Genomic DNA, 72,089 nt, shown 5'->3' on the forward strand with positions numbered 1-72,089 from the left:
AAGTTTCTTATTTCTCTCAATCTAGTAGAGAGGTGGTTGTTTATGATGAATTTGAACTGGGAACGTGTCTAGTATATTCAAGCAACGAGGTAGGGTCTCAGTAAGGTCCCAATATTTGGTTGGTCTATTGTGTAACTTAAACAATTTCCACTGCTGATAGAATACAACCTCAGATTGTATGTGGAATGAATGTGCAAGTAACATGACAAAATTGGGTAGTTGGAAGCCTTTGCATTGAATGTTTTTGCATGGATATACTTGCCCTTTTAGAGTTTGAACCCAATTTTAAGTCTTGATGGGCACACATAATTACTTAATACATATGCCAATGGGAAGTAGTAGATATCCAATAGGGGCATCAAATTACTAAGTCATACCATGAAGGTTTGGGAGAGAGTGGTAGAAATGAGAGTGCGAAAGACGGTGTCTATTTCAGACAACCAGTTCGGGTTCATGCGGGGCGATCTACCACAGAAGCTATCCACCCTATTAGGAGGATGGTGAAACAGTACAGGGATAGGAAGAAGGATCTCCACATGGTGTTTATTGATCTGGAAAAAGCGTACGATAGGGTTCCTAGGGGGTCTTATGGAGCTGCTTAGAGGATAAAGGGGTCCCGATTGACTATATTATGGTGATTAAAGACATGTATGAGGGATCTAAGACTCGGGTTAGGACAGTAGGAGGCGACTCTGAACACTTTCCAGTTATTACGGGGTTGCACCAAGGGTCTTCGCTCCGCCCATTCCTATTCTCCCTGATGATGGATGCACTGACTCATCATATTCAAGGGGAGGTGTCATGGTGCATGCTATTTGCTGATGACATTATTCTAATTGACGAGACACGAGGCGGCGTCAACGAGGGGCTAGAGATTTGGAGACATGCTCTTGAGTCTAAAGGTTTCAAGTTGAGCAGGACGAAGACGGAATACCTCGAGTGCAAATTTGGAGTTGAGCCGACGGAAGCGGGAGTTGAAGTGAGGCTTGACTCTCAAGTCATTTCCAAGAGGTGTAGTTTCAAGTACCTTGGATCGGTTATTCAGGGGATCGGGGAGATTGAAGAGGATGTCATACACCGTATAGGGGTGGGGTGGATGAAGTGGCGGTTAGCGTCAGGAGTCTTGTGTGACAAGAAAGCGCCACCGTCACTAAAAGGTAAGTTTTATAGAGCAGTGGTTAGGCCTGCCATGTTATATGGAACTGAATGTTGTCCGGTAAAGAACTCACACATCCAGAAGATGAAAGTAGCAGAGATGAGGATGTTGAGGTGGATGTGCGGGCATACAAGGATGGATAAGATTAGGAATGAAGATATTCGAGAGAAGGTGGACGTGGCCCCCATGGAGGACAAAATGCGGGAAGTAAGACTCAGATGGTTCGGGCACATTCAGAGGAGGAGCACTGATGCACCGGTGAGGAGGTGTGAGCGATTGGCTGTAGTGGGCATGCGGAGAGGTAGAGGACGACCTAAGAAGTATTGGGGAGAGGTGATCAGACATGACATGGCGCGACTTAGGATTACTGAGGACATGGCCCTTGACAGGGAATTATGGAGGTCGAGCATTAAGGTTGTGGGTTAGGGGAGAGTTATGAATATTTCTACAGCACAATAGAGTGAGACTAGCTAGTTAGGAGTTAAACTGAGAATGTCATTGGTCGTCTATTGATGCAGGGCTTTACCTGCTAGTTTTACTATACCAGTCATCTATTTCGTATTTCGTATTCTGTATTTCATCTCTTATTATGCTGTTATTTTATTATGCATTTTTATGGTACTAATATATCGGCTCTTGTTGCTTTTTTTGAGCCGAGGGTCTCCTGGAAACAGCCTCTCTACCCTTCGGGGTAGGGGTAAGGTCTGCGTACATATTACCCGCCCCAGACCCCACTTGTGGGATTATACTGGGTCGTTGTTGTTGTTGTTGTTGTTGTTGTTGTTGTTGAAGTAGTAGATATCCAGTGGAATAATTGAGTTGCGCAGTCTAGACACCACCCTCAAGGCCTCAACCACAAAAAGGAAAGGACATGGACGATGAAATATATCCTTAAACTGGGAAGAATCTGAATGTGTAAATAAACAAACGCCATCTTAGGGATGTTTTCCAAAACTCCTTCTCAACCTTTCCCACCTTCACCAACCCACCCCACTCCCTATCTTCAAAAAAAGCTTTTTTTTTCTTTTTCAAATTTCAGTTTTTCCGTTACCATCCACCCACTACCCCCTCCACCCCACCCACACCCCTCCACGCAAAAAAATTATTTTTTTACCTAATTTTTTTTTTGCAATTTCAAATTCTGTTTTTTCGTTTTTTGTACCACCCACCCCAAACCCCCTTCCCTGCACAAAAAAAAAATTTACTTTTTTTTGTAATTTAAATTTCTGTTTTTTTTCGTTTTACTGTCAACCTCCCCCCCCCCCTCCGGAAAAAATAATTTTTAAATATATTTTTCCGTTTTAATTTTTTTATTTATCGGTTTAAAGGTCCAAAATTTTGCAAGTTCCAAAATTATGAGTTTGGAGGTTTATGTGTTTGGAAGTTTACGGGTTTAGAAATTATAAAGTTTATGGGTTCAAAATTCCGCGGTTTCGAAAGTTTATGAAATTTGTGGGTTCGGAAGGTTGTTGATTTGAAAGTTTATGCCTTTATGTTTATTATATCTAAATTATTTATGAATACTCTTGAGAAGTCATTTTCCTTAATTTGCGTACCAAACACCGGAAAATGAATAAGATTACTACTTGTTTTCCAAGAAAATATTTTCTTAAATTATTTTTAAGAATTTACCTAAATTCTTAAAAACTGCCCCTCCACCTCACCCCAAACCCCTCCACGCAAAAAAATTATTTTTTTACCTAAATTTTTTTTTTGCAATTTCAAATTTTCGTTTTTTTGTTTTTCTGTACCACCCACCACCCATCCCAACTCCCCCCCACTCCCTGCACAAATTTTTTTTTACTTATTTTTTGTAATTTAAATTTCTGTTTTTTTTTCGTTTTACTGTCAAACCCCCCGCCCCCTCCCCCTCCGGAAAAAAAATAATTTTTAAATATATTTTTCAGTTTTAATTTTTTTATTTATCGGTTTAAAGGTTCAAAATTTTACAAGTTCCAAAATTATGAGTTCGGAGGTTTATGTGTTTGGAAGTTTACGGGTTTGGAAATTATAAAGTTTACGGGTTCGAAATTCCGCGGTTTCGAAAGTTTAGCGGTTCGAAAGTTTATGAAATTTGTGGGTTCGGAAGGTTGTTGGTTTGAAAGTTTATGGCTTCATGTTTATTATATCTAAATTTATTTATGAATACTCTTGAGAAGTCATTTTCCTTAATTTGCATACCAAACACCGGAAAATGAATAATATTACTACTTGTTTTCCAAGAAAATATTTTCCGTTATACCAAACACACCCAAGTGATCATAAATTAATATGCCGTCATAGTACAATAGTAAATTTATCCTAAAGAAAGTTAAATATTTCATAAACCATTAATCTAGCTTAACAACTTTACTTCAAATACTAACGTTACACTGTAAACATGGCCTAAATTTGTCCATGGCTAATCTTGGAGCCAAAGCATTCTAGCCTGGAGCCAAAGAATAAAAGTATTTTCTTTTATTCTTTTTTTCTTTATTTGGGGACCAAGAACTTTTGCCTTATAATTTGGGTCATCTTACTTCATTCGAATCATCCCACATTTTAAATAGAAACTCTTTTGAGTTTTCTTGTAAAAGAGAGTTTTGTTATATTTGTGAACCACTTCTTTGTGAGTGAATAGCGAGGTTATTCTCTTGGGATATATCTTGGGATACTTAGAGTTTCATCTCTAATTTTTTACTTTCTTTTGTGTACCGGTTATTATAGTAAAATTGTTCCTCTCCGCTTGTGTGGACGTATGTCATCTTGACCGAACCGTGTTGAATTGACACCTTTTTTATATGCTTTAATTACCGTTATTATCAACTTGCATTGTCTTTGTTATTATCATTATAATGTTGTTTGGCTAAATTCTGCGCTACTCGGGGTCCCGATCCTAACAAATTGGTACAAGAGCCAGATCTAACCGACTTAGATTCAGTAGCCAATATGACTTTAACAAAGACTTATGTTGAGAAATTTGATCGAAGTGCAAACTTCGGATGTGGGAATTAAAGATAGAAGCTATCCTAGTTTAGGATAGTTTAGACTTGGCGTTGCAAGGAAACGAGAAGAAGCATGATAAAATGACGGACGGGGAGTTTGTCGTCATAAATAAAAAGGCAAAATCAGATATTATCTTAAATCTCTCAAATGAGATTTTACTTTTACGTGAAGTTTCTATAGAAACCACAACCAAAGGCATGTGGGAAAAATTAAAAATCTTGTATATGAAGAGGACGGTGGAAAATAGACTTCACCTGAAGCAGAAGCTTTATACAATTCGTATGGGTGAAGGTATCTCTATTCCCTCTCATCTTGACATCTTTGATTCCATTCTTATAGATTTGAGTAATATAGACGCTGAAATTAAAGATGAGGATTAAGTCGTGTTACTGCTTTGTTCTCTACCCCCATATTTTAAGCATATAAGAGATACTATGCTTTATGCAAAGGATAATATCTCTTATAAGGATATTAAATCTATCTTAAAATCAAAAGAACAGATAGATAGTGATATTACCGGGGAAGCTAGTGGAACTCAAGCGGAAGTTGGCTTGTTTGTTAGGGGCAAATCCGACTCAACATCCAGATACATTAATTTAGAGTGTCGCTATTGTCATAAGAAAGGTCACATTATCTTTGAATGCTATGAGCTGAAAAATAAAGAAAAGCATAAGGAAAGGAAAAATGAGCACAAAGATACTTACACCGCCGTAGTTAGTGTAGCAACTGATGAGATTGAGGGAATTATACTTTTAGCAACTAAAACTAGTTTCAGATAAGACAATGAGTGGATTTTAGATTTCGATTGTTCGTATCATATGTGTCCCAGCAGGGACTTATTTTCTACATATGATTCAATTGAAGGTGGGTTGTGCAATTGGGTAACAATTCTACTTGTAACGTTATTGGCAAAGGTACAATTCAGATCAGAATGCACGATGGTGTGGTGAGAATTCTCACCGATGTTAGATATGTTCCTGAGTTGAAGAAAAATCTCATCGCTTTGGGCACTTTAGAATCTCTTGGGTGCAAATTCACTGGTGAAGGTGGAGTTCAAATTTTTTTTCAAGGTGCTCTTCTGATCATGAAAGCACACAGATCTGGTTCATTGTATACTTTATTGGGATCTACTGTTATAGGCACTACTACAGTTTCGGTATCAGACAACTTGTCTGATTTTGACGGCATTAAATTTTGACATAAACTCATTGAGGCTTTTCGGAGGTGGAGTAAAATAACTATATCATTCAATTTAGGCCAAGGTGGAGATTTGTAAGACATGGCCTAAATTTGTCTATGGCTAATCTTGGAGCCAAAGTATTCAAACTTGGAGCCAAGCATTCTAGTGGAACCAAAGAATAAAAGTACTTTCTCTTATTCTTTGAGGACCAAGAATTTTGCTTTATAAATTTGGGTCATCTTACTTCATTTTAATCATCCCACATTTTGAATAGAAACTCCTTTTGAGTTTTCTTGTAATAAAGAGTTTTGTTACATTCCATATTCCATAGAATTAGTGTTGGGAAATACTTTTAGTGAATCTCTTCTTTGTGGGTGATTGTTGCGAGGTTATTCTTTTGGGATATATTTTGGAATAATTAGAGTTTCATATCTAATTTTGTACTCTCTTTTGTGTACCGGTTGTTATAATAAAATTGCTCCTCTCCGCTTGTGTGGACGTAGGTCATCTTGACCGAACCACATTAAATTGGTGCTTTCTTTATATGATTTAATTACCGTTATTATCAACTTGCATTGTCTTTGTTATAATCATTATAACATTACTTGGCTAAATTCTGCACTACCCGTGTTCCCGATCCTAACGAATCTTTACACCAGCACTATTAAGCACATTTGAGTCTCATTGCAATAAAGTTGTGAAACTCTTTATTCTGTAGATATTCCGACGAGTGATGGGGGAAGTGCACAAATAGCCCATATTTAACGAATAGTTAAAATTTATACTCATATTTTTTAAGTTTGGCCGTATCTGAATCAACTTCTGACTCGAAAGTTTCAAACTCAGACTCAGAGCTCTATTAAAACGTAACTTTAAACCTCACGTCTTTTGTACGCAGCCGAACTTCAAAGTAGATGGTCTGAAGTTAATTTCACTTCGCTTCTTTTTCCTTTTACAACTCCACTTTTTCCTTTTTCCTTTTTCCTACTGTATAAAAGTAGATAAAATTACTCCTTTTGAATTACTGTTTAAAACGGTTGTTTAGTCTTAAACCTAATAGCGTCCAGACAAATCCTTTCTCAATTTGAAAACGGAATGACCAGTACAATTTATGGAAATTCCAACATAAAAATTATAAAGGAAGCTTAATATCGTTCCCTTTTTCTTTTTCTTGTCGCATGCAAATTTCTTTCATTATAAATAGAAAGACAACCAAATTCACAAATACTTGGGACAATTAATCATGCAAGAAAAACATCAACAGCAATCAAAGGCACATACCATAGTACGTAACAAGAGAAGTTCAGTGAAGAATTCAACAACAATGACAGATTCAGATTGTACAGAGTTTGAGAGAACCAAACCCAGAAAGAGGCGTCAAAAGCTCATTAAGCGTCCAATTTCAAGATCAAAAACTGTTTGTGATTATTTAGAAGAACTATATAAAAAGAAGTAAGTTCTTACACTTTTCTTTTTCTTCAATTTCCCGAGTTAAACTTTTAAAATTTTAAATTAGAATGATTTATAACTGCTATTATATATATGCCTTGTTTTTTTTTTTTTTTTGCTAATTGTAGGGGATCCATAAGAGAAGACGCACTAGGCAAATTGATCATTGAATTCAAGAAAGCGGTGCGATATGAATTTGCTCAGAATATGTACGTAACATATTTAATTTTGCTGAATTTATTTTGTAATTTGATTGGAAGATAACAATATTTAGGTGAGAAATATACTGATTAAATCATTGGTGTATGTTTTATTCAGTTGTGTTACTTTAACACACCGATGCGAAAATTCGTTGAAGCGAGGTTCTGCTTTGGAAATTGATCTTGCACTACAACTTATAGGTTTGTACATATTTCCATTAAATTACACTAGGGATATTGAATTATATTATTTCTCTATAGTTGGAGGCAAGATTTTAACTTTATGGTTCTGGATTTTAGAAAGACAACTTCAAGTGCTAATAACTTGGTTCTAAATTTACTATAAGTGTATATATTTAATGAATTTATTAACATAAATACCATATTTAACCAAACTTATTAGATTCAACCGGTCTGGGCTTCTAACTCTGCTCCTGTCTATAGCTTGATAATACTATAGTTATACTCATTAATTGATTGGGATGCAGGACTGTTAGCAATAACACTTGGGGCTGGAGATCATGCACATGAGATATATGAATATTCACTAGAGTTTCTTCCTCAAGTTCTCAAATCCAAGTCATCTCATTCTGCAAAGGTAAACTTTTGTGTTTGATATTTTTTAAATATATGATATGAAATAGTTTTATGTTTATCTGGATTTTTGACAAATTTCATGAAATTAAAATAAAATTACCAGGCATTAGAATGTTTTGCTATTGTCACCCTTATTGGTGCCAAAAATACTGATGAAACAGAAAGATCCATGGAGATTATATGGAAAATTATGAATGAAGATACAAAACCCAATGTAAGTCCTTCAGCCGAACATTAGCTTGTTGCGGAAGCCAAATGTATAGAGTGTGAATAAGTCACAACTACTATACCAAAAATTATGACAACCACCAAATAATAAATAAGACAATAAAGCAATAATAAAGGGAACACCAGAATTTACGAGGTTCGGCTAATTTTGCCTACTCCTCGGACACAACCAAATATTTTATTCCACTCCAAAATACAAGTGAAATAATACTAAAGAGAGAAGATACAAATGCCTTAAACAGATGAGAAGGCAAATGAGAGGTGTGTTTCAATCCTAAACATTAGGGCTTCTTTTATAGGGGAAAAATCCCCCCCAAACTTAACTCCCAACCAATGTGGGACTTTGGCATTTTGCCAAACTTCAACAAATCTCCACCTTGGCAAAATTTCACATTTTCAATTCTCTCTCAATAACAAATTTTGGTTGTGTCTTCATCTTCAATCTTCAGTGTTCAACAATGTTGATCAAATCCAAACAATGTTGAAACTTGACCGCAGTCACCACCTTTGTCAGCATATCAGCAGGATTCTCTGTAGTATGAATTTTCTTCACCGTGACTCCACCTTCTTCTATGATTTCTCGTACGAAATGATACCGAACATCAATGTGCTTCGTCCTTGCATGATAAACTTGGTTCTTCGCTAATTGAATAGCACTTTGACTATCACAAAAAATTGTGATACCTTTTTGTTCAACACCAAGCTCCTTTAGCAATCCTTGAAGCCAAATTGCCTCTTTCACAACATCTGTAATAGCCATGTACTCTGCCTCTGTTGTAGACAAAGCAACTGTTGACTGCAAAGTAGACTTCCAACTAACTGGTGCCTTTGCAAAAGTAAACACATAACCAGTAGTTGATCTTCGTTTGTCCATATCACCCGCAAAATCTGAGTCACAATATCCAACTACAAACTGATTGTCTTCCTGCTCAAAAACTAACCCGACATCTACAGTATTATGAATATACCGTAGAATCCACTTCACAGCTTGCCAATGCTCCTTCCCTGGATTGTGCATATATCTGCTAATAACTCCAACAGCTTGTGAAATGTCAGGCCTTGTGCAAACCATTGCATACATCAAGCTACCAACAACATTTGCGTATGGTACCTTTGACATATACTCTCGTTCAGCTTCATCCATTGGCGACATAGTAGTACTTAGCTTAAAATGGGAAGCAAGTGGAGTACTAACTGGCTTAGTCTTGTCATCTATGCCAAAACGTTGAAGTACTCTCTTCAAATATTCCTTTTGAGATAAACAGAGTTTCTTTGAACGTCTATCTCTAATTATCTCCATGCCAAGAATTTTCTTTTCCTCACCCAAATCCTTCATCTCGAACTCCTTCTTCAGTTGAATCTTCAACTTATCAATTTCTTCCGAATTCTTGGAAGCTATCAACATATCATCAACATATAGGAGAAGATATACAAAGGAACCATCTTTAAGCTTGTGCAAATACACACAATGATCGTATTTGCTTCTCTTGTACCCTTGCCGCAACATAAACTCGTCAAATCGCTTGTACCATTGTCTAGAAGATTGTTTCAATCCGTACAACGATTTTTCAAGTTTGCACACCATATTTTCTTTTCCAGCAACTTTGAATCCTTCTGGCTGAGTCATGTAGATTTCCTCCTCCAAGTTTCCATGTAAAAACGCAGTTTTTACATCCATCTGAACTAGTTCCAAATCCAATTGTGCTACCAAAGCCAACATAATTCTAATGGAGGAATGTTTTACAACTGGAGAAAACACTTCATTATAATCAATTCCCTCCTTTTGAGCATATCCTTTGGCCACCAATCTTGCTTTGTAGCGAACATCTACTTGGTTAGGAAATCCTTCCTTCTTTGCAAATACCCATTTGCACCCAATTGCTTTCTTTCCCTTCGGGAGATTGGCCAATCTCCATGTATGATTCTGATGAAGGGACTGTATTTCATCATTCATGGCAATCCTCCACTTATCTTCTTCTGAACTTTGGACAGCGTCTTTATAAGTAGTAGGAACATCATCAGCTACAATTGAGGTTGCACAAGCAACCGTCTCTATGAGACGAACAGGTTTCGTTATTGTTCTTTTTGGCCTGCTGGTTGCTATTGATTCAAGTTGTTGTTGAGATTCCTGAGTTGGAATCTCCTCTACTGGCTCTCCTTCCAGAGGGTAATCTTCATTTGTTTCCTCCTCTGCTTCTTGTGTAGGAAAAATAAATTTTCCCTCAAACTCCACCTGCTTAGAAGCACCTTCATTTTGTTTGGTATCTTCTGTTACCTTATTTACCATAGCAAATTCATCAAAGGTAACATCTCTGCTGAATATTACTTTCTTTGTCATAGGGCACCATAAGCGATATCCTTTGACTCCAGAAGTAATTCCCATAAAAATAGCCTTCTTTGCCCTTGGATCCAATTTTGACTCCGTCACATGATAATATGCAGTTGAGCCAAACACGTGCAAAGAGTTATAATCTACAGCAGGTTTTCCGTACCATTTTTCAAATGGTGTTTTGCCATCAATAGCAGCAGATGGTAGACGATTAATGAGGTGACATGCATATGTAATTGCCTCAGCCCAAAATTCTTTGCCCAAGCCAGCATTGGACAACATACACCGTACCTTCTCCAGCAAGGTCCGGTTCATACGTTCTGCCACTCCATTCTGTTGTGGTGTATGTCTAACAGTGAAGTGTCGGACGATGCCATCATTTTCACAGACCTTATTGAAATGATCATTTTTGTATTCACCTCCATTGTCTGTGCAAATACACTTGATCCTCCTGCCTGTTTGATTCTCCACCATCGTCTTCCATTTGAGAAAAATTCCCAGCACTTCATCTTTGTTTTTCATTGTATACACCCACACTCTTCGAGAAAAATCATCAACAAAGGTTACAAAATAGTGCTTCCCACCCAATGAAGGTGTTTTGGAAGGACCCCAAACATCAGAGTGTACATAATCCAAAATGCCTTTAGTATTATGGATCGCTGTACCAAATTTAACCCTTGTCTGTTTCCCTTTGACACAATGCTCACAAAACTCCAAGTTGCAAGCCTTTACTCCTTTTAACAATCCTTGATCTGATAGAGTATTCAAGGATTTTCCTCCAGCATGTCCCAAGCGCATGTGCCATAGCTTGGTTGCTTCTGCCTCTTTGTCGTCACTGGATGTTACTGTCGATGTCCCAATAACTGTACTGCCACGATAGCGGTACATATTATTATTCTTCCGATTAGCCTTCATTACCACTAGTGCACCGGAGCATACTCTCATCACTCCATTTTCTGCAATGATTTTGAACCCTTTTGATTCTAGGGCTCCCACAGAGATGAGATTCTTCTTCAAATCCGGTACATATCGAACATCTATCAATGTTCTGATCATTCCATCATGGTTCCTTAATCGTATTGAACCAATGCCATATGAGGTAAGAGGGCTGTTATCCGCTGTGTGGATGACTCCATATTCTCCTTCTTGAAATTCCATGAACCAGTCCCTGTTGGGACACATATGATAGCTACAAGCCGAGTCCATCAACCATATGTCTGATGATGTTGATGACTCTGTTGTAACTAATGAGAAGTCTGAATCATCACAATCAGCTACATTTGAATCCATAATGGCCTTTCCATTGTTATGTTTGGCCTTATTCTTCAACTTCGGACAGTCTTTCTTCCAGTGCCCTTTTTCTCGACAAAAGGCACATTCATCTTTGCTGGGTCTGGATCTTGACTTGGATCTTCCCTTCTTTGTCCTCGTTTGATTTTGAGGACGACCCCTCACAAATAGTGCTTCTCCTTCTCCGCCCTTCTGTTTTTCTCGCTTTCTTTGTTCATAGCTGTACAAAGCCGAACAAACTTCTCTGAGAGAAACTTCGTCATTTCCATGGAGTAGAGTAGTTTCAAGGTGCTCGTACTCACCAGGAAGTGACGCTAACAACATCAAGGCCAAGTCACCATCATCATAAGTTGTATCCATATTTTGCAAATCTGTAACCAACTTATTGAAACTGGTGATATGTTCATTCATCGTGGTACCAGGAACATAGGTGAAGTGAAACAGTCTCTTCTTCATGTACAATTTATTTTGACTGTTTTTCTTCAAAAATTTATCCTCCAGTGCTTTCCATAATTTACTTGCAGAAGTTTCCTTTGTGTATGGATATTTCTGCTCTCTAGCAAGGTAGGATCGAATGGTACCGCAAGCAACACGGTTGATAATTCTCCAATCTTCTTCTCCAATAACATCTGGTTTCTTTTCTTCAATGGCCAGATCTAGCCCTTGTTGAAAAAGGACATCTAGAACCTCGCCTTGCCACATCCCAAAATGTCCGGACCCGTCAAATATTTCGACCTCAAATTTCGCATTTGACACAATTCTTGTCATAAGCGAAGATGCCAATGATGACGTATTGTTGACACTTGATGTAGATTCTTCTTGTTTATTGTCTCCCATCTTTGACACAAATATTATTTAATAGCTGACGACACAAATCAAGATTATTTCCTTTCTGGTGTGGAAGATCAGACTAAGCTGCAACCACAGAGCATACTCAGACAGAACCTTGACTCAGTTACCAAGATAAATCTTTTCTGATGTGGAAGATCAGACTATGCTGCAACCACAGAGCATACTTAGACAGTACCTTGGCTCTGATACCAATTGTTGCGGAAGCCAAATGTATAGAGTGTGAATAAGTCACAACTACTATACCAAAAATTATGACAACCACCAAATAATAAATAAGACAATAAAGCAATAATAAAGGGAACACCAGAATTTACGAGGTTCGGCTAATTTTGCCTACTCCTCGGACACAACCAAATATTTTATTCCACTCCAAAAATACAAGTGAAATAATACTAAAGAGAGAAGATACAAATGCCTTAAACAGATGAGAAGGCAAATGAGAGGTGTGTTTCAATCCTAAACATTAGGCCTTCTTTTATAGGGGAAAAATCCCCCCAAACTTAACTCCCAACCAATGTGGGACTTTGGCATTTTGCCAAACTTCAACAAATCTCCACCTTGGCAAAATTCCACATTTTCAATTCCAGGCATTAGAATAAACTTCATGATACAAAACAGAAACTTTATGTTTATCTGGATTTTTGACAAATTTCATGAAATTAAAATAAAATTACCAGGCATTAGAATGTTTTGCTATTGTCACCCTTATTGGTGCCAAAAATACTGATGAAACAGAAAGATCCATGGAGATTATATGGAAAATTATGAATGAAGATACAAAACCCAATGTAAGTCCTTCAGCCGAACATTAGCTTTGGTCTAAACCTTGTATTTATCTAAAGAAATTCATTGAATAATTTTAACAGAACTTAACCAGACTAGAATTCTGAACCTATAATTTTAATTTTTGCTATATTGTAGGTTGTTGCTGCAGCAATATCCGCCTGGTCTCTCCTCCTTTCAGAAATAAATGGATGGTGTGTTAATCACAAGAAGTGGAAAGGGTATATTGTGTACAAATTATTGTTTGTAAACCTTTTATTTTTAGTTGTACGACTTTTGATTTATTTGAATTAATATTTCCAAAGATATTTTCAATTTAAATCTCTTGAAATTGGTGCAGGTTGTTCTCGTATTTGCTGAAACAACTAGAGGAAGATTATGATCAAAATGTCAACTGTGCCTGCGTAGAAGCACTTGGTGTAATTTTTGAAAATGGCAGCCTTGAGAAATTTTCAGATGATGCAGAAAATTATGCAAACTTAAAAGACATGAAAGATGATATATTGATAAGAGCTTCAAGTGTTACCAAAGAAAATGCTTTAAAACTTCTTGAGGTATTTTAATTTCCTACTTAATTATGTCAATAATTAATTAACAGTTACAAAGTTTTCTTGTTTTGTTAACTAATAATTTTCAATTTCATTACAGGATAATAGTGATAAGAAAATCACCCTCACAATATGTGAAACTGAATTGACCTTAAGCACTTTTTCACTCGTGAAGCAGGTAACCTTTTTCCATTTTTTTTTTATCTGAATTGGGCCGAATAAATATAAATTCGCTTCAAAAAATCTCATATTGCAAGTAAAACGTTTCTTCGATTGTTATGCTTTTATCAAGTTTTATTAATAAGTCTTTCAAATGAACTTCTGTGACAGATTAATTATATAAAAAGATATCTAGGCGATGGCTTTATAAATCACATGAAGGTTAGTAAGTTTCATCCTTTTAAGTTTTTCATGTATTTTGAATATTAATTACGTTAATATTGAATCTCATAATTATTTGATTGGAAATACAGGATAACGAGCACCTCCATAATATTTTTCAATTTTGGCCAGAAACAACTTCTAGAGACGACGAAGATTTGTATGAACCCGAATTTGAAAGGGTGAGCTTTCTAAAGTTCTCGATTAATTTTTTTTTATATAGAGAGAGTTTATCCATAGTGTTAATTTTCATTTTCCTTGAATTAATTTTCTATTTTCGGTATTCTTTTTGTATGTTCATTTTTTATTTCTCTTTCCTTCTTCACAAATTAATTATTTTCCCTCAACTTCTTAAGTACTGATAATGTCTTGATCTATATACGTATATTTAAGGTGGCTCTTCGAGTTTTTGCACCTCACATTAGAAGGGAAGCTTGCACAAAGGTACGTTGTCACAGAATTAAATTCTCTTATATTCATGAATTATTATATGTTAATTACTAATGCCTATAATAGAAATTTACCCATTAATGCATAGAACTTATATACCTATTTCATATAGTGATCTTGATTTGAATCCTTGTCGATCGTCTGATTTTTTTGCAAACGTATGGTATTTGGCTGTAAATGACGCATATTCTAAAACTTATTTATTTTTATTTTTCATGGTTAAGTTATATAATTTACTTTGTTTCATTCCAGTGTTGTTCTATGCGGTTGTATTTCCTCTATATAAAAAACTGTACGACTAACTAATAAAGCTTTGACCATTATTAGTTGTATGTCATTTTCCGTACACTTTTGCTACCTTTAATTTACCATACTAATACAATTTTGTATTATAATTTGACCATTATTATTGCTTTATTCTTATTAATTATTATTATATACTGCTACTATTATTAATCAGCACACACTCTTCATGCGAACTAATTAGATGAGCGTTATAGTTTCATAATATGATTTAGGTATTGTTTTTGAGCTTTTTATGCTTGTTGAACCGTCACTAAATCACCCAAACTTATGTAGTTTACTAATACTGTGAGTTTTCCACACAATAGATATTGGTTTGATTCTCTTCCCTTGTAATAGAAATATCAATACATTTAATAAAACTCTCATGACTAAGCTCAATATCCTTTTTTGTTATTATTATAGAGGATTTCCATGTCGCCTAGTTCTTTCTTGAGCAAGGCAAATACTCAATTGAGGAACACATACAGGATGCTTGCAGAGGTATTTATGCTTCTTTTGGGATTTTTATTTTGTAAATTATGATTGTGATATACCCTTTTGATTGCTCATATTGCTCTCTCTGTGTTTTTTCATGAGCAGAAGACTAAGGCTGGGGAGTATGGAGTTGATCAAGAGTTTGAATATGATGAATACTAGTTGTGTTAGGAGATACTATAAACCTTGCATTTGTTATAGTATTTTTTATGGAACAATTATTTACTCCTTTATTCAACTCAATAAGGTTTTGTTTTAAATAGATCTTGTATTTGTTTATGTGCCCTTTGCTTATATAATAGACTATTTAGTGTATAGAGTTTAACATATACATGGAAGATCAAATCACCTGTTCTTATAAGTCATAAAGTTTATGTTCACAAACTAATGAAAGAATTGGACAAACCATCGGAAAGGCTGTAACACAAGATTAAATATAATTTATCTTGATTATAGGAATGATTTAATTCCGACTTCTTGTGTTAATACATTTTGTATATATTGAACGGATCAAGTAGAGATAAGTATTTTATGCTGACATAATGAAATAATTCTCTGGTCCATTCAATGTACTTATACTCTTAATCTTGATATAGGTATTATTAGTTGTGTTTTTTTTATTGTTTTGATTTATTAAAAGGCGAAATTCTTTCATAGGTCAATAAGCTTGGTAAACTGGAGAATACTGATATACATTACCGAAATAGTAATTAGTTTATAGAATCCATGTCTCGGTTTTTAGATTGATGATACTCTTTTATGAAAACTTATAAGTTTTTATGTGTAAGCCAGCCGGTGGATTTTGTATCCGAACATGAAATAAGTTAAGCAAAAGTCCCGAGGAAGTAATCAATAAATTTAATTGTCGATAATTTATTTTGATGGATTAGTATATGAATCTTAACACTAGGAGTTAAATAAGGTTTTATGAAAGAATTTTAAAATTGAACTAAGGAGTGCAGTTACAAATTTTAGTGGAATAATTCGTAATTTATTATGGTAAATATTAATTTCGAAATTCGAAATTAATTCCATATAGGGAGCTAGCTAGTTTTGTTAATTAAATTTTGTGGTGCCTATTGTGCCTAAATAATAGGAAATAAATGAAATCTTTTCTAGCTAAACAAGTTTTGGCAAAGGGTTTTTACCCTAAAAACATGTCTATATATACATGGGTTTTTCCTCCATAGAACTGGCCGAATATTTGGTGCCTTTTCCTTGAAATTTCGTCCACACGAACTGTTGAACGATGTTTTGGAGGTCATGATCATGCTACTTTGGAACTGGAGACCAATGAGATAGAATTACTTTGTTTACGTTTCAAGAGGTAACTCGTGTAAACTCTGTATATATTAATTGTTTAATTTACATATGAATTCAATACAGAAATTATTTCCGCTTCGTTGTATAATCCAACAAGTTGTATATTACTTAGAAATTCTAAAAAATGAATTGACTGTCTCTCGCTTTACTTTAGTTGTAAAAACACTTAATTTCTTGCTATATTGGATGAAACCGACTCCTTCATGTCTCTTATTTTCACGTTCTTCACGGTGACGGAGTCACAGTAGTTGTTACTTTGACATTGTGCTTTCTTTTTCTTGAATTTTCTCTTATGTTATTATTGAAGTCACGTGACTCACGTGACCTTTGTATTTGAGTCGGTTAGTTGAGTCGGTTAGTTGATACAATGTATAAATACACACTGCTGTACATTGAAGAATAAAAAATGCTAATGAGATTTCATTTCTTCAGCTTTGATTCTCTCTTCTTAGCTTCTAGATTCTTCTAACATGGTATCAGAGTAGCGATTAGGGCTCTGAATCTGCTTCTCTTCTTCTCCTTCAACCAGCTAGTCCGCCATGGGAGATACCTCAACACCTCAAATTGACCATCGTCATCCACTCTATCTTCAACCATTCGATACGCCTGGAGCAGTTCTAATAGATATCAAGCTAACAGGTCCTGAAAATTATGGATTGTGAAGTAGATCGATGCGTTTGGCTTTATTGGGAAAGAACAAGCTAGGTTTTGTAGAAGGAACATGTGTGAAGAGTTTATACAAAGGAGAATTAGCAGATCTGTGAGAACAATGTAATGCTATGGTTCTCTCGTAGATTGGGAGATGTGTGTAGCAGCAGCTATTGTCGAGCATCGTCTACGCATCAAATGCAACGAAGGTCTAGGCTGAGTTCAAGGAAAGGTTTGGAAAATCTAATTTGACTAGATTCTATCACCTTTGGACTCAGATCGGAACCCGAACTCAAGGTACTGATTATGTTACCAAATACTTTACTAAAATGAAGGATTCTTGGGATGAACAAGACACTTTAATACCAGGTAAAGGATGTAATTGTAAGGAATCAGAACCATTTTTTGAAATGATTTATCAACAGCGTCTGGTACAATTTCTAGTAGGATTAAATGAGACTTATGCTCATGTTCGCAGTCAAATTTTGTTAAAAACTCCTGTGCTATCAATAATGAGGCATATGCCTTAGTGATTCAAGAAGAAAGCCAAAGGGCTCTTGGTGTAATGGATATGAATAATGAGCCATTGACCATGTTAGTTGGCAGGGGACAAATGATGAAAGGCAAAAGGCTTGATGTAGTATGTGAACATTGTGGGTATAAAGGGTATCAAAAGGAGAATTGCTACAGAATTGTGGGATATCCACCCGATTTCAAAAGAAAAAGAAAGTCAATGCATGAGAAGGGTTCTGGTGGCTTCAAAACTTAGGCAAATAATATAGCAGTCGAAGGAAGTAATTCTGCTGAAGGACACAACTCTACTGAAGACCAGTCTTAAGGCCATTATTTTACAGAGGAGAAGTATAAACAACTTGTAGACTTGCTAAACAAATCTTCAACTGCTGATTGTAAGGTCAACATGACAGGTATTGTTTCCATGCTATCAAGTGATTGTCTTTTTGAATAGATCATTAACTCAGGGGCCTCTGATTGTATCACATCCTGCAAGGAGAAACTAGTTGATATCAATAAGCTAGGAAGTCAGATAGGTAGAAAGGTACAAGTTCCAACTGGAAACAAATCACAAATAACAGATATATGAAGTGCAATAATCCTAGAGGGACAGAGGATAAAAGATGTTCTATATGTGCTAGACTTCAAGTTCAATCTACTTTCAGTGTCAAAACTGACCAAGGACCTTGTTTGCACTGTTAAATTTTTTCATGACTTCTGTCTTTTACAGGGTCTTTACAGTGGCAAGATGATGGGATTGGTAGAGAAATAGATGGTACTAATTTGAACTGGGAACGTGTCTAGTATATTCAAGCAACGAGGTAGGGTCTCAGTAAGGTCCCAATATTTGGTTGGTCTATTGTGTAACTTAAACAATTTCCACTGCTGATAGAATACAACCTCAGATTGTATGTGGAATGAATGTGCAAGTAACATGACAAAATTGGGTAGTTGGAAGCCTTTGCATTGAATGTTTTTGCATGGATATACTTGCCCTTTTAGAGTTTGAACCCAATTTTAAGTCTTGATGGGCACACAGAATTACTTAATACATATGCCAATGGGAAGTAGTAGATATCCAATAGGGGCATCAAATTACTAAGTCATACCATGAAGGTTTGGGAGAGAGTGGTAGAAATGAGAGTGCGAAGGACGGTGTCTATTTCAGACAACCAGTTCGGGTTCATGCGGGGCGATCTACCACAGAAGCTATCCACCCTATTAGGAGGATGGTGAAACAGTACAGGGATAGGAAGAAGGATCTCCACATGGTGTTTATTGATCTGGAAAAAGCGTACGATAGGGTTCCTAGGGAGGTCTTATGGAGCTGCTTAGAGGATAAAGGGGTCCCGATTGACTATATTATGGTGATTAAAGACATGTATGAGGGATCTAAGACTCGGGTTAGGACAGTAGGAGGCGACTCTGAACACTTTCCAGTTATTACGGGGTTGCACCAAGGGTCTTCGCTCCGCCCATTCCTATTCTCCCTGATGATGGATGTACTGACTCATCATATTCAAGGGGAGGTGTCATGGTGCATGCTATTTGCTGATGACATTATTCTAATTGACGAGACACGAGGCGGCGTCAACGAGGGGCTAGAGATTTGGAGACATGCTCTTGAGTCTAAAGGTTTCAAGTTGAGCAGGACGAAGACGGAATACCTCGAGTGCAAATTTGGAGTTGAGCCGACGGAAGCGGGAGTTGAAGTGAGGCTTGACTCTCAAGTCATTTCCAAGAGGTGTAGTTTCAAGTACCTTGGATCGGTTATTCAGGGGATCGGGGAGATTGAAGAGGATGTCATACACCGTATAGGGGTGGGGTGGATGAAGTGGCGGTTAGCGTCAGGAGTCTTGTGTGACAAGAAAGCGCCACTGTCACTAAAAGGTAAGTTTTATAGAGCAGTGGTTAGGCCTGCCATGTTATATGGAACTGAATGTTGGCCGGTAAAGAACTCACACATCCAGAAGATGAAAGTAGCAGAGATGAGGATGTTGAGGTGGATGTGCGGGCATACAAGGATGGATAAGATTAGGAATGAAGATATTCGAGAGAAGGTGGACGTGGCCCCCATGGAGGACAAAATGCGGGAAGTAAGACTCAGATGGTTCGGGCACATTCAGAGGAGGAGCACTGATGCACCGGTGAGGAGGTGTGAGCGATTGGCTGTAGTGGGCATGCGGAGAGGTAGAGGACGACCTAAGAAGTATTGGGGAGAGGTGATCAGACATGACATGGCGCGACTTAGGATTACTGAGGACATGGCCCTTGACAGGGAATTATGGAGGTCGAGCATTAAGGTTGTGGGTTAGGGGAGAGTTATGAATATTTCTACAGCACAATAGAGTGAGACTAGCCAGTTAGGAGTTAGACTGAGAATGTCATTGGTCGTCTATTGATGCAGGGCTTTACCTGCTAGTTTTACTATACCAGTCATCTATTTCGTATTTCGTATTCTGTATTTCATATCTCTTATTATGCTGTTATTTTATTATGCATTTTTATGGTACTAATATATCGGCTCCTGTTGTTTTATTGAGCCGAGGGTCTCCTGGAAACAACCTCTCTACCCTTCGGGGTAGGGGTAAGGTCTGCGTACATATTACCCGCCCTAGACCCCACTTGTGGGATTATACTGGGTCGTTGTTGTTGTTGTTGTTGTTGTTGTTGTTGTTGAAGTAGTAGATATCCAGTGGAATAATTGAGTTGCGCAGTCTAGACACCACCCTCAAGGCCTCAACCACAAAAAGGAAAGGACATGGACGATGAAATATATCCTTAAACTGGGAAGAATCTGAATGTGTAAATAAACAAACGCCATCTTAGGGATGTTTTCCAAAACTCCTTCTCAACCTTTCCCACCTTCACCAACCCACCCCACCCCCTATCTTCAAAAAAAGCTTATTTTTTTTTCAAATTTCAGTTTTTCCGTTACCATCCACCCACTACCCCCTCCACCCCACCCACACCCCTCCACGCAAAAAAATTATTTTTTTACCTAATTTTTTTTTTTTGCAATTTCAAATTCTGTTTTTTCGTTTTTTGTACCACCCACCCCAAACCCCCCTTCCCTGCACAAAAAAAAAATTTACTTTTTTTTGTAATTTAAATTTCTGTTTTTTTTCGTTTTACTGTCAACCTCCCCCCCCCCCTCCGGAAAAAATAATTTTTAAATATATTTTTCAGTTTTAATTTTTTTATTTATCGGTTTAAAGGTCCAAAATTTTGCAAGTTCCAAAATTATTAGTTTGGAGGTTTATGTATTTGGAAGTTTACGGGTTTAGAAATTATAAAGTTTATGGGTTCGAAATTCCGCGGTTTCGAAAGTTTATGAAATTTGTGGGTTCGGAAGGTTGTTGATTTGAAAGTTTATGCCTTTATGTTTATTATATCTAAATTATTTATGAATATTCTTGAGAAGTCATTTTCCTTAATTTGCGTACCAAACACCGGAAAATGAATAAGATTACTACTTGTTTTCTAAGAAAATATTTTCTTAAATTATTTTTAAGAATTTACCTAAATTCTTAAAAACTGCCCCTCCACCTCACCCCAAACCCCTCCACGCAAAAAAATTATTTTTTTACCTAAATTTTTTTTTTGCAATTTCAAATTTTCGTTTTTTTGTTTTTCTGTACCACCCACCACCCATCCCAACTCCCCCCCACTCCCTGCACAAATTTTTTTTTTACTTATTTTTTGTAATTTAAATTTCTGTTTTTTTTTCGTTTTACTGTCAAACCCCCCGCCCCCTCCCCCTCCGGAAAAAAAAATTTTAAATATATTTTTCAGTTTTAATTTTTTTATTTATCGGTTTAAAGGTTCAAAATTTTACAAGTTCCAAAATTATGAGTTCGGAGGTTTATGTGTTTGGAAGTTTACGGGTTTGGAAATTATAAAGTTTACGGGTTCGAAATTCCGCGGTTTCGAAAGTTTAGCGGTTCGAAAGTTTATGAAATTTGTGGGTTCGGAAGGTTGTTGGTTTGAAAGTTTATGGCTTCATGTTTATTATATCTAAATTTATTTATGAATACTCTTGAGAAGTCATTTTCCTTAATTTGCATACCAAACACCGGAAAATGAATAATATTACTACTTGTTTTCCAAGAAAATATTTTCCGTTATACCAAACACACCCAAGTGATCATAAATTAATATGCCGTCATAGTACAATAGTAAATTTATCCTAAAGAAAGTTAAATATTTCATAAACCATTAATCTAGCTTAACAACTTTACTTCAAATACTAACGTTACACTGTAAACATGGCCTAAATTTGTCCATGGCTAATCTTGGAGCCAAAGCATTCTAGCTTGGAGCCAAAGAATAAAAGTATTTTCTTTTATTCTTTTTTTCTTTATTTGGGGACCAAGAACTTTTGCCTTATAATTTGGGTCATCTTACTTCATTCGAATCATCCCACATTTTAAATAGAAACTCTTTTGAGTTTTCTTGTAAAAGAGAGTTTTGTTATATTTGTGAACCACTTCTTTGTGAGTGAATAGCGAGGTTATTCTCTTGGGATATATCTTGGGATACTTAGAGTTTCATCTCTAATTTTTTACTTTCTTTTGTGTACCGGTTATTATAGTAAAATTGTTCCTCTCCGCTTGTGTGGACGTATGTCATCTTGACCGAACCGCGTTGAATTGACACCTTCTTTATATGCTTTAATTACCGTTATTATCAACTTGCATTGTCTTTGTTATTATCATTATAATGTTGTTTGGCTAAATTCTGCGCTACTCGGGGTCCCGATCCTAACAAATTGGTACAAGAGCCAGATCTAACCGACTTAGATTCAGTAGCCAATATGACTTTAACAAAGACTTATGTTGAGAAATTTGATCGAAGTGCAAACTTCGGATGTGGGAATTAAAGATAGAAGCTATCCTAGTTTAGGATAGTTTAGACTTGGCGTTGCAAGGAAACGAGAAGAAGCATGATAAAATGACGGACGGGGAGTTTGTCGTCATAAATAAAAAGGCAAAATCAGATATTATCTTAAATCTCTCAAATGAGATTTTACTTTTACGTGAAGTTTCTATAGAAACCACAACCAAAGGCATGTGGGAAAAATTAAAAATCTTGTATATGAAGAGGACGGTGGAAAATAGACTTCACCTGAAGCAGAAGCTTTATACAATTCGTATGGGTGAAGGTATCTCTATTCCCTCTCATCTTGACATCTTTGATTCCATTCTTATAGATTTGAGTAATATAGACGCTGAAATTAAAGATGAGGATTAAGTCGTGTTACTGCTTTGTTCTTTACCTCTATCTTTTAAGCATATAAGAGATATTATGTTTTATGCTAACGATAATCCATCTTATAAGGATATTAAAACTATCTTAAAATCAAAAGAACAGATAGATAGTGATATTACTGGGGAAGCTAGTGGAACTCAAGCGGAAGTTGGCTTGTTTGTTAGGGGTAAATCCGACTCAACATCCAGATACATTAATTTAGAGTGTCGCTATTGTCATAAGAAAGGTCACATTATCTTTGAATGCTATGAGCTGAAAAATAAAGAAAAGCATAAGGAAAGGAAAAATGAGCACAAAGATACTTACACCGCCGTAGTTAGTGTAGCAACTGATGAGATTGAGGGAATTATACTTTTAGCAACTAAAACTAGTTTCAGATAAGACAATGAGTGGATTTTAGATTTCGATTGTTCGTATCATATGTGTCCCAGCAGGGACTTATTTTCTACATATGATTCAATTGAAGGTGGGTTGTGCAATTGGGTAACAATTCTACTTGTAACGTTATTGGCAAAGGTACAATTCAGATCAGAATGCACGATGGTGTGGTGAGAATTCTCACCGATGTTAGATATGTTCCTGAGTTGAAGAAAAATCTCATCGCTTTGGGCACTTTAGAATCTCTTGGGTGCAAATTCACTGGTGAAGGTGGAGTTCAAATTTTTTTTCAAGGTGCTCTTCTGATCATGAAAGCACACAGATCTGGTTCATTGTATACTTTATTGGGATCTACTGTTATAGGCACTACTACAGTTTCGGTATCAGACAACTTGTCTGATTTTGACGGCATTAAATTTTGACATAAACTCATTGAGGCTTTTCGGAGGTGGAGTAAAATAACTATATCATTCAATTTAGGCCAAGGTGGAGATTTGTAAGACATGGCCTAAATTTGTCTATGGCTAATCTTGGAGCCAAAGTATTCAAACTTGGAGCCAAGCATTCTAGTGGAACCAAAGAATAAAAGTACTTTCTCTTATTCTTTGAGGACCAAGAATTTTGCTTTATAAATTTGGGTCATCTTACTTCATTTTAATCATCCCACATTTTGAATAGAAACTCCTTTTGAGTTTTCTTGTAATAAAGAGTTTTGTTACATTCCATATTCCATAGAATTAGTGTTGGGAAATACTTTTAGTGAATCTCTTCTTTGTGGGTGATTGTTGCGAGGTTATTCTTTTGGGATATATTTTGGAATAATTAGAGTTTCATATCTAATTTTGTACTCTCTTTTGTGTACCGGTTGTTATAATAAAATTGCTCCTCTCCGCTTGTGTGGACGTAGGTCATCTTGACCGAACCACATTAAATTGGTGCTTTCTTTATATGATTTAATTACCGTTATTATCAACTTGCATTGTCTTTGTTATAATCATTATAACATTACTTGGCTAAATTCTGCACTACCCGTGTTCCCGATCCTAACGAATCTTTACACCAGCACTATTAAGCACATTTGAGTCTCATTGCAATAAAGTTGTGAAACTCTTTATTCTGTAGATATTCCGACGAGTGATGGGGGAAGTGCACAAATAGCCCATATTTAACGAATAGTTAAAATTTATACTCATATTTTTTAAGTTTGGCCGTATCTGAATCAACTTCTGACTCGAAAGTTTCAAACTCAGACTCAGAGCTCTATTAAAACGTAACTTTAAACCTCACGTCTTTTGTACGCAGCCGAACTTCAAAGTAGATGGTCTGAAGTTAATTTCACTTCGCTTCTTTTTCCTTTTACAACTCCACTTTTTCCTTTTTCCTTTTTCCTACTGTATAAAAGTAGATAAAATTACTCCTTTTGAATTACTGTTTAAAACGGTTGTTTAGTCTTAAACCTAATAGCGTCCAGACAAATCCTTTCTCAATTTGAAAACGGAATGACCAGTACAATTTATGGAAATTCCAACATAAAAATTATAAAGGAAGCTTAATATCGTTCCCTTTTTCTTTTTCTTGTCGCATGCAAATTTCTTTCATTATAAATAGAAAGACAACCAAATTCACAAATACTTGGGACAATTAATCATGCAAGAAAAACATCAACAGCAATCAAAGGCACATACCATAGTACGTAACAAGAGAAGTTCAGTGAAGAATTCAACAACAATGACAGATTCAGATTGTACAGAGTTTGAGAGAACCAAACCCAGAAAGAGGCGTCAAAAGCTCATTAAGCGTCCAATTTCAAGATCAAAAACTGTTTGTGATTATTTAGAAGAACTATATAAAAAGAAGTAAGTTCTTACACTTTTCTTTTTCTTCAATTTCCCGAGTTAAACTTTTAAAATTTTAAATTAGAATGATTTATAACTGCTATTATATATATGCCTTGTTTTTTTTTTTTTTTTGCTAATTGTAGGGGATCCATAAGAGAAGACGCACTAGGCAAATTGATCATTGAATTCAAGAAAGCGGTGCGATATGAATTTGCTCAGAATATGTACGTAACATATTTAATTTTGCTGAATTTATTTTGTAATTTGATTGGAAGATAACAATATTTAGGTGAGAAATATACTGATTAAATCATTGGTGTATGTTTTATTCAGTTGTGTTACTTTAACACACCGATGCGAAAATTCGTTGAAGCGAGGTTCTGCTTTGGAAATTGATCTTGCACTACAACTTATAGGTTTGTACATATTTCCATTAAATTACACTAGGGATATTGAATTATATTATTTCTCTATAGTTGGAGGCAAGATTTTAACTTTATGGTTCTGGATTTTAGAAAGACAACTTCAAGTGCTAATAACTTGGTTCTAAATTTACTATAAGTGTATATATTTAATGAATTTATTAACATAAATACCATATTTAACCAAACTTATTAGATTCAACCGGTCTGGGCTTCTAACTCTGCTCCTGTCTATAGCTTGATAATACTATAGTTATACTCATTAATTGATTGGGATGCAGGACTGTTAGCAATAACACTTGGGGCTGGAGATCATGCACATGAGATATATGAATATTCACTAGAGTTTCTTCCTCAAGTTCTCAAATCCAAGTCATCTCATTCTGCAAAGGTAAACTTTTGTGTTTGATATTTTTTAAATATATGATATGAAATAGTTTTATGTTTATCTGGATTTTTGACAAATTTCATGAAATTAAAATAAAATTACCAGGCATTAGAATGTTTTGCTATTGTCACCCTTATTGGTGCCAAAAATACTGATGAAACAGAAAGATCCATGGAGATTATATGGAAAATTATGAATGAAGATACAAAACCCAATGTAAGTCCTTCAGCCGAACATTAGCTTTGGTCTAAACCTTGTATTTATCTAAAGAAATTCATTGAATAATTTTAACAGAACTTAACCAGACTAGAATTCTGAACCTATAATTTTAATTTTTGCTATATTGTAGGTTGTTGCTGCAGCAATATCCGCCTGGTCTCTCCTCCTTTCAGAAATAAATGGATGGTGTGTTAATCACAAGAAGTGGAAAGGGTATATTGTGTACAAATTATTGTTTGTAAACCTTTTATTTTTAGTTGTACGACTTTTGATTTATTTGAATTAATATTTCCAAAGATATTTTCAATTTAAATCTCTTGAAATTGGTGCAGGTTGTTCTCGTATTTGCTGAAACAACTAGAGGAAGATTATGATCAAAATGTCAACTGTGCCTGCGTAGAAGCACTTGGTGTAATTTTTGAAAATGGCAGCCTTGAGAAATTTTCAGATGATGCAGAAAATTATGCAAACTTAAAAGACATGAAAGATGATATATTGATAAGAGCTTCAAGTGTTACCAAAGAAAATGCTTTAAAACTTCTTGAGGTATTTTAATTTCCTACTTAATTATGTCAATAATTAATTAACAGTTACAAAGTTTTCTTGTTTTGTTAACTAATAATTTTCAATTTCATTACAGGATAATAGTGATAAGAAAATCACCCTCACAATATGTGAAACTGAATTGACCTTAAGCACTTTTTCACTCGTGAAGCAGGTAACCTTTTTCCATTTTTTTTTTATCTGAATTGGGCCGAATAAATATAAATTCGCTTCAAAAAATCTCATATTGCAAGTAAAACGTTTCTTCGATTGTTATGCTTTTATCAAGTTTTATTAATAAGTCTTTCAAATGAACTTCTGTGACAGATTAATTATATAAAAAGATATCTAGGCGATGGCTTTATAAATCACATGAAGGTTAGTAAGTTTCATCCTTTTAAGTTTTTCATGTATTTTGAATATTAATTACGTTAATATTGAATCTCATAATTATTTGATTGGAAATACAGGATAACGAGCACCTCCATAATATTTTTCAATTTTGGCCAGAAACAACTTCTAGAGACGACGAAGATTTGTATGAACCCGAATTTGAAAGGGTGAGCTTTCTAAAGTTCTCGATTAATTTTTTTTTTTATATAGAGAGAGTTTATCCATAGTGTTAATTTTCATTTTCCTTGAATTAATTTTCTATTTTCGGTATTCTTTTTGTATGTTCATTTTTTATTTCTCTTTCCTTCTTCACAAATTAATTATTTTCCCTCAACTTCTTAAGTACTGATAATGTCTTGATCTATATACGTATATTTAAGGTGGCTCTTCGAGTTTTTGCACCTCACATTAGAAGGGAAGCTTGCACAAAGGTACGTTGTCACAGAATTAAATTCTCTTATATTCATGAATTATTATATGTTAATTACTAATGCCTATAATAGAAATTTACCCATTAATGCATAGAACTTATATACCTATTTCATATAGTGATCTTGATTTGAATCCTTGTCGATCGTCTGATTTTTTTGCAAACGTATGGTATTTGGCTGTAAATGACGCATATTCTAAAACTTATTTATTTTTATTTTTCATGGTTAAGTTATATAATTTACTTTGTTTCATTCCAGTGTTGTTCTATGCGGTTGTATTTCCTCTATATAAAAAACTGTACGACTAACTAATAAAGCTTTGACCATTATTAGTTGTATGTCATTTTCCGTACACTTTTGCTACCTTTAATTTACCATACTAATACAATTTTGTATTATAATTTGACCATTATTATTGCTTTATTCTTATTAATTATTATTATATACTGCTACTATTATTAATCAGCACACACTCTTCATGCGAACTAATTAGATGAGCGTTATAGTTTCATAATATGATTTAGGTATTGTTTTTGAGCTTTTTATGCTTGTTGAACCGTCACTAAATCACCCAAACTTATGTAGTTTACTAATACTGTGAGTTTTCCACACAATAGATATTGGTTTGATTCTCTTCCCTTGTAATAGAAATATCAATACATTTAATAAAACTCTCATGACTAAGCTCAATATCCTTTTTTGTTATTATTATAGAGGATTTCCATGTCGCCTAGTTCTTTCTTGAGCAAGGCAAATACTCAATTGAGGAACACATACAGGATGCTTGCAGAGGTATTTATGCTTCTTTTGGGATTTTTATTTTGTAAATTATGATTGTGATATACCCTTTTGATTGCTCATATTGCTCTCTCTGTGTTTTTTCATGAGCAGAAGACTAAGGCTGGGGAGTATGGAGTTGATCAAGAGTTTGAATATGATGAATACTAGTTGTGTTAGGAGATACTATAAACCTTGCATTTGTTATAGTATTTTTTATGGAACAATTATTTACTCCTTTATTCAACTCAATAAGGTTTTGTTTTAAATAGATCTTGTATTTGTTTATGTGCCCTTTGCTTATATAATAGACTATTTAGTGTATAGAGTTTAACATATACATGGAAGATCAAATCACCTGTTCTTATAAGTCATAAAGTTTATGTTCACAAACTAATGAAAGAATTGGACAAACCATCGGAAAGGCTGTAACACAAGATTAAATATAATTTATCTTGATTATAGGAATGATTTAATTCCGACTTCTTGTGTTAATACATTTTGTATATATTGAACGGATCAAGTAGAGATAAGTATTTTATGCTGACATAATGAAATAATTCTCTGGTCCATTCAATGTACTTATACTCTTAATCTTGATATAGGTATTATTAGTTGTGTTTTTTTTATTGTTTTGATTTATTAAAAGGCGAAATTCTTTCATAGGTCAATAAGCTTGGTAAACTGGAGAATACTGATATACATTACCGAAATAGTAATTAGTTTATAGAATCCATGTCTCGGTTTTTAGATTGATGATACTCTTTTATGAAAACTTATAAGTTTTTATGTGTAAGCCAGCCGGTGGATTTTGTATCCGAACATGAAATAAGTTAAGCAAAAGTCCCGAGGAAGTAATCAATAAATTTAATTGTCGATAATTTATTTTGATGGATTAGTATATGAATCTTAACACTAGGAGTTAAATAAGGTTTTATGAAAGAATTTTAAAATTGAACTAAGGAGTGCAGTTACAAATTTTAGTGGAATAATTCGTAATTTATTATGGTAAATATTAATTTCGAAATTCGAAATTAATTCCATATAGGGAGCTAGCTAGTTTTGTTAATTAAATTTTGTGGTGCCTATTGTGCCTAAATAATAGGAAATAAATGAAATCTTTTCTAGCTAAACAAGTTTTGGCAAAGGGTTTTTACCCTAAAAACATGTCTATATATACATGGGTTTTTCCTCCATAGAACTGGCCGAAAATTTGGTGCCTTTTCCTTGAAATTTCGTCCACACGAACTGTTGAACGATGTTTTGGAGGTCATGATCATGCTACTTTGGAACTGGAGACCAATGAGATAGAATTACTTTGTTTACGTTTCAAGAGGTAACTCGTGTAAACTCTGTATATATTAATTGTTTAATTTACATATGAATTCAATACAGAAATTATTTCCGCTTCGTTGTATAATCCAACAAGTTGTATATTACTTAGAAATTCTAAAAAATGAATTGACTGTCTCTCGCTTTACTTTAGTTGTAAAAACACTTAATTTCTTGCTATATTGGATGAAAATGACTCCTTCATGTCTCTTATTTTCACGTTCTTCACGGTGACGGAGTCACAGTAGTTGTTACTTTGACATTGTGCTTTCTTTTTCTTGAATTTTCTCTTATGTTATTATTGAAGTCACGTGACTCACGTGACCTTTGTATTTGAGTCGGTTAGTTGAGTCGGTTAGTTGATACAATGTATAAATACACACTGCTGTACATTGAAGAATAAAAAATGCTAATGAGATTTCATTTCTTCAGCTTTGATTCTCTCTTCTTAGCTTCTAGATTCTTCTAACATGGTATCAGAGTAGTGATTAGGGCTCTGAATCTGCTTCTCTTCTTCTCCTTCAACCAGCTGGTCCGCCATGGGAGATACCTCAACACCTCAAATTGACCATCGTCATCCACTCTATCTTCAACCATTCGATACGCCTGGAGCAGTTCTAATAGATATCAAGCTAACAGGTCCTGAAAATTGTGGATTGTGAAGTAGATCGATGCGTTTGGCTTTATTGGGAAAGAACAAGCTAGGTTTTGTAGAAGGAACATGTGTGAAGAGTTTATACAAAGGAGAATTAGCAGATCTGTGAGAACAATGTAATGCTATGGTTCTCTCGTAGATTGGGAGATGTGTGTCGCAGCAGCTATTGTCGAGCATCGTCTACGCATCAAATGCAACGAAGGTCTAGGCTGAGTTCAAGGAAAGGTTTGGAAAATCTAATTTGACTAGATTCTATCACCTTTGGACTCAGATCGGAACCCGAACTCAAGGTACTGATTATGTTACCAAATACTTTACTAAAATGAAGGATTCTTGGGATGAACAAGACACTTTAATACCAGGTAAAGGATGTAATTGTAAGGAATCAGAACCATTTTTTGAAATGATTTATCAACAGCGTCTGGTACAATTTCTAGTAGGATTAAATGAGACTTATGCTCATGTTCGCAGTCAAATTTTGTTAAAAACTCCTGTGCTATCAATAATGAGGCATATGCCTTAGTGATTCAAGAAGAAAGCCAAAGGGCTCTTGGTGTAATGGATATGAATAATGAGCCATTGACCATGTTAGTTGGCAGGGGACAAATGATGAAAGGCAAAAGGTTTGATGTAGTATGTGAACATTGTGGGTATAAAGGGTATCAAAAGGAGAATTGCTACAGAATTGTGGGATATCCACCCGATTTCAAAAGAAAAAGAAAGTCAATGCATGAGAAGGGTTCTGGTGGCTTCAAAACTTAGGCAAATAATATAGCAGTCGAAGGAAGTAATTCTGCTGAAGGACACAACTCTACTGAAGACCAGTCTTAAGGCCATTATTTTACAGAGGAGAAGTATAAACAACTTGTAGACTTGCTAAACAAATCTTCAACTGCTGATTGTAAGGTCAACATGACAGGTATTGTTTCCATGCTATCAAGTGATTGTCTTTTTGAATAGATCATTAACTCAGGGGCCTCTGATTGTATCACATCCTGCAAGGAGAAACTAGTTGATATCAATAAGCTAGGAAGTCAGATAGGTAGAAAGGTACAAGTTCCAACTGGAAACAAATCACAAATAACAGATATATGAAGTGCAATAATCCTAGAGGGACAGAGGATAAAAGATGTTCTATATGTGCTAGACTTCAAGTTCAATCTACTTTCAGTGTCAAAACTGACCAAGGACCTTGTTTGCACTGTTAAATTTTTTCATGACTTCTGTCTTTTACAGGGTCTTTACAGTGGCAAGATGATGGGATTGGTAGAGAAATAGATGGTTTTTATATCCTTAGAGAAGCAATAAAACCAATAGCAAAACAACAGTGATAAAAGGAAACTATAATACAAAATTATGGCATTCAAGGTTAGGAAACCCCTCAATGAAGACAATGCAGCACATTTCCATCTTGAAAGGTTTGACAGATGAACATGCTCAGCAGGAGTGTCCAATATTTCTAATGGCAAAGCTACACAAGACAACATTCCAGACAGCACAAGTAAAACAGATGGTAGCTTTGAACTTGTACATCGAGATGTTTGGGGTCCTTATAAGCAGCCTACATATGATAGAAAATATTATTTTGTCTCAATTGTTGATGATTATAGTAGATATACATGGGTATGTTTGATTTAGTCTAAATGTGAAGTGATAGTTGTGTTGACTAAATTCTTTTCAATGATAAAAAACCAGTTTGGTATGAATATTAAAGTACTGAGATTTGACAATGGTACATAATTTTTCAATTCTAAATGGAGTGCTTGATTTTTCTGATCTTGAAATAATCCATCAAAGTAGTTGCCCATGTACTCCACAACAAAATGGTATTGTGGAAAAGAAACATAGACATATCTTGGAGGTTGCAAGAGCCTTAAAAATTCAGAGTTTAGTTCCAATTAGATTCTGGGGAGAATGTATTAGAACTGCAGTTTACCTAATTAATAAGCTACCAATTGTAGTCCTCAAAGGCAAGTCACCTTATGAAGTGGTTCATGGCAGAGCACCAAAACTGGAGCATTTGAGGGTGTTTGTGATATGGCAGTGTTTTACCAAAGGTAAATAAATTTGCTGCAAGAGCTAAAAGAATAGTGTTTATGGGTTATTCAGAAACACAAAAAGGGTACATATTATATGACATGGAGCCTAAAACTTTCTTGATAAGCAGAGGTGTTTTCTTCAAGGAAACTGTTTTTCCTTTCAAGGAAAGGAACCATGTAGACAATAAAGATGGTGATCCATTCCTGCTGGATTCAATTCCTACACCAGAAACAAGGCCTCATATTACCAGCTTAGATGATGACCAAGATATTGTGTCTGACACTTCTTCAGAGGGAGCATGATAATAGGTGAATTGGACTATAATTAGGCCCTAAAGAAACACCTTTTTGTATAGTTTTTATGGTAAAAAGTGATAACAAAATGCTCTGATTAGAGCTTTTCATGCTTTGCAGGCTATATACAATAAAAGAAGTCTATGGAGTACTTTTGGGATCAATTACGGAGAAAAAGAGGCCAATCTTACAATATTCGCTAAGTGCACCACGTGAAGGCAGCAAAACCAGAACTGGTGATGGACTGCCGCGGTCCTGGCGTAACCGTGGTCGGACCGTGGCAGAAGGCTATTATGGATTCTGAGAGGCTAGTTGGCCGCGGTCCTGGCGTGACCGTGGTAGGACCGCGATAAGAAGCGGAAAATTGAGGGACTGAAGTGCAAAACACGGAATATTTTTCCCAAAACCCTATATTAAACAATAAAACTCGTCCAAGGGAGGCATGTAATTTTTTAAAAAGTACTTTGGCAAGAAGAACAAGTGTGAGAGATCACCCAAAACATTATATTTTCTTCTTCTCTTTATTTTTCTTGCAATTTTGATCATGAATATTTTCATAGTTTATTTACCCATTGTCATGAGTAGCTAAATCCTTTGTCTAGGGTTTTGATGGAACCTATTGAAGGATGAACTTCTTGATTATGTTAATAAAGTTTGTCAGTTTAATCTCTCTTTGTTCAACTACGTGTTTGTTGTAGTTAATTGACAGGATCCTCAATTAGCTGTGCCTATTTAGTATGCATAACTCGGGAGAGAGTGCATATTTAGGTAATTGTTGAACAACATCACTCCCAAAGTATAAGAGGGATCTATAACTACGGGTTTAAAGGCGGAATTAGGGATAACGAAGTCTTGGGTGCAATCTAAAGTGAACTATAAGAAACAAAGCCAACTAGCGTATATCGGGAGAGTGTGCCTAGTAAATTATCGGGATTACTCGGGAGAGATTCACGGTAAAAAGAGTGTTCATGGTTGATAGAGATGTATTGGTAAATCTATATGAAACATAAACAGAAGGGATTCCATCAATAGGGGAAATCACTACCTTAGAACTTTCTCATTATTGTTCACAACTTAAGCATATTTAGTTTACAACTATTTATTGACTTTCAATCTTAGTTATTAAATATACCATCAACTGTTATTCACAATGTTTGGGGAAGTTGATTCTAAAGAATTTAGTAAGTCCAACGAAAGTAATTGATAGGTTAATTCTCTGTGGATTCGACTCTGGGCATAAATACTCAGGTTATATTTGCAACGTCCGCATTGTCCTTTTATAAGGCATAGTTGGGCGAGATCAAATTTTGGCGCCGTTGCCGGGAAATTAACGGTGTTATCAATTACAATTGAAAGAAGTACAAAAATTCTTATTGTAATCATTCTTTCTCTATACCCAATTTTTACATTGAAATTTTAACGTTTGTTGACTTGGTTGCACAGGTGCATGCTTAGAAACTCATCGAGATTTGGTGAAGTATTTGAAGCATTATCAGATCTCGAGAAAGTTTTCAAGGCCTTGAATCGGGCTAATCGGAAAAACAAACAACAACCAACAACTGCACAAGTCGAAATAGTCATAGCTGAAAATCTGTCCATAACCATTGTAGTTCCGCAGATACAGGCTGCGTCATTCCAAATTACGAATAACATGTTGCACTTGTTGCAGAACAAGGGACTATTTTCGGGGTCGCAAGTCGAAGATCCTCAGCAGCACTTGAAGAACTTCCTCTCTATCTGCAAAACCCAAAGGCAACCCAATGTAACTCCTGAAGCAATCAAGTTATTATTGTTTCCATTCTCAGTGACAGGAGCTGCCCAGACTTGGATAAACTCATTTCCCATAAATTCTATAACAACTTGGGATGAGTTAGTCAGGCAATTCCATAACAAGTTCCACCCACCCAATAAGACTGCTCAACAAATTGATGAAATTTTGAGTTTTAAACAGAGACCAATGGAGACACTGCATGAAACATGGGAGCATTTTAAAGGGATGCTGGTTATATGCCCGCACCATGGTATTCCAGATCTGATGTTGGGGCAGCGGTTTTACATGGGATTATCAGATAGCGTGAAGAACATTGTTGATGCTTCAGCTGGTGGAGCATTTTTGAGCAAAACATGGAGAGAAGGCCAGAGTCTGCTCGACAAGATGCACAAAATTTGGGATGGACAACCAGGAATGCACCTATCACTCCAGTGGTTCACTCAGTGCCCTTAGATCCATCCAACTCTATGGCTGAAAATATGACCACCTTATTGACACAGATGAGTGTACTCACCAAAAAGATGGAAGAGTCAGGGCAGAAGCAGCAGGTACACATCGTAGATACTACCAATGGGGGCTTGTGCGCATCTTGCATTACTCAGCCAATCGGTAACCAATGGAATACAGAACATGATCATCACCACTACCCTGAAGACATGAATTATGTGTCTAATTATGGAGTCCAGAGACAAGGTGGTCAGAATTGGGGCCAGCAAAATCAGCAATACAGGCCAGTCCATCCACAGTTCAACAATAGAAACATGGGAGGTATGAGACCCCCTAACAATATGGCACCTTACCCTAGGTCACAGGATATAATAATCAGAATCAGCAGCAAGGGTATCACCCTCCTCAGCAGCAGCATGGTGGATGCACATGATGCAGCAATCAAGAATATTGAAGTGCAGGTGGGCCAAATTTCTATGTCTCTGAACAATCGTCCTCATGGGACACTACCTGCAAACACCTAGATAAATCCAAAAGATCAAGGCCCAAAGCAGCTGATGGCGGTAAGTCTATGTAATGGCAGAGATCTGGATGTAGAGCAAGAGAGTGCTCGAGAAACTAGACAAGCTGAGACACTTATGCCAGTGTCCATTGAGCTGGATGAGTCAACGAAACTGACGGAGGTGCCAGTCCAGCCTGCCCAGGAAGAAAATAGCATTCAGAATGTGACCGAGAAAGAAACTGAGACAGTCCAGGAACCAGTAGTTGATGTAGCAGCTGATAAGGATCAATCCTAGTTGATTGGGAAGAAGAGACCTCCTGCACCTTTCCCTCAGAGGCTGGCTAAGTACCAAAAGGAGGAACAATACAAGAAGTTCTTCGAAATGCTAAAACAAATCCAGGTAAACATACCATTGATTGAAGCTTTGAAGGAGATGCCTGGGTATGCAAAAATGATGAAGGACTTGATGTCTCGAAAGTTTGATTTCCAAGACTTGGCCACAGTTACTCTTACTCAGACATGTAGTGCAGTGGTGACTAGACCAATTGCAGAAAAGCTGTCTGACCCAGGGAGCTTTACAATTCCATGCACTATTGGTAATTTTTCTTTTGCTAAAGCACTGTGTGATCTAGGGGCCAACATCAATCTTATGCCCCTGGAGATTTATAAGAGGCTGGGCATTGGAAGAGCTAGACCCACCTCTATGTTGTTGCAGCTAGCTGACAGGACAGTGAAACGACCCTCTGGTATACTGGATGATGTGCTAGTTCAGGTAGGGAAATTTATGTTCCCTGCAGATTTTGTGATCTTAGACTGCAGAGTGGATGAAGAGATTCCCATAATTTTGGGAAGACCATTCTTGGCCACAGGAGAGCTCTCATTGATTGTGAAACCGGGGAGCTCAAGATGTAAGTTGTTAGAAAAAGATCACCCTTTCTTGTTTTCTAATGATTGCAGGGTAGCATTCGAGGAGCTGAAAAAGAGACTAGTCACAACACCTATCATTGTTGCCCCCAACTGGGAGCAACCATTCGAACTCATGTGTGATGCCAATGACTACGCAGTGGGGGCAGTGCTGGGACAGCGGAAGGACATGCTGATACATCCAATCTACTATGCGAGTAGAACGCTGAGTGGAGCCCAACTGAACTATATTGTGACTGAGAAGGAGATGTTGGCTGTGGTGTTTGCCTTCGACAAGTTCAGATCATATCTGATTGGTTCTAAGGTAATTGTATACACTGATCATGCAGCTCTCAGGTACTTGATTGAGAAGAAGGAGTCTAAGCCGCGCCTGATTCATTGGGTGTTGCTGCTGCAAGAATTCGACCTTGAAATTCGTGACCGTAAGGGCATAGAGAAGCAAGTCGCTGATCATCTATCACGACTTGAGGGAGCTGAAAATGCAGTTGAGGCTGAAGATATTCTGGAAACCTTTCCAGACGAGCAGCTGCTCGCTACTAATCTTGAGAAAGCGCCATGGTATGCAGATTTTGTAAATTACCTGGCCTGCGGTATAGTTCCCTATGACCTTTCATCTATACAAAAGAAAAAGTTTTATCATGACTGCCGCATGTATTATTGGGATGAGCCTTACCTGTTTAGAATTTATGGTGACAATATGATCCAGAGGTGTGTCCCCGAGATAGAACAATCTTCTATTTTGCAGGCTTATCACGCATCGGCTTATGGAGGACATTTTGGAGGGGTCAGGACAGCTGCAAAAGTGCTTGAGGCCGGATTCTATTAGCCAACAGTGTTTAAAGATACACACCAATGGGTGAAGGGCTGCAATGAATGTCAGCGGACCGGGACCATTTCCCGTCGCCATGAGATGCCCATGAACCCAATTCAAGAGGTGGAAGTGTTTGATGTCTGGGGGATTGACTTCATGGGTCCCTTCGTTAGCTCCTATGGTAATAAGTACATACTTGTTGCTGTGGATTACGTGTCCAAATGGGTAGAAGCTGCAGCGTTGCCCACTAATAATGCAAGAGTGGTGGTGGGGTTTTTGAAGAAGAACATATTCACTAGATTTGGGACACCAAGAGCGATTATCAGTGACGGAGGCACTCACTTCTGTAATAGAGCTTTCGAGAAGTTGCTTGCAAAGTATGATGTACGCCACAAGGTGGCTACCCCTTATCACCAGCAAACTAGTGGGCATGTTGAAGTGTCCAACAGAGAAATAAAGAGTGTGCTAACCAAGACTCTGAACGCCACAAGAACTGATTGGGCGAAAAAGTTAGATGATGCACTCTGGGCCTATAGAATTGCTTTTAAAACACCGATTGGTATGTCACCATATAAGTTGGTGTTCAGGAAGGCCTGCCATTTGCTAGTGGAACTTGAACATAGAGCGTGGTGGGCACTGAAACAGCTGAATCTAGACATCGAGGCTGCGGGCACAACGAGGATCACAGAATTGCATGAGCTCGACGAGTTCAGACATCTTGCTTTTGAGAGCACAAGGTTGTACAAGGAAAGAATGAAGAGGTTGCACGACAAGAACATTATGGAGCGAAATTTCAATCCTGGAGATATGGTGTTGCTTTATAACTCACGATTAAGGCTATTTCTGGGTAAACTCAGGTCGCGATGGTCTGGACCATTTAGAGTGGTCGAAGTTTTCCCTTCAGGTGCTGTCGAGATTGCCACAGAGAAAGACTCTCGTACATTTAGAGTCAATGGGCAGAGATTGAAACTATATGTGGGCATGAGCGAACCAAAGGAAGTGTCTGAGCTACACCTGACTGAACCATAGAGGTCGAGCAAGCCTTAAATGTGCTCATCTGCGTCGTGCCGCGACGTTAAATCAGGCGCTGCATGGGACGCAACCCACGAATGTGTTGTAATGTAATGCATAACTTTTAAAAAAAATGTAAAGTAGCAGGAACACACCCAGACCGCGGTCCCAGCGTAACCGCGGTCGGACCACGGTCAAGGAACTCCTCTAAAAGAAGTCTACCGCGGTACTAGCGTAACCGGTAGGACCGCGGTCAAATACACCCTCTAATAGGGGTCTACCGCGGTCCCAGCGTACCTGCGGTAGGACCGCGGTCCCAGCGTACCTGCGGTAGGACCGCGGTCAGATACAACCTCTGAAAGGGGTCTACCGCAGTCCCAGCGTAACCGCAGTAGGACCGTGGCAGACCAGCGTGGGCCAGGTAAGTGCAGATTTTTTTTCTTTTTTCCTCTTTTTTTTATCCCCCCCCCTTTTAATAAACCTAACCCCCCACTATTCCCCCAAACCCTTCTTTTCTTCCCACCACCCGCATCCCCCATCCCATTCTCTCTTCTCTTCTCTCTTTCACACCATCTCCCATCCCTCAAACCCACATTGTTGCCCCTCCTTTCTTCTCCATCTTTCTCTCTCCACAACATATCCCTTCCATTCCTTCTCAAGGTAAGCTTCTCTATTCTTTTCTCTTTCTTTTACATAACTTAGTATAGTGTTTTAGTGTAATTTTTTTTTCTTTCTTCCTTTTCTTTCCTTTTATCCATTATTTGCTTCTTTTGTCCATGATTGATGTTTAAATGGTTGGGTTTTCATTGTGCTTAACTTGGGGGAAATTTTTAGAATGTTTAGAGGCCTAAACAAATTTTTAGAGTGAAGCTTGGTGGAGGGGTCTAAATGGCCAAAAATTGGGGGTATGTTATAAAATTTTGGAGCACTTTGTGCCCTTCTTAGTTTGTGGTGGTGGTAGCATTTGACATGATTCACTTGTGGGAGATTGTGTGGGGTATTATATGGCGGAATTGTAGAATTAATAGTGGTGTGAGGGCAATAGTGGAGGTTGTCAACTTTGGGCACCTTACTAATTAGGTATACTGGCATTGTTTGACAAAAAGAAACTGTTTGGTGCCATCGGGTGGCGAAGTCTGAGTACCCATCCGATTGGCACATGTTAGGATGCATCTGATTGTTACCCTAAATTGTCTGCAGGTAATATGGCCCGAAAGAGGCGAAAGAGCTCAGCAAGCACTTCCCAAATGCCAACATATGATGCCACCAGGATCTAGTCACAGGAGGCCGAGAACGTGTTTCATGCTAAGGCCACCAAAAGCTTTATCCCTGAGATTCCTATTGACAGGGCTGTCCTCCGTATGGAAAAAGTAGACATGTATGAGGAAATCAGATAGAGGGAGATAGAGTTCTTGTTTAATGAACCTGAGATGGAAAACCCGATGATAGTTCGGGAGTTCTACGCGAACTGCCCGAAAAATTTGTGCCAGCCTGTGATTGTGCGGGGTAGGGTGGTAGATGCCTCAATTCTGAAGATTCGCCAGGTCTTGCAGCTGCCCCAGTTCACAGGTGACATTGATCATTACCACGACGCCCAAGGGGTCATTTGGGACACTATGATTGAGACAATTTGCGCAGGGGGTCGACCAATCTAGATATAGGAAAACATTACCCTTCACTCCAAGTTGTTCACATATGAGGCTAAGTGCTGGTTCACCATTATTTGCAGCCGGTTATTGCTTACGGGCAACACGACAGATGTGAACCACCTACGGGCTCTATTGGTATGGTACTTCGTCACCAAGAAAAACTTTGATGTGGCGAGAATTATTGGAGATGAAATGATCCTTCGGTCACCTCTGTTATCTAAGAGGTTTTACTTCCCCTCACTTGTGACGAGGTTGTGTCTGCTGGATGGTGTCCCCACCAATCCTATAGATGGAGCTTTGCCCGCAAAAGCGGCATTCAGAGCTTCAAAGATCATAGTGGGCAAAGATGCACCCACAACCATTGGGCTTGATGATGCGGATGACGCCCCAGCACCCATGGCACCATCCAGGAGATCCTATGATGGAACCGGATCCTCTCAGCCACCCCATACTGGGGCAGGGTTCTCTACATCATAGTCCAGTCGTCCCATGTTGCATTCTTTGAAGGAAGAGGTAGCATATCTTCGCTCCTCGGTGGATGGCTTGCATGTGCGTATGGATGCCATGTCTCAGCGGCATGCCAGGTCTGAGAGCCGGATGATGGCTTGGTTCCATGCTTTGGGGAGAGCTTGTCATGTGGATCCCAGCACCGTCTCCGACTCCGAGTGACGCTCAGGGAAGTCTTCTTACCCTTCTGCACTTTATTTGTGTTATGACATGGGGACATGCCATTTTCTTTTTGCGTGGGGTGGGAGACTTGCTTTAGTGGTGTATTGTTAGTATACATATACATTGGTTGTAAAATAAATAAATGTAGGAGACTCTTCCTGAGGACGGACCACTTGGACAGTACTCTTGAGGGAAGTAGTCCATTTAAAAAAAAAATTATTTTATTTTTCTTTTTAGGTAGTGTAGTACTTCCTCCTTGGTTTTTCTTTTGACCACGGTTCTTTTCCAAGGGCTTTTCTTGAACCGGGTCAGGTAGATTTTTCTTTAATATTTTTAGGACTCTATTGGAGCAAGATGGGTGAAGGAAAGAATGCAACCCGTAAAGTACACACCTGCAAATAACTAAAAACGAACTTGAGGGTGCGACGTCTAGGCTCGTTTGTAGACTCGTAATTTTATGCCTTAATTCTGCACACCTTGTCTTTCTTGAACGCTCACGTGAGTGTGTTGACAAACTAATTCGGAATGAGTTACATGCCAAGTGTGTGTGAGATAATACTTGTATTCTGTGCTTGCATGCGATACCTAGAACTTGCCCTGTGTGTTTGCAAAGCGAAATAGAAGTTGTTTGGTCTTAGAGATGATTGAGGCATTTCCTTGTGTAGCCTGTATACTTATGAATCCACCTGTACATATTGCCATAGTTAACCCCTTCGAGCCTGAAGCCTGTTCTTTGATAACCTTACAACAACCTACATCCCTGTGTTTGAATAGTTTGACTGTTTGAACCTGTACCTCCTAGAAGCACTTGAATCGTTAAAGAGCATATAAAAGTCAAAGTGTGGGGTAGTAATGAAGTGGGAAAAAGAAAATCAGGAAAATACTTGAATGGTGCAATAGCTGTTAAAAAAAAGAGAGGCCAGTTGCACCTAAAGAAAAGTGGGGGTAGCCTATGAAACAAGTGTGGAAGAATGATTGGGTTGAACATGGAAATTGGAATAAAGGGAACGATTGTATTAAAAGTGCTTAGGGAGGTTAGTCACTATATCCAAATATATCCTACCCGTCCCTTAGCCTACATTATAACCAAATAAAGACCTCTTGATCTTGGACTGAACAACTCGATTAGTAGAGTATTACACTAAGGGCAAGCTTATGGTGTATCTGTGTGGCATGTGAATGTTCTTCATTGAGAGTGAGCGGATTCGTTCTGTCTATAGTTCCTTGTTGCTTGATTTTATGTGTGTGGAACTTCTCTCAGAAATATGATGTGAGGGGCATGTGACTCAGGAAGAAAAAGCAAGTTTTTACCTCTGTTTAGAGTAACTAGAGTAAGCACGAGTATGGCATGACATTAGAGTCTTCATATGAGGTGTAGCTGTTGCACTGCTTAGGTTGTTCTTTCATAATGGAGGGTGTGACATAAACTGGGTAATGCATCGAACGATTAGTCCTAGAAGTGTGGTTCAACTTGCTCGAGGACGAGCAAAGATTTAAGTGTGGGGTGTTGATAATAGGTGAATTGGACTATAATTAGGCCCTAAAGAAACACCTTCTTGTATAGTTTTTATGGTAAAAAGTGATAACAAAATGCTCTGATTAGTGCTTTTAATGCTTTGCAGGCTATATACAATAAAAGAAGTCTATGGATTACTTTTGGGATCAATTACGGAGAAAAAGAGGCCAATCTTACAATATCCGCTAAGTGCACCACGCGAAGGCAGCAAAACCAGAACTGGCGATAGACTGTCGCGGTCCCGGCGTAACCGTGGTCGGACCGTGTCAGAAGGTTGTTGCGGATTCTGAGAGGCTAGTTAGCTGTGGTCCTGGCGTGACCGCGGTAGGACCGCGATAGAAAGCGGAAAATTGAGGGACTGAAGTGCAAAACATGGGATTTTTATCGCAAAACCCTATATTAAACAATAAAACTCGTCTAAGGGAGGCATGTAATTTTTTAGAAAGTACTTTGGAAAGAAGAACAAGTGTGGGAGATCACCCAAAACATCAAATTTTCTTCTTCTCTTTATTTTTCTTGCAATTTTGATCATGAATATTTTCATAGTTTATTTACCCATTGTCATGAGTAGCTAAATCCTTTGTCTAGGATTTTGATGGAACCTATTGAAGGATGAACTTCTTGATTATGTTAATATAGTTTGCCAGTTTAATCTCTCTTTGTTCAACTACGTGTTTGTTGTAGTTAATTGACAGGATCCTCAATTAGCTGTGCCTATTTAGTATGCATAACTCGGGAGAGAGCGCATATTTAGGTAATTGTTGAACAAAATCACTCCCAAAGTATAAGAGGGATCTATAATTGCGGGTTTAAAGGTGGGATTAGGGATAACGAAGTCTTGGGTGCAATCTAAAGTGAACTATAATAAACAAAGCCAGCTAGTGTATCTCGGGAGAGTGCGCCTAGTAAATTATCAGGATTACTCGGGAGAGATTCACGGTAAAAAGAGTGTTCATGGTTGATATAGAGGTGTTGGTAAATCTATATGAAACATAAACAGAAGGGATTCCATCAATAGGGGAAATCACTACCTTAGAACTTTCTCATTATTGTTCACAACTTAAGCGTATTTAGTTTACAACTGTTTATTGACTTTCAATCTTAGTTATTAAATATACCATCAACTGTTATTCACAACGTTTGGGGAAGTTGATTCTAAAGAATTTAGTAAGTCCAACGAAAGTAATTGATAGGTTAATTATCTGTGGATTCGACTCTGGATATAAATACTCAGGTTATATTTGCAACATCCGCATTGTCTTTTTATAAGGCATAGTTGGGTGAGATTAGAGCAGATTTGGAGAATACAGCAGATGTAGAGGAAAATCTGGCCAACTCTGAGGCAAATATCAGTTCCAATAGCACTAATAACATCTTAGATTCTAGCATACCAGCTGAGATGAACCGGCAACAGATGGTCATTAATGAACAAGATGCAGATGAGCATGCTGTTGACTAGAATGCAAGTGAACAATTTGAAGAGTTAGCTGTAGGGGATCAATGTGATGTCCAAGAACCAAACAAGGGTAGACTTAGTAGAGTCTCTAAGCCTCCCACATGGCTAAAGGACTATGTTACTGGGAAGAAAACTTCAGCCTTTTGTCAGTACCCTATTAATGCTCATATATCTTATGATCATCTTCCTGACTCCTATCAATCCTACATTGGTCTTATCTCAACTATTGCAGAACCAAGAAGCTTTAAAGAGGCATCTCAAGATAAGAAGTGGATAGAAGCCATGAGCCAGGAAATAACTACCTTGGACAACCACACTTGGGAAATTGTTGATCTCCCAGTAGGCAAACAAGATGTGGGATATAAATGGGTATATAAAGTCAAGTACAAAGCTAATGGAGAAATATACAAGTACATGGCCAGGTTAGTGGCAAAAGGGTACACACAACAAGAAGGTTTGGATTATCATGAAACGTTCTCACCAGTTGCAAAGATGGTAACAGTGAGAACATTGATAGCTATTGCAGCCTCAAGAGATTGGTATCTTTCACAAATGGATGTCAATAATGCTTTCTTACAAGGAGATTTATTTGAAGAAGTATACATGGATTTTCCTCAAGGTTTTCACAGACAGGGGGAGCATAAAGTATGCAAGTTACTTAAGTCACTTTATGGTTTGAAACAGGCTTTACGACAATGGAACATCAAGCTCACTGATGCCTTAGTAGAAGCAGTCTATAAGCAGAGTTCTTATGATCACTCTTTATTCACAAAGAGACATGGAGATGATATAGCCATAATCTTAGTGTATGTAGATGATATTCTTGTCACATGGAGCAACAAGAAGATGAATGAAGAAGCCATAGACACCCTTCATAACAGGTTTAAAGTGAAGGACCTAGAAAGGTTGAGATTTTTCTTGGGGATTGAATTTTAAGGTCTAAGTCTGAGATTCTACTTAATCAGAGAAAATATGCTTTAGAATTGCTTGAAGATATTGGTTTGAATGGGTCCAAACCTGTTACTACACCACTAGAGGTCAACCTTAAACTTACATCTGTTGAGTATGACACTCATGTTGGGAAATCTGATGATGAGTAGTTGACAAATGCTGGAAGTTATCAAAGATTAGTGGGGAAGCTTCTATATTTGACTATCACCAGACCAAACATCAGTTTTGCAGTGCAAGTACTGAGCCAATTCATGCAAAATCAAAAATTGTTACATTGGAATGCAGCTTTGAGATTGGTAAGGTATATTAATAGGTCACCTGGACAAGTGTACTCTTAAAAAGGGGAACTGATATAGAAAAGTTAGCAGCCTTCTATGACTCAGACTGGGCTGCTTGCCCAAATACGAGGAGATCATTAACAGGCTATGCAATCAAGATAGGAGAGTCTTTGATATCCTGGAAGTCCAAGAAACAACAAACCATAAGCAGAAGTTCAGCTGAAGCTGAATACAAAAGTATGGCAGCAACTGTAGCTGGAGTAGTTTGGCTAGAGGGTTTGTTGAAAGAATTGAGTGTTGATATATCAACACCAGTTAAATTGTTCAGTGACAGTAAAGCAACAATGCAAATTGCAGCTAATCCAATATATCATGGGAGAGCGAAACATATCGAGATTGACTGCCATTTCATTAGGGAGAAGATCAAGAAAGGACTGATTCAACCAGAATATTTGAGAAGCAGACATCAACTAGCTGATCTTTTTACAAAAGGGTTGGGTCCGTCTCAACACCATTATCTGTTATCCAAGCTAGGAGTGTTAGATGTGTACCACCCTCCAGGTTGAGGGGGAGTATTGAAGTCACGTGATTCACCTGACCTTTGTATTTGAGTCAGTTAGATGAGACAGTTAGAAGCTACAGTGTATAAATACACACTGCTGTACATTGAAGAAAAAGAAATGTCAATGAGATTTCATTTCTTCATCTTTGATTCACTTTTCTTAGCTTCTAGATTCTTCTAACAGTTATTACTGTATTCACATAATTGTTTGCTTTTTGATACCCTATATATTTTTTGAGATGTATTATTGAGCAGGTTTCAAATCAATGCAACATGGTTAAATGTTAAAAAAAATAATTAAGAATTTTGAGTTCGATAGGATAGTAGAAAATTCTCATGGAGTGTGTATAGAGTTGCACTTCCACCGACAAGCTTGTCTTCAGTTCAATTGAATGGACCTAACTATAGTTGAGTTGATATTTATAAATATGCCCTTGTACTATACGAAATTGAACACATTTGTCCTTCGTTAATACTTTAGCTCAATAATGCCCTTACCGTCACATAGTTGATCCATATATGACCTTACATTCACAATTGGTCCATATATGCCCTTTTTGAAATGGAATCCACCTAAACTAATTAGCTCTTTCATTAATTGTACTAAAGTGTATTACAAACACTATTTCCTTTTTATTAGTACTTTTTTTCTTTACCTTTCTCTTTTCTTCTCTTTTTTTTTTCCTTTTCTTTCTCCCATATCCGATTCCCCCCCATTGCTGATGCCTTTTCCATTTTCATCACCAATTTCACTTGAAAAACTCATGAATTCCTGCCTTCACCCAATTAACACCACCAGAAAATTTTCTTCGACAATTTTCATCTCCTTCTTCTTTGAAGAACCAGAGCCTTCTCGCTGGTAAGTTTTTGGTGGTGTAGTTTTGATTTTTAGGAATAAAATCACGTGAAATTGGTGACGGAAATGGAGGTTCTGGTCTTGTTGTTATGATGGAAAATATGAGAATATGAAAAGAATGTGGCGGGGTTTGTGATAGTAAAATTAGTAGGAATTCATGAGTTTTGTCAAGTGAAATTGGTGATGAAAATGGAGAAGACATAAGCAATGGAGGAAATCGGATATGGGAGAAAGAAAAAGGGGGAAAAAGAGAAGAAAAGAAAAAAAAGAAGAAAGAAAAGAGAAAGGTAAAGAAAAAAAATACTAATAAAAAGAAAATAGTATTTGTAATACACTTTAATACAATTAACGAAAGAACTAATTAGTTTGGGTGGATTCCGTTTCGAAAATGGCATATATGGACCAACTTTGCGATTGTAACAACATATATGGACCAACTATGTGACGGTAAGGGCATTCTTGAGCTAAAGTATTAACGAAAGGTAATGTGCACAATTTGTATAGTACAAAGACATATTTGGATCTTTTCCGTTTATACTATTGAATAGCTGGCTAATTTTTAAAGTCTTATTTGCAGTTTTAACAAGTTAGAAACATGATATTAGGCTCTTTAATAGAGTATAACAAAACTACAATAAAACGCATCAAAATACTTGTAGATATATAAGTTACTAAGGACGTATATTTCCTTTACATTTTCTATAAGACTTGAAGGTGGGGAATCAGAATATTGTGTTTGAATCTGATTCTTCACTCTAAAGACTTGAATTCTGACCATTATTTTTATATCTGTCATACATAGTTCAAAAATAGGGTGTGAGTTTTTTGTCTTCTTGATCCTTTGGCTAATTAGGATTAATCAATTCTATTTCTTGATGGGGGAGAGAAGAACTGCAAAATATGTGTCCCGTATGTGAACGTTCAGCAGTAATATGTATTATGTGTCGTAGTTAGGAAACCCAATTTTTTTAGCCTAACTAGATTGACTCAACTTATTTCATCTAGAAACCAATGCAATTTTGTATTACAATCTGACCATTATTAGTTGTATGTCATTTTCCGTACACTTTTGCCCCCTTTAATTTACCATACTAATACAATTTTGTATTACAATCTGACCATTATTATTGCTTTATTCTAATTTATATACTACTATTATTATTAATCAGCATACACTCTTCATGTGAACTAATTAGATGAGTGTTATAGTATCACGAACCAAAATTTACTAGTCGTGATGACACCTAACTCGACCTGCCAACTACCAGTCAATACAATCCAAATGAGATTTATAGGAAACAGTGAAGAATTATCTGAACATTTATATAATAACCCAAGGACTCACTACAAAAAATCGAAATTATTGTGGCGATTAAATAATGGCGGTTCAACAAAACCGCCGCAATATATATCATAATACAGCGGCGTTCTAGATGCCATTAGTGCGTAATATAAAACCGGCATTTTTTTAACAATTACTGCGATTCTAAACCGCCACTAGTTAGACAAAATTTTTAATAATTCATTTAATGTTATTATTCCATAATGTAATGATATAATATATCCATTCAAATTTCAAACACCTAAAGCCCTAAACAGCAATTCCGATTCCCAAATTACTGTACACCTTCTCTCTCTCTCTCTCTACACGTTCTCTCTCGTTCTCTCTAAACAAGCGATTCCCCCAAATCACTGTAATGTAACGATTCTCCCAAATCCTTTAGCTTTTATGTAAGGAGATCAGATTTAGGTAATGTGTTTGAATTTCACTGATTTAGGTTTCGATTTTGTTGTTTTAACCATTGATTTCATTGATTTTAGGCGTGCATGTGTGTGTATTGGACGAAGATCAATTTAAATCACTGATTTTAGCTGTCGATTCACTGCTTAAGCCATCAATTTCACCGTTTGGCAATCAATTTTATTGATTCGGCCATCGATTTCACTGTTTAGCTGTCAATTTCTACTAATAGTTTTATGTTATTTTTGTTATGACGAGGAAGAGGCAAACTCAAAAATAAAGAAGATAAAGAACACCAAATTTTAACGTGGAAAACCCTTCAAATCGAAGGTAAAAATCACAGGATCACAAAGATCCAAAAAGCTCCACTATAACAATAAGAGGGTTACAAAAATTCTCCAAATTGAATACACAATAAGTGCCAAATACGGAGCAACAACTGTAACAAGAGCAACAACTAATCAATTGAAGAAAGAGGAGAATCCACAAAAATAAAGCTGCTGTTCGAGGCTCGAAATCAGATCCTACGTGCCATCAAATACGATCTCCACTGTTCAAATCCAAGATCACGATGTCACTAATACTCAATAAAAATTTCAGCCCGATCCAACGGTTAACGAATCAAAAATGTGATTTGAATATTGGCTGGTCGGAATAAAAATCTGCAGCAAAACAAATATTTTTCTTCTCTCTTGATGAAATCTCTCTCAAAAACCACTTTTATGTGCTTAAGTCTTTCAAAGACTTGTATAAATGAGCATAGAATAATTCTCCAAGGTTTTCCTATTTATAGACCATGAGTGGTGCTTTCTCTTAAAGCCAAAACCCACTCAAAATAGGAATAAACCGAATCCAATTCCAAATAAGAATGGAAACCAAAAGAAAATAGGATTAGGCCAGTGGACCTTTGGCTGGACAACATGGGAATGAGCCCAACAAACTCCCCCTCCAGCCAAGGGGCCAAATGTGTCTTTAAATAGAGGAACTATTGACAGGCTTCATGCCTGCCAATTTTCTACAAAATTCATGCTTATCTGCAACCACCGCCTTTGTCAGCATATCCGAAGGATTTTCATCAGTGTGTATCTTCTCAACCTCAAATAATTTCTCTTCCACGACCGTTCTTATCCAATGATACTTTCTATTTATATGTTTGGTCTTAGAATGAAAAGTGGAGTGCTTGGTGAGACATATAGCACTCTAATTATCACAAAATAAGATGTACCTTGGCTTCTCAAAAGCCAAGATCATTAATAAACTCCTTCATCCATAATAGTTTTTTGACACCTACTGTGATAGCAATATATTCGGCTTCTGTGGTGGATAGAGCTATGCACTTCTGTAGTCTAGATTGCCAAGAAACAGCTCCCCCTGCAAAAGTGATCAAATAACCGGAAGTGGATCTTGAATTTTCAAGATTGCCTCATAAATCAGAGTTTGTGTAACAAACAAGTTCAGGCTTGTCATTGCCAAAGCACAGCTTCAAATCTGCAGTACCTTTCAAATACCTTAATATCCATTTTACTGCATCCCAATGTTCTTTTCCAGGATTACAAAGGAATCTACTAACAATACCAACGGCATGTGTAATATCTGGTCTAGTGCAAACCATAGCATACATCAAGCTACCAACGACAGAAGAGTAAGGAATATGAGACATCTCCTTTTTCTCTTCATCAGTAGATGGACTCTGACTAATACTCAATTTGAAGTGTTTAGCAAGAGGAGTACTAACCATTTTTGCATCTGTCATATTGAACCTCTTGAGTACCTTCTCAATGTATTGCTTTTGGGACAGAAATAACTCCTTTCTATCTCTATGTCGGTGGATTTGAATGCCCAATATTTTCTTTGATGGACCCAAGTCCTTCATAGCAAACGATTTGCTCAACTACCTTTTAAGGACTGTAATTCTGGATTTATTCTTGCCAACAATAAGCATGTCATCCACATAAAGCAATAAAATCATCATCAGAGAACTTCCAAAAAAATACACAGTGGTCTAAAAAGTTTTCTTGTACCCTTGTTCTTCTATGACAGATTCAAACTTCAAATACCATTGCCTTGGAGCTTGTTTCAATCCATACAGGCTCTTTTTCAATTTGGAGACATAATTTTCTTTTCCCTTAGTTACAAAACCCTCAGGTTGCTCCATATAAATCTCCTCATCTAAATCACCATGAAGAAAAGCAGTCTTGACATCCATCTTCTCAACCTCTAAGTATAGACTTGCAGCTAAGCCTAGAATCACACGAATAGAAGACATCTTCATAACAGGGGAGAAAATTTCATCAAAGTCAACTCCCTTCTCCTGGCCAAAACCTTTAACAACTACCCTCGCCTTGTATCTAGGCACAGAAGTATGGTTATCTTGCTTTATTCTGAATATCCATTTGTTAGATAAAACTCTCTTACCTTTTGGCAATTTCACTAACTCATATGTGCCATTCTCATGGAGTGACTTCATCTCATCTTCCATCACTTCGATCCACTGATCTTTGTGAGTATCTTACATGGCTTCATCATAATTCTCAGGTTCTCCCATGTTAGTCAAAAGTACATACAAGAGGATAGCACATGGATTGTTGCTTCTCCCTTGTAGATCTTCTAAGAGAGGTTTCAGGAGCATTCGAAGTAGTTACCTGTGCAGGAATTGGTTGCTGATCAACCACAACTTTATCAACTGTAGCATCTATAACATCTACACCATGATGATCATTTTGATCTTGATCACTATCTCTATCATTGTCTTCGGTACCTTCATGTGCAATAGGTGCCTTAGCAATTGAAATTGGATCAATATCAACTAAGCTCTCATTACTCTGAGAATCTATCTTCTCAGCTTTGTAAATATCTTCAATAGTTTGGTCTTCAAAGAATATTGCATCATGACTTCTAATAATTTTATTGTCAACTGGATCATAAAAATGATACCCAAACTCATCTTGACCATAACCGATAAAGATGCATTGCTTAGTTTTGACATCCAGTTTCGATCTCTCATCTTTAGGAACATGCATATAAGCTTTACACCCAAAAACTCTCAGGTGATCATAAGAAACATCTTTGGCAAACCAAACTCTGTCTGGGACATCACCATCCAAAGCAACTGCAGGAGACAAATTGATAATATAGGTAATAGTGTTAAGTCCTTCCGCCCAAAATGTACTTGGAAGTTTAGCCTCTGAAAGTAAGCATCTAACTCTCTTAACTAGAGTTCTATTCATCCTCTCTGCCAAACCATTCAATTGAGGTGTCTTGGGCAGAGTTTTCTAATGACGAATTCCTTTTTCCTTGCAATAGTTATCAAAGGGGCCACAATATTCACCACCATTGTCAGTGCGAATACATTTTAATTTCTTCCCCGTTTGTCTCTCAGCTAAGGCGTGAAATTCCTTAAACACACTAAGTGCTTGATCTTTAGATTTCAAAGGATACACTTAGAGCTTACAAGAATGATCATCAATGAAGGTCACGAAGTAAATTGCACCACCTTTTGACTTTACTTTAAAAGGATCACACAAATCAGAGTGTACTAGCTCCAATAAATCAGGTTTTCTTGAGGGAGGATGGCTATGAAAGGAAACCCTTTTCTGTTTGCCAGCTAAACAATGTATGCACATTTTCAGCTTTGCTTGTTTCACTCTAGAAAGCAAATTTTTCTTGGCCAAACACGTAATCCCCTTCTCACTTATATGACTCAATCTTCAATGCCACAATTCTGACAAAGTATCACTTTCCACCAGATTTATTGAGTCATTAAGAATAGAGCCATGTGTCACATATAAATAACCAGACTTGACTCCTCGAGCCACTACTAACGAGCCCTTGGTGAGCTTCCATTGGCTATTAAAGAGGGCATTATGATAACTTTCATCGTCTAATCTTCCTGCGGAGATCAAATTAAAAGGAAAGTCTGGAGCATGCTTGACATCTTGAAGAACTAACGTTGAACCATTATTAGTTTTCAAACAAATTGTGCCAACACCAAACACCTTAACTTCACTGGCATTGCCCATTTTTAACACTCTAGAATCAACAGGAGTATAAGATGAAAAAGTCTTTTCTTGGTGTGACATGTGAGGTAGCTCCAGAATCTACTATCCAGCTCATCTCATGGGATACCAAATTGATGACATTTTCATCATAAGCAAAAAGAAGGTCATCTCGAACAATAGCAACAACATTGTTCTCGTTATTTCAGTTTTCTTTCCTTCTCTAGTGTCTTGATTCAACTTGCGGCAAAACCTTTTGATGTGTCATTTCTTGCCACAGTGGTTGCATGTAATATTATAGTATTTGGACCTTGACTTACTTCTACTTTTACCTCTATTCCTTGAGCCTCGTGTTCTATCTCTCACCCGATCATCAGTAACCAAGATATTTGCCTATGAGGACAAACCCTAAGATTTTCTGCTTACTTCCTCGTTCAACACCCCACTTTTGGCATATTCCATGGTCACCTTACCTCTAGGAGCTGAATTTGTCAAAGAAACACGAAGAGTTTTCCAAGAGTCTGGCAGAGTATTAAGAAGCCAAAGTCCTTGTATCTCATCATCAAAATTAACTCCCATTCTAGATAGCTGATCAAGGACGCCCTGAAAATCATTTATGTGATCAAGGATAGGGATGCCTTCCTTGTATTTAAAGGTCATCAATTGCTTTAGCAGAAACAATTTGTTGTTCCCGGTTTTTGAAGCATAAAGAGTCTCTAGCTTTTCCCACAATGATCTCTCATGTATCTCGTTCACAATATGGTTGTGAACATTATCTTCAACCCATTGTCGTATATATCCACATATTTGTTGGTGCTCGAAATCCCAATTTTTATCGGATATACTCTAAGGTTTATGAGCTGAAAAAACGGGTAGATGCATCTTCTTCACGAACAATAAGTCTTTCATCTTGCTTCTCCAAACATTATAATTTCTCCCATTTAAACATACGATCTTGCTCATATTTTCCTCTATTTCGTAACAACCCAGATAAATAACCAAGGCTCTGATACCACTGTTATGACGAGGAAGAGGCAAACCCGAAAATAAAGAAGATAAAGAATACCAAATTTTAACGTGGAAAATCCTTCAAATCGAAGGTAAAAACCACGAGATCACAATAAGAGGGTTACAAAAGTTTTCCAAATTGGATACACAACAAGTGTCAAACACGGAGCAACAACTGTAACAAGAGCAACAACTAATCAATTGAAGAAAGAGGAGAATCCACAAAAACGAAGCTGCTGTTCGAGGCTCAAAATCAGATCTTACGAGCCTCCAAATCCGATCTCCACCGTTCAAATCCAAGACCAAGATGTTAGAACACTCAGTCAAAATTTCAGCCCGATCCAACGATTAACAAATCGAAAATGTGATTTGAATGTTGGCTGGTCGGAATAAAAATCTGCAGCAAAATAAATATTTTTCTTCTCTCTTCTCTCTTGACGAAAGCTCTCTAAAAACCACTCTTATGTGATTAAGTCTTTCAAAGACTTGTATCAATGAGCATAGAATAATTTTCCAAGGTTGTCCTATTTATAGATCATGAGTGGTGCTTTCTCTTAAAGCCAAAACCCACTCAAAATAGGAATAAATCGAATCCAATTCCAAATAGGAATGAAAACCAAAAGAGAGTAGGATTAGGCCATTGGGCCTTTGGCTGGACAACAAGGGCATGAGCCCAACAATTGTTTGTTTATTTTTGTATCAAGTTTTGTTATTTTTTTGCTCAATTAAGTTTGTGTTTAATTAAATTTTGACATTTTTAGTTTTTGTTCTACTAATATTAACCTAAATATCATTTATGGCCTTGATAGGTAGCCAAGGAATCTAAAACAGCTAGAGCAATTCTGTATCCCTTTGATGTGATGCTTTGTCTGAAAGGTTAGTTGCTACCTAAAGCTTGTGCAAGAAATATGTTCTTCTGGTAAAACGATTAGGTTGATTTTATGTATATCGTGTACAAATTAATGGTCTGTAATACCTCTAGTATAATATCACTTTACAATATGTGACTTTGTTTGTAGTCATATTTTCAAAGTCTCGTTGAGTTTTCTACTTCACTCCTACTGCTTCGATTGCTCATAAAGATTGCATCTATCTCAAGTCAGTCAGGATCAGCTATGTGAATCTTCTACGTGATTCTGCTTCCGGATCCATTTCATTTCAAATACCAAATAATCTGCCTCCTTTCCTAACAATTGTAAACAAGTTAATATATTCTTTAAATTTCAATATACATACCTAAAAGTTATTACTGCGTATACTTTTCATCCTAACTATAATTCCTATAGATCCAGTCTTTAGAAATAACCAACTAGGTGTGTATTAATTCTTATTTTTAATTTTGATTAAATATATGTCTTCCTATAACATTTGTTCTTTGTGTTTAAGCCAATTTAGCATTAGAAACCATGTATTAGGACTTTTTCTTTCTTCTCTGCTAAGTTTTATGAACATCAGTCAGGTTCTATGTACAATTTCCCTACTTTTTGGCATGTATTTGTCATGAGTTGAGAAAAATGTCCACAAGATCCCTTTTTCTTTCCTTTTTTTTGCTTTTGCTTGATCAATTTAATATTAGTTGTACAGTTTGATGACAAAAAATATTAATATTGCTCATTTGTGAACTAAAGACAAGTTACTTCACTGAAAACGTATCAAATAATGCATGTTGATGGTATAAACAAAACTAATTTTGACAATATGGATAGTTCATGCATGTTGTAGTTTTTGTTTTCCCCTGAATAAGTTTCACATGTTCTTTTCTTTGTTTGTTTCTCGCTTTAGTTTCCGTTTATTCTTCAGAAGTTAAAAAGTGAGATTAAGTGATTACTATTTTTTTGATTTCTATATAATGGCTATGAACTAGCTTTTTCATTTTTATATTGTGATGTTATCTTATATCTTCTTTTCTAGCCATGCCAATTGATAAATCTTGGATTAGCAAACCACGAAATATACTTGAATACGCGGATGTGCTTAGAAAATTTCTGGATTTTGCTTTTGAGTATGGGTCTATTGATGGGCGTGTAATTAAGTGTCCGTGTCCGAAATGTTGTTTTAACAAGTGGCAAAGAAGAAATGTAGTTGAAGAACACATGACTTGTAAGCCTTTTCCAAAAAATTATAAAGTTTGAAGAAATTCGAAGACAAAGAGCAGAAACTCGGGCAGAAGTTTCACCGAATGACGCGCTTGGTGTAGTCTTCGGTCCCGAGCACCCTGGCTGTGTTTGAGGCTTAGGCATGGGTGCAGTTCCAACTGTAGTATTCAAGCAAACATCAAGACGAGGTGGTGGTTCTTATATGGGCGCAGCTAGCACTAGTTCTCCACCTCCACAATGGGTGCAAGAGATGGCAAATATGAGATCACAATTAAATGCGCTAACAAGCTTATTTTAAATGAAAATAGGAAATATCCCGAGGAGTTTGCTCACTTATTCCGACGCCTTCACAGGTAAGTCTTCTCTTTATTTTTTCTTGGTCTATCAAGAAAACTCCACTGATCAATCTCTTCAATCATCCAAGTCTCCTCAATATTTATTTCGAGTTTGCAGCTGCATTATTTTGTTGTGTTAGTTACCTAACATAGCTGCTTTATTTGCACTAGTTGTTGTATGTATAATATTAACTCATCTGTATATATATATGCAAATTGAGCAGAATTCCACTTTAGTTGGAATTGCTTTGAGAACTACCCTCTCATCCAAAGTATAATATATTTGCTTATAGACTGGTGAGCAGCATAAATTCCCTTATTCTTCTGAATTCCATTTGGATAACCAGAAAATTAGAGAAAATATCTTAATTAATTGCATAGAAGAGAAGGATCTAGCCACTAATAAAGCTACTCTTAGGATTGGTGAAACTTAAGGGAGATTCCAGTCATATTTTACAACACAAATGAGACTTTAGCTGAGGCTACAATGCTTTGGAAGCAAGTTTCTTTACCTTTATACTTGTATATATATCCATAGGTTTTGGCTTGTTATGCAACCACATTATCTATCTGTTCTTGAAAGCATTTGCCAGTTAGAATCTGTACCATTATTTGCCATGTTTGTACTGTCAGCTATGTGTATTTCCATGCATCTTCTACTATCTTGAGTAGAATAAAATCCTTAAGTAGGTGATGGATCATAACTTTTCTTCATCTATGTTGGATAATATGCTTTGCTTCTCTTAAGAACAAGCTTATGATCAGAGTAACAACAATGAAGAATCTTTCTCTTTTGTCCCTTTATCTATTAAAGGCTTGCCAACATCTTGCACTCTACCATTCTCCTTTATTGCTTAGCGTCCGTTGATCATCTGTCTATCATATATCAATCAATCCAAATTAATTAGAGTTGGTTATATGAATGTAGTTGGAATTGGTTATATGAATCCATTGTACTCATTCCTTTATGCAGGCACCCAATCTAGGAGATGACATTGGAGATGGCGTTGGAGATGGCGTTCCGTCACCAACTGGGCCTAGAAGATCCTTTGATGGAAGTAACTATGAAAATGGAGCAAACAACAATTAGTAATTATTGTTAGGATGAACTATGTCTTTTTGTGTTGTAACTATTGAGTAACTCTCTTAACTCTCTGCACCTTAAACTTGAATCTTGGAGGATGTGGATTTTGGGTATGTTTTAATATGATGAATATTTTTTGCTTATCTAATTCTCTACTATAATTTATGTTAATTATTATGATGGGTGCTTGATAACATATTATGATAGATTTTGTGCAGTAGAAAGGATAAAGGATTGGAATTGAAAAATTAACATTAAAAATTATTACAATTGTGGCAGTATAAAATGGCCAAAGTCTAAAAAGGACAACAATTACGGCGGTTACAAACTGCCACAATAAGCAAATTAAACAGCCATATTTACATATGCATATTGCGGCGCTTTTATCTACATATTCCGGCGGTTTACCGAAAACCGCCGTATTACACGTTTTGGCGGTAGAAATTACGGCGATTATCTCGGACACCATTAATGAGAATAACGGCGGTTCTTAACCGCCACTATAAGCAATCATGACTGCCACAATTACCCCAGTTTTTTGTAGTGACTGGTTGTACAAATCATGATCTTCTAAGAATTTAAAATTTACAAGTTGGTACAACTAAATACATCATCTGTTTGAAAGTTACATAAATAGATTAGCAAAATCTAAAGCTACCAAGGATAATTGGCAGCTATATACGGAATGCAGGTACATCTTCAATGCTAGCTCCCACCATACACGACTCTAGCTCAAAAATATGCACACAAGGCGAAAATGTAACATGAGTACAACCGACCCCATGTACTCAGTAAGTATATTATCTAACCTCGTTGAAGTAGTGACGAAGATTTTTAGTTTAAAATAGATGCTCATTGTTATAACTTGTGCAGTAGATTAATAGTAGAAACAGTTATAGAACATAACAAATAAGGGTACCATAAACAACTATATGAGGCATTAAACGGTTACTAGGAGAAATCACAGTAGTAAATTCATAATTTTCCTGGTGTGAGAAGTATATTCAAGATATCGAATCAAATGGCACGGTAACAACCTTCGTGTTTTTATCTCTTCCTCGCCATACATATATAAATATGTGTCAAATCAATTAGCACGACATCACCCTTCGTGCTTTTATCTCATCCTTGCTAATTGTGCATATAGCAGTACTAACCAGGTAGAATAATTTCCAATAATAATGTCTACAAAGTAGAGGGTATTCAGATAGTAACAAATAACAAGTCAAAAACATATAGGAAATAGAAATAGACGAGATAGGGAACAAAAGTAATGACAACAAATATGGTAGAAGAACATAAATTTCACTAACTAACATGGTAGATGGCCTAGATGTAAATTAAACAAAACAAGAAGGAAAAGCATCATCTTTATAAGCTAACAAGTAGAGGCATGAATGACTAACATGGTAGAAGACTTGTACTCAAGTGCAACAAAATAGATACGATATGGATGTAAATAAAGTAGGCATGATATTTGCAAGTTAAGCAAGTAGAAAGCATAGGCAACACAACAACAATTGAGATAGAGAACAAAGACAGGATAATAACGACAAGTCATACAGGAAACATAGGTACGACAATGACAGCTCAAGGTAAAGGCATGAATGTATACACGAGGGAAAAGATATCACAACATAATGCATGTTCCTCGTCCTCGCCTGCATGAAAACACCCTTCGTGCCATGAACTCGTGATAACATAAAATCATGATAGTATAAATGCAATGGCACAGCATCACCCTTCGTGCTTTTACTCTTAAATGAAATGGCACGGCATCAACCTTCGTGCTTTATACTCACATGACATGGTGAGACATCACCCTTCGTACTTTACACTCAAATAAAATAGCACGGCATCACACTTCGTGCTTTACACTTCCCTTCACATGATAAAATATATGAAATGACACGACATCACCCTTCGTATATATATATATATATATATATATATATATATATATATATATATATATATATATATATATATATATATATATATATATATATATATATATATATATATATATATATATATATATATATATATATATATATATATATATATATATATATATATATATATATATATATACCTAGTCTTAGAGATGTCAATGACAAGCAAGGTAGGAAGCATAAATGACATCAAGGAGAATGGTTAAACAAATGATCCAAATGGATCTCAATCACAACCTTCAAACCGACAATAATTCAACAACCCTCCGGAACCTTATTTTCAAAGTATTTCAAAAATTCTCAAAATGATCTACAACTCAAGTATAGAATCTAATATCTCAAGAATAACGGTCATAGCAATGTATTAGTGATTAAGAATAATGATGACCATATTAGACACATCAATGTTTCTCAACATTCTGTCAAATTTTAATCATGTTATAGTAAACTAAATCTTGATTTCTAATACTTAATTCCATATTCTTAGTATCAAGAAGTCAAATAAGACATGAAGAAAGAAGGTCACGTAATGATAGAAGGCACAATTTTTAGCATAATCTACCCTGAGCATAATTAACCCTGGCACATGCATATATACTCGTCACCTCATATATGTATCACCCCCGCATGTAGCAAAAAATGTCAAATAGTAGGAAAAATTCTCTCAACAAAGTTATGCAAGACACTTACCTCAATTCGGCTAACTAAATACTTAATTTAGCTTCTTCCTTTACAAATTCACCTCCGCCCGGCTTAATCTAGCCAAAGACGACTTAAATACATCATGCTATGCAAGAGAAAGTAATTTCAGTTAATAAAGCTATGACCTTTATATAATTTCCAAACAGTCAACAAAAGTCAACCCGGGGCTCGCCCGGTCCAAATCCGGGTCAAAAGGTAGGTCTGGATTACCCATAACCTCACGAATTCATATACGTATTTTGTTTCTAAATTCGAGTCCTCTTCGACTCTCAAATCCCAATTTTTTGTTCAAAACTTTGAAAAAATCCCAATTTTTTTCCCTAGATTCTCATGAAGTAGATGTTAAATCTTATGTATAATCACGAAATATAATTGAAAGTTGATTAAAATTACTTACCCGATAGTTTGGTATAAAAATCCTCCAACAAAATCGCCACCCATCTAGGGTTCAAAATATAAAAAAATGAAGCTAAGTCTCGGAATTACCCAGCTATATGCAGGCTGTAGATGTCGCATTAGCGACATGGGATTCGCAAATGCGAACCCCACATACGCGAAGCTTGAAATTTTTTGTTGCCTTCGCAAATGCGAATACTGGTCTTTCACAAAAGTGACCAGTTGGTCTAAAAAGTGAACCTATCCAGGTCAGGCCTTTATCGCAAATGTGATATAGAGTTCGCAAATGCAAACTCAACAGGCTTCGCAAAAACGACATTTTTACGCAAGTACGAGTCCCTTCCCCAGTAGCCCAGGTTCGCAAATGCAAGGTAGACTTCGCAGATGCAACGAAAACATTGCAGATGCGGTGAAACCAGTACCAAAACTCTCAAACATCATATAAAATCATCCCGAAACCAATCCGAAACTCACCCGAACCCCCGAAGCTCCAAACCAAACACCCACACCATTCCAAAAATACAACACAAATGATATCAAAACATCAAAATAACGTCTAAAAGCAAGAATCGGATGCCCAAAACGCATGAAGATCATAATAAACTTCAATAACTTCTAGAACCATAACCAAGCGTTCGAACCATATCAAATCAACTCCGAATGACTCTAAATTTTGCAGGCAAGTTTCATATGATAAAACAGACCTATTCCAAGTTCTGAAACCAAAGTCCGAACCCAATAGCCTTAAAGTCACTTATGGTCAAATTCAGGGGCGGATTTAGGGGGCGCAAAGGGGTTCACCCGAACCTCCTTCGCCGAAAAAATACACTGTATATATAAGGCAAAATCAATTTTTTACCTCTACATATTAAGTTTTGAACCTCCTTAACACAATCCAAAAGTGTAGTTTAGTGGTCAAGGGGGTTCAAAATCTACATAAGGTCATGAGTTCAATTCCCACTAGATACAGAATTTTTTTTTTAACCTCTTTCGTGGAGATCCTGCCTCCGCCACTGGTCAAATTTATGGATTTTCTAAACCTACAAGTTTCCAACTTTTGCCAATTAGTGTCGAATCCTTCTAGAAATATCCAAATGTAAATCCGGGCATACACCCTAGTCCAAAACCACCATCTGGACATAACGGAACCATCAAAACTCCAATTCAAGGTCAAATACAAAAAAAGTCAAACTTGGTCAACTCTTCCAACGTAAAGCTTCAATCCTGAAGTTCATTCTTGCAAATCGATTCTGAATAACTTGAAAATCAAAACCTACAATTTACACAAGTCATAATACATCATGCAGAGATACTCGTGCCCTCAAACTACCGAGCGAAGTGCAATTGCTTAAAACAACCAGTCGGGTCATTACATCCTCCCCCATTTAAACATTTATTCGTCCTCGAACGTGCCAGGAGTCATTCCAAAGCTATCAAATCAAGGTGTAACTTACCATGCATATACTCGGGGTGATCCCACGTCACCCCACTCCATATTAGCCTGCCAACACAACATAACTAGAGATCCTTACTTCAACCATAGCCCGTAAGCCTTGGAACCCAAATTTCCAACATCCGGTATTCCTTACAAGGACCGAACCTCGCATCTACATAATGTATACGTCTGAACAAGCTGTATTAAGTCATAATCATAACCCAAGACGTAATCACATGATATACCCATTCACTGAGATACTCACACCAGTAACTGCTGACCATCATGGCTACCCAAAAACAAATTCGGTACCGGTAGTAAACCTCATATCGATCAGAACCTTGTTCAACCCCTTCATACACTGTCGATGATGAAAGAAACACACAGAACCTCTTAACCACTCATTTGATCAACAAGCCAAGAAGATTACTCGCCCGACCAGGGCCATTCCAAATCCTCAGCAGAAATATAGTACCATTCTTCCAAACATTCCTTATCCTAATACGATAGTGCAAATCTCGGGTCTAGAAACCTCATCTCTGCCAATAGAAGCAGCCCAACTGACAAGTCTCAACAAAAATCACATGGAGCCCCACACAATGCGGTTTCGTGCATCAAACAAGTAATAATTTATCTATGACAGATAATAGTAAGAAAGTTAAATAAGAAGGCTACTAAGCAAGTTAAGCAGGCAGGGTAATTTTTACATGTTCCTATGAACTATTTTCAACAAGGTGGAAGCAAAATACACGAAATAAGCATAAGTAGTTACATTTCATCACAGTACCGTTGCAGCGCACAACTCGATCCCATCATATCAACCGCTTTTAATACTCGGGCTCACCGATCACATGTGTGTTAACATCAAGCATGATAAAGTGTACAAAATATAGTTGTGGGAAGAAGATTAGGCAGAATAATACTAAGAATGACAAGCACAACTATGGTGCAATAAGGAAGTCAACATCACGAAGGCCATCTCATCCATAATACCATAAGGCCCATACCAAATTACAATATGTGTGTGAAAAATCATGTAACCCTCACAACCTATTATAACATAAGAGAGAAACACATAACATAGACCAAGGCGTGAATAACATCACCCGATGATATGCTCGTGGTAATAGTTACGCATGAGCAAGCAAATCTGATCTGATACAGAATACACATTCTAATTAGGCTCACAAATACTCCCCAAACTAAATCCCGATCATTCCCAAACAGTTAAATAACCTTCCAAAAGTCCATGGAAACCTTTCCATAACACACACCATCAATCACTCAATACGCAACATTTCTTCACAATTCACAATCAAGGAATAGTCTGCCAACAAGCACATATAGTCTCCGAACCTCACGTATACCAGAATTTCCACATCTACGTCAACTCCGCCACTCAACTGGCTGATACGTCACTCATACTCCATCATCTTACAAAAAAGTACCCACAAGTCAAAACACAATGCACCTGCCAACAGGCGAACTCCCCTTCGGCGAAAACAAATAGTGCTTGCATAATCTTAAACATCCGAAATCGTCTGTGTCATCAAGAAGTCATATCTTTCCCTCCAAAACTAAACTGCAACCTTGTACATGAAACCTTTAAACCCCACAAGGTGCATCACCTCTAACATGGTAACCCGCGATATACGAAAATTCCATAATCAACTCTGAACCCTGAGCAAATTGAACATCTCATCAACTGCAAACCTTACATTTAATTCAATCTAGGAGAATATCACCGCACGTAATATAGCTCCTATACCTGTAGCAAACACCCACTCTGGCCGTTGCCATAACCATGATGAATTTTTCGGAACTCAATAACACATGATCGAGTCATCAGGATTGATCGCCTCTAACTGAACCGAATCACCTAGACTGCCAACTCGGGAATAACTCAATCCGATATGATTGCCCGAAGGAACCTCCTAGGAACCCGAAGCCATTTCTTGCACCTTTCCAACATTGCCATGTAGAATCTTTCTTGACAAAGAAATATTGTAGATGCGATCACCATTCGCTATTGATATCAACCCTTCCTGTACACAAATTCAGAAGTCCTTAAATGCAATATTAGACCCGGAGCTCGTCAAAACCTTCTCGATAACCCCTTACCTTACTCTGATCTTAAATGCACAACTAATACGCATCGAACAACTCGCGCTTCACCAGCACATGACTATTCAAAGAAACAACCAAGCAATCCTTCGGCCCAAAAATTGATACAACGCATGATCCTACAATCCGATCGTCATTAGTAGACTCCCCCACTTAGCCTGAAGCCATAGAACACATCGTCAGTAATCCAAGGTACCACATCTTCAAAGCATGCCTCGATCCCGCACGGCTATTTAGTTGAATACTTCAAAAACTCATGCAATACTGGTCATAGAACACTCCGAAGGCTTTGCCAAATGCTTACCCATCCGTGCAATAGTCAAACAACTTCCCTAAATGCTTTGAAATGATAATATATGCACTCCATCGAATGGAAACCTCGTACAAAACACACGACCAGACTCATCACGCAGGGGATGACCTACTGGTTGTACTCAAATCGACACCTTATCATGAACCCACCTTAATCACAACAACTAGGCCACCAGCCAGTCTTCCTAAGTCTATGTTTACCAACCAGATATAATAACCCGCCTCGTACCACAAATGAACGACTGGAAGATTTAATGTTGTATCTGCTCCTGAGACTAGGCAACACATCATGATGATAATCAAGCATCCATATCCCTTCGCAATCCATCCACATCATCACAGATCATTAGCACATAACAAATACTGAGTGCGCTACATCACATATGAACAAATGGGAAGAATCAAAATCATAGGTTTCAAGCTGAAACAAGGCCGCACGATGAGAAAAGAAGAAAGGGAAATTTTCCTAAATGCCCTGTAGCCTCCTGAAAATAGGTATAGACGTCATCATACCTATCCGTAAGACTCTACTAGACATTTTCTTGTAACTCACAGAACCTACGAACCTAGGGCTCTGATAACAACTTGTCACGACCCAAACTTCGCTAGTCGTGATAGAACCTAACTCAACCCGCTAGGTAAGCCAACTGTTGTTGGCTATTGATGTTGGACTCCGACCTTTGTTCCAGCTCATCAGTACTTTCAACCTAAGTTTAGGTTTGTTACTTATTAAGTACATGGGATCGGTTGTACTCATAATACACTTCAGCACCTTGCATGCAGATGTTGGCTGCTGATGTTGCTGTGATTGACGAGAGCTAGAATTGAAGACGTACCTGCATTCCGGTTGTAGCTGCCTCTTATTCATGGTACACTACAATATTTTAGGCCTTTAACCACACTCAAAAAGTGTGGCCTAAGCTTTAGAAAGTGTGGCATTTGATCAAAAGCCACACTTTTTGACCTAAGGCAACGCTTTTCAGGGGTGGCCTAAGTAAGCGCAACCTTTGTCCTAAGGAAACGCTTTTCATGAGGCAAAGGCCACGCCTTACAATAGCCACGCTTTTTATGTCCTATAGCTACACTTTTGAAGCGTGCTCATCGTCAACTTATAAGCAACCCTTTCCGAGCGTTGCTCCAATAGCAACGTTTGTAAAACGTGGTCTTTAATACTAATACCCTCTTGCCACACTTTTGAAGCGTAGCATTGTTATACATATTTTAACCTTTATGCAATTATCAATTTTATGTTTCAAGATTATATTTGTTTCATATATGCTATAATCACATTTATTTCATAAATATGAACTTCAATATAATGCTGCTCAGTGGGCCGGGCCTGAACCGGACCGGACCGGGCCCGCGGTCCTAACGGGCCTGGTGTGCCGGTCCTGGGTGGGCCGGTCTTGGTGGGCCTCCTGAGCCCGTCACGGGCTGGTCTCCATGGTTGAGCCCACGAGCCCGGGACCGTTTAGCCCGGGACCGGCAGGCGGGCCTGGGCCGGTCCTGGCGGGCCTGGGCCGGTCCTGGCGGGCCTGGCGGGCCCAACGGCTATTTTTCAAAAAAAAAAAAAAAAAAAATCTCCAACGGCCATATTTAAAATCTAGCCGTTTGGGCTGAAAATATGACCGTTTTTTAAGTTAAAAAAATGGCCATTTGGCCCCCAAACTTTATTTTAACCCCAAACTTTATATAATTACACTTTTCCCCATTTCTCAACTATAAATACCCCCTCATTCTTTCATTTTTATTCACCAATTCATCAATATCTCTCAATATCTCTCAATCTCTCTCAATATCTCTACTACAATTACTTAATTTATTGTTGAAATTTCGTGAAAAATTGTGAAGTTGTTGAATTGAAGTTTTCAAGTGTTCAACGATTTTCAATTTTCAAGAAGTTGTTCGGCAATCCGGTAAACTCGTTTCAACTCTTACGTTTTTAGAATATATTTTTGTGTGGTTTAGTTTGCATAATTATAATTAATATGGCATTTACTTTGAAAAAAATGTTTGGTAAAGGAAAAGATAAAACCGGTGAAAGTAGTGGCCAACCAACTACCCTTCCCCCGGCTCCCCGACCTAGAAAAGATAAGCAAGTTGAAAGTAGTCGCCAACCTAGACGTCCTCCTCCTTCCGTAATTCTTGATAGTGATCACCCTTGTTTTCAATTTACCGATAGTGAATTTTATCATAATGTTGCACCAGGTGATAGATTAGATGATGAAATTATGAATGCTCTTTATCCTAATGAAATCATCTTAGAAAATAATGAGGAAAATGAGGATGATGATGAAACTCAAGCACCGGATTTAGATGATACACCTACTAGTCCTCTTAATAACCCAAGTGATGCACTGGTCGACCCACCTGTAGAAACTCCTACTTTTAATAGAGAACCTGCTAAACGCTTAGAAACATCATTAGTTTGGAATTTTTTTACTCAAGTAAGAGAAAAAAATAAGGCTAAGTGTAAAACTTGTGGGAAATTAATGTCGCATAAATATGTAGGAGACCGTAGCGGCACAAGTAGTTTGACTAGGCACATAAAAACACACCCTAGAGATAAGGCTAGATTTTTTCAAATGAAAGCGCATCTAGAGGGGACAAGTGTAGATTCTGCGGTTAACCCTAGTACAGGTTCAAATCTAGTTCAACCAGGAATTAACACTGTCACTGGAGGTATTTTATATTACGATCCAAATAGAGATCGTGAAGAATTAGCAAAGATGATTACTGTTATGTGCTTACCTTATACTTTTGCTTCTAATCCTAATTGGGTTCATTATATTAGAAGAGTGTTTAATCCTACTTATAAAGGTTGGCCTCGCGCAACAGTTAAGAGTGATATTTATAAATTCAAACATGAATATGAACAATATTTGCGTTATTTATTTACTCATATACCTAATCGGATTTCTATTACTACTGATATTGGTAGAAGTGGTAATGATTGTGATTACCTAACTGTTACAAGTCATTGGATAGATGAGGAATGGATAATGCAAAAACGCATAATTGCATATAGAATAATTAATTCGCGTCACACAGGTAAGTTTATAGCTAACACTGTTGCAGATATTTGTAGATATTTTTGCTTTAGCGATAAAATAATGGCAATTTCAATGGATAATGCTTCTAGTAACACCAGTGCTATAGGCATGCTTACAACAACACTAAATCCTGCATTTACTAATATTTTCCATGTTAGATGTATTTGTCATATTTATCATTTAATTGTCGGTGATGGTATGCGAATATTAAATATAGAAATTGAAAAGGTTAGAATGGCTCTTAATTGGCTTTTTTATTCAAACCGTAGAAGTAGACTTAGAGAGTATTTTAAAAAATGTGATGAATATGGCCTTAGAGAAAGAAAGGTTCCTAAACCTTGCCCGACTAGATGGAATTGTATGTACGAAAGTTTAGTAGTAGCATATGAATATAGAAACTCAATTAATGCAACGTTTAATTCTCGGGTAGGTGGTGAAGATGATGATGAAATGCTTACCACTCAAGATTGGACTAATGTTAAAATTCTTTTAGATTTTTTAGAACATTTTCAAATTGCAACAAATGCATTTTCTGGGCAATATTATCCTACTATTTCAAACTGTTTAGTTTATATTGCAGCATTATCTGATTTGTTTGTTGAATTTAGTGAGGGTGGGGATATTTATGAACTTGCTATAAATGAAATGAAACAAAAGTTTAAAAAATATTTTTTTCCTATCCCTCCTATTTATGGTCTTGCTGCAATGCTAAATCCTACAATGAAATTGGGAGGTCCTCATTTTTTGTATTCAAATATTTATAAGGCTTTAGATCTTTCAAATGAGGAAATTGCGACACTTGCAGATGCAAAAGCTTCAATTAAGATTAACGCTCAAACAGATTATAATGCTTATCAACTTTCCTTAGAGCATGCTAGGCCAACTATTCCAACCCCTACTTCGTCTAGCTCACAATCCTCTAAAAGAGTTGCGGGCTTAAAAGCTCTTAAATCTTGGACGGAGTTCAGGGGGTCTCAAGGTGAAAATTATGATGAAACTTCACATCTAAATGAGCTTCAAGTTTATTTGTCTCAGGGACTTGAAAAGGAGAATCCAGACGGCTCTTTTGATCTTTTGGAATGGTGGAAGGCAAGGGAAAAACATTTTCCTGTTCTTGCAAGAATGGCTCGAGATATTTTATTAATTCAAGCTTCAACTGTTGCATCAGAGAGCGCTTTCAGTCAAGCAAGACTGCAAATAGGTGATCATAGAGCGTCTATGAGGGATAGCTTGGAAAAATCAGTATTGTTTAGAGATTGGATCCGCTCGGAAAGAAGAAACTTTGGAATTGCAGAAGCACAACCGGCGATAGATGAAGCTTATGAAGAAATGATAGCGGAACTTACGGAGGATTCGGCTTCGCCCGGAAGTGGTGATGAACAAGCTTCTTTTCCACCACCACCAACGCAACCTCCTCCGAACCTTGAAGGATTTATGAGATTTGTTAGAGATAATACATAGAATAATATGTAACTTGTATTTTGGCACATCTTCCTTAGTTTTTTTTCCTTCTAATGGTGGTATTAGTACCTTGTTGTGCTCATTCCATTGGGGGAAGGATGACTAAGAAAGATATGTCATTTTTTGGTAATAAAATTTATTGCTTCTACCCATGAGCTTCTTTTCGCAATATTTCTTTGTCTATACTTAGAATTATTTATAAGCTACAATATATACATAATATACAATATATATACTACAAGAAAATATATAAGAGAATATATATACATAAGATACAATATAATATACTACAAGAAAATATATTATGCGAAAATATATACATAATATACAATATATATACTACAAGACAATATATTATGCGAATATATATACATAATATACAATATATATACTACAAGAAAATATATTATGCGAAAATATATACATAATATACAATATATATACTACAAGACAATATATTATGCGAATATATATACATAAGATACAATATAATATACTACAAGAAAATATATTATGCTACAATATATACATAATATACAATATATATACTACAAGAAAATATATTATGCGAATATATATACATAAGATACAATATATATACTATAAGAAAATATATAAGAGAATATATATACATAAGATACAATATAATATACTACAAGAAAATATATTATGCTACAATATATACATAATATACAATATATATACTACAAGAAAATATATTATGCGAATATATATACATAAGATACAATATATATACTACTACAAGAAAATATATAAGAGAATATATATACATAAGATACAATATAATATACTACAAGAAAATATATTATGCTACAATATATACATAATATACAATATATATACTACAAGAAAATATATTATGCGAACATATATACATAAGATACAATATATATACTACAAGAAAATATATTATGCGAATATATATACATAAGATACAATATATATACTATAAGAAAATATATAAGAGAATATATATACATAAGATACAATATAATATACTACAAGAAAATATATTATGCTACAATATATACATAATATACAATATATATACTACAAGAAAATATATTATGTGAATATATATACATAAGATACAATATATATACTATAAGAAAATATATAAGAGAATATATATACATAAGATACAATATAATATACTAAAAAAAAATATATTATGCTACAATATATACATAATATACAATATATATACTACAAGAAAATATATTATGTGAATATATATACATAAGATACAATATATATACTATAAGAAAATATATAAGAGAATATATATACATAAGATACAATATAATATACTACAAGAAAATATATTATGCTACAATATATACATAATATACAATATATATACTACAAGAAAATATATTATGCGAACATATATACATAAGATACAATATATATACTACAAGAAAATATATTATTATGCGAATATATATACATAAGATACAATACATATACTAAAAGAAAATATATAAGAGAATATATATACATAAGATACAATATAATATACTTCAAGAAGTGATATTTATGCATGACAATTTAGTGTTTTACTATTGTTTTGTTATTTTCTTTTTCGTCAAGCACTTTAATAATTAGATATACATATATACTACATATATATTTTTAATATAGCCATGATACTACAAGAAATTGTCTTAAAAAAAAAACCCGCTAGGCCCGCGAAGCCCACGAGCCCGGCCCGTTAAGCACAGGACCATGTGGGCTTAGGCCCGTCACGGGCCAGTTCCACCCATTAGGCCCACGAAGACCGGGACCGCCAGAGCCCGGGACCACGAAGCCCGGGACCGCGAGGCCCGGCCCGTTAGGCCCACTAAGGCCCGGGCCCGGGACAAAATACAGCATTACTTCAATATGCTGATCTCAAACACTACATTAACTATTAAATAACAAATTTTGTTTCAAATGAATATACTTGCAATGAACTTTGAAGAAGGAATATGTCATATACAACATCAAATAATAAAACCAATTGTTTCAAGGTGTCTGCCAGCCATTAACCTTATATATATATATTCATATTATATCATAAATATCATAATGGTCCAATTGTGATCCGGCCCTTCTCCGGACTCTGCGCATAGCGGGAGCGTAGTGCACCGAGCTGCCCATAATTGTCCAAAACTCTTCGTTATTAGCTTCTGATAAATCAATTTGTTCTAGTCCCACCATTTTCAATTCCATCTCCAGAATTTTCCTACAAATTTAAAATCAAATTAAAAGCTAGATAGAAACCAATATTATACAAGTGCAAACTCAAATGAGCATATTTTCACCAATCAAAAGCACAACACTATTAACAATGAAAAAGTAGTACTTTCGGGGCAGAAGACAGTGGATGAGCGGACAAATAGAAATCAGTAGCCATTTGACATTCAGAGTAATTTCTTATATGTTTTAGTGAGTAGTGGATATAGACCAGTTCACACCACCACATGCAAATAACTTTATACAATCATGCTTAAGTTGGCCTCATTATTTAGGGGGGCTACAAACTTAACAATGACCTTCTGATAGAATATGTAATAACAAACTATCCAACTTAGCACTTATCTTCACCAATCAGATGCACATTACTTTCAACAGAGAAAATGACATTTGGAAGCTACTTGTACACCATGTCTCTATTAGAAAGCAGTAACTTTTGAATGCATGTACGACCCCTCTGGCATAATACATGATATTTTTATGTTCTTCGTACAAGACAATAATTCGTTTGATTTCACAAATATGTAGGTAAGATGCTTTTCGCTTCGCCTTATGAATGTCCTCAAAGACGAAAACTAAGTAATAAGAAGGCATAAACTTTTAGGTGGTATGAAATATTTTTCTAATTTCTAGGTGGTATGAAGCATAAAACATTCTAATAAAGTTGAACATATGTTATAATGGAGTACTGATTTTAGAGAAAATAACTAGTGGATAAAATCATAGTTTTGGCTTCAACAGTAGTATATGTTTTACAATTCTACGAGTAAGAAGCTTGAAAAATAAAGCAATTGTATAATTGGATAGAAAAATTACCAGATATTGCTTAAGTAACCTTATAAAGTGCATTTCTCTGCTTTGTGTTCTCAACTAAGTTCTGCCAATGTATGTCTCTTTTCGTGTAGTTATGAACCAGCAACCTAAATACCAAGGGAAAGTCCAAATCACATCACACTAAAAGTCACAAGTAAACTTCCTAAATGCTTTAATGAATAACCATAAGTCAGATGAATACCTAGTATATGGGAAAGATTTCAGTATGCTAAATATGGATGATGAATCCAAAATCAAAAAGAATTAACTAACTTTGTATGGGTTATAATATTAACAATATTTAATATATAATATTTTTTTTGTAGTATAAAAATACTTGGCAAAGTCCAAAAATCTTTATGTTCCTTATGGAACACATTAGTCTTACTTTCATTCAAGGTATCTTGAAACAGAGTTTCAACAAACTCAATCTTTGCACAAAAATTAATAAATATCAAACCCGCAATTTATATATCAACTGGCTAGATCGGCATCCAATTAGATTGATCATAAATTATATACTAGTAGTTATTTTAATGAAGTAATAGCCATTACTTATTTTTTGCCAATATTTACACGTCCAATAGGAGATATTTTGCAAGCATGAACTAAGTAGAATTTGCAATAGGCAGTGAATCTGCAAATATCTATTTTATCAATAGATTGGCAAAATGCAGGTAAATAATGAAATATCTACATGATAAACCTAATAACAGAATTTAGATTATGTTAGTAACATTCTCAAGCATGGAGAAACAAAAGGAACCTAACCATATAAGTTAGATTCCTACCGTAAGGTTAATAGTCAGATCAAAGATTTGAAGTGTTGCACAATAGAAATATTAGCAACTTGATTCACAAAGTATAATATTAACACTCCTCTTGATAAAAATGGATGTCAATTCACTTTTTTGGATAGATACAATATGGAGTTTCATGGAACATTCCAGTACAAAAAACAATGTAGATGATAGCAACTATAAGGTAATATCACAAAACCACATAAATAATACCTAACTCTCACCATGACAAAACAAGCACTCGCTGATAAATCAATGCATACCTGATTTTTCACATAACGATACCATATTTATACCTATCAAAAAATAATATTATATTCATATTAATCCAATATAAAACCTTTTAGTAATGAGCAAGTATATATCCAAAGGAAAGGAAAAGGATAAAACACAAGCACAAACTGATCATGTCACATTTTTTTAAAGAAAGAAGCTTTGCGCTGAA

General features: G+C 36.4%; 2 protein-coding genes, 1 long non-coding RNA gene and 1 other non-coding gene across 6 annotated transcripts in view; 2 read left to right on the top strand and 2 right to left on the bottom strand.

The window, feature by feature from the left end:
• Positions 1-6,487: 6,487 nt before the first annotated feature.
• LOC142174472 (uncharacterized) lies at positions 6,488-15,513 on the top strand. Its single transcript, XM_075240272.1, has 14 exons — positions 6,488-6,773; positions 6,899-6,979; positions 7,089-7,171; positions 7,459-7,568; positions 7,671-7,785; positions 12,936-13,054; positions 13,188-13,270; positions 13,390-13,603; positions 13,698-13,775; positions 13,928-13,978; positions 14,071-14,160; positions 14,372-14,422; positions 15,137-15,214; positions 15,314-15,513. Exons 1-14 carry the CDS (start codon positions 6,565-6,567, stop codon positions 15,368-15,370), a joined length of 1,419 nt encoding a protein of 472 aa, XP_075096373.1. The 5' UTR covers positions 6,488-6,564; the 3' UTR covers positions 15,371-15,513.
• Positions 15,514-24,914: 9,401 nt separating this feature from the next.
• Positions 24,915-28,666, top strand: LOC142174807 (uncharacterized). Of its 2 annotated transcripts, XM_075241075.1 has the most exons (13): positions 24,915-25,197; positions 25,323-25,403; positions 25,513-25,595; positions 25,883-25,992; positions 26,095-26,205; positions 26,339-26,421; positions 26,541-26,754; positions 26,849-26,926; positions 27,079-27,129; positions 27,222-27,311; positions 27,525-27,575; positions 28,290-28,367; positions 28,467-28,666. In XM_075241075.1, the coding sequence occupies exons 1-13, from the start codon at positions 24,989-24,991 to the stop codon at positions 28,521-28,523; spliced, it is 1,296 nt and encodes a 431-aa protein (XP_075097176.1). In that variant the 5' UTR covers positions 24,915-24,988; the 3' UTR covers positions 28,524-28,666. The 2 variants fall into 2 exon arrangements, with proteins under 2 accessions (XP_075097176.1, XP_075097177.1); XM_075241076.1 differs by lacking the exon at positions 26,095-26,205 and having other exon boundaries at positions 24,917-25,197.
• A 5,924-nt stretch (positions 28,667-34,590) lies between these two features.
• Positions 34,591-34,697, bottom strand: LOC142174980 (small nucleolar RNA R71). Its single transcript, XR_012704177.1, has one exon. It is a non-coding gene; the product is annotated as a small nucleolar RNA R71 (small nucleolar RNA).
• Positions 34,698-69,681: 34,984 nt separating this feature from the next.
• LOC142174832 (uncharacterized) overlaps positions 69,682-72,089 on the bottom strand; it is a 3,500-nt gene continuing 1,092 nt past the window's right edge. For both annotated transcript variants that reach the window (XR_012703911.1, XR_012703912.1), the window contains exons 3-4: positions 70,848-70,951; positions 69,682-70,020 (exon numbers count right to left, since the gene is read on the bottom strand). This is a non-coding gene — a long non-coding RNA (uncharacterized LOC142174832). The remainder of the gene's footprint in view (positions 70,021-70,847; positions 70,952-72,089) is intronic.

Source organism: Nicotiana tabacum, chromosome 20 (genome assembly GCF_000715075.1).
Source record: "Nicotiana tabacum cultivar K326 chromosome 20, ASM71507v2, whole genome shotgun sequence".
In the NCBI taxonomy this organism is placed as follows: domain Eukaryota; kingdom Viridiplantae; phylum Streptophyta; class Magnoliopsida; order Solanales; family Solanaceae; genus Nicotiana; species Nicotiana tabacum.

Coding starts and splice junctions, on each gene's coding strand:
- LOC142174472 (XM_075240272.1), top strand. CDS start 6,565: ATGCAAGAAAAACATCAACAGCAATCAAAGGCACATACCATAGTACGT. Junction 7,569..7,670: donor AGTCATCTCATTCTGCAAAG/GTAAACTTTTGT, acceptor TAAAATTACCAG/GCATTAGAATGTTTTGCTAT. Junction 13,604..13,697: donor ATGCTTTAAAACTTCTTGAG/GTATTTTAATTT, acceptor ATTTCATTACAG/GATAATAGTGATAAGAAAAT.
- LOC142174807 (XM_075241075.1), top strand. CDS start 24,989: ATGCAAGAAAAACATCAACAGCAATCAAAGGCACATACCATAGTACGT. Junction 25,596..25,882: donor TCTTGCACTACAACTTATAG/GTTTGTACATAT, acceptor ATTGGGATGCAG/GACTGTTAGCAATAACACTT. Junction 27,576..28,289: donor GAAGGGAAGCTTGCACAAAG/GTACGTTGTCAC, acceptor TTATTATTATAG/AGGATTTCCATGTCGCCTAG.